General features: G+C 35.1%; 5 protein-coding genes across 5 annotated transcripts; 4 read left to right on the top strand and 1 right to left on the bottom strand.

The window, feature by feature from the left end:
- Positions 1-1061: 1061 nt before the first annotated feature.
- LOC113733011 (FACT complex subunit SPT16-like) lies at positions 1062-5910 on the bottom strand. Its single transcript, XM_027259114.2, has 3 exons — positions 5536-5910; positions 2459-4596; positions 1062-2370 (listed from the first exon to the last, which is right to left on the bottom strand). Exons 2-3 carry the CDS (start codon positions 4576-4578, stop codon positions 1302-1304), a joined length of 3189 nt encoding a protein of 1062 aa, XP_027114915.1. The 5' UTR covers positions 4579-4596; positions 5536-5910; the 3' UTR covers positions 1062-1301.
- A 3715-nt stretch (positions 5911-9625) lies between these two features.
- Positions 9626-16211, top strand: LOC113733013 (ATP-citrate synthase alpha chain protein 2). The gene is made up of 13 exons (XM_072081001.1): positions 9626-9763; positions 9859-9987; positions 11105-11281; positions 11360-11521; positions 11649-11729; positions 12714-12765; positions 13127-13241; positions 13344-13425; positions 14690-14785; positions 14925-15026; positions 15128-15244; positions 15349-15465; positions 15878-16211. Exons 2-13 carry the CDS (start codon positions 9889-9891, stop codon positions 15947-15949), a joined length of 1272 nt encoding a protein of 423 aa, XP_071937102.1. The 5' UTR covers positions 9626-9763; positions 9859-9888; the 3' UTR covers positions 15950-16211.
- A 3223-nt stretch (positions 16212-19434) lies between these two features.
- On the top strand, positions 19435-21502 carry LOC113729468 (peroxidase 5-like). Its single transcript, XM_027253761.2, has 2 exons — positions 19435-19750; positions 20365-21502. Exons 1-2 carry the CDS (start codon positions 19532-19534, stop codon positions 21160-21162), a joined length of 1017 nt encoding a protein of 338 aa, XP_027109562.1. The 5' UTR covers positions 19435-19531; the 3' UTR covers positions 21163-21502.
- A 5646-nt stretch (positions 21503-27148) lies between these two features.
- On the top strand, positions 27149-31496 carry LOC113729469 (linalool synthase TPS3, chloroplastic-like). Its single transcript, XM_072081497.1, has 7 exons — positions 27149-27426; positions 27522-27789; positions 27903-28281; positions 29053-29271; positions 29746-29884; positions 29976-30224; positions 31116-31496. Exons 1-7 carry the CDS (start codon positions 27181-27183, stop codon positions 31413-31415), a joined length of 1800 nt encoding a protein of 599 aa, XP_071937598.1. The 5' UTR covers positions 27149-27180; the 3' UTR covers positions 31416-31496.
- A 15650-nt stretch (positions 31497-47146) lies between these two features.
- LOC113733014 (S-adenosylmethionine synthase 3) lies at positions 47147-50101 on the top strand. Its single transcript, XM_027259116.2, has 2 exons — positions 47147-47301; positions 48689-50101. The coding sequence occupies exons 1-2, from the start codon at positions 47197-47199 to the stop codon at positions 49877-49879; spliced, it is 1296 nt and encodes a 431-aa protein (XP_027114917.2). The 5' UTR covers positions 47147-47196; the 3' UTR covers positions 49880-50101.
- The last annotated feature ends 21988 nt before the right edge of the window (positions 50102-72089 follow it).

Genomic DNA, 72089 nt, shown 5'->3' on the forward strand with positions numbered 1-72089 from the left:
GACAAACTGAATTTATGAGGGAATTTTTCTGTGCCAAAATCTTGACCGCGGTTGCAGGTGCAATCTAACATCAAAACGCATTTGAATAGCTTGTAGTTAATTTAACGGGAGTGGGATGTCCCGACCAGAGCTATTTGCTATTTGCTATTTGCTTTGTTTTCGTATCGTTTTCTTCAACTGGATTACCCACTAGAAAAATTTCATCTCTTTATATCATATCAAGAAAAGTGATGATCACTGAAAGCAAAAAAAGAAACTTTATTTCGCAAGTGTTTCTTTAACTATCGAAGAAGGATTTGAAACTTTTTAGCACTAGCTCCCCTTTCATATCTTTTGGCCTATTTTGATGAAAGATGCATGCAACGTATGTTAAGGAAGTTTCTGTTGCAAACTCTATATATTTATCCACGCCATGCTTAAGCCTTTCTGAAACACTTAAAAAAAGAACTTAGTAAGGTATATTTCAAGCTTCAAAGGTCATATTTCTCCTTCGTCTGCTCGAATAACATCCACAAACATGCGTTTCCCGAACAGCACATTGCATGTTGAATATGAATACCATGTATTAGGGAAAAACAAAACCTGTTAATAGTTGCATTTACTTTATAAGTTTTACTTCGTAATTTTCTTTTGGATCTCGTATGCAACTTTTAACGGGAAGTATGGATCCATGTCCAAGGCTAGTTGATGATGAATGTGAGCATGGTGGGCGAGCCCGCAACCCTAGCCTAAGATGTATATATGACATCTTTTACTTGTGGTCATAAAGGGCATGCAATCAATAGATTCAGTACGAATCACAGATGCATCAATAAATGGGCATATATGCCACAACATGAAAGAGAAAAAGCTGACCGTTAAGGTTAAATTCTCCTGTACTAGATTCCTTTTCTTTCCAAATAACGCATGTCTCCAGCAAATGTTCCATTCTATGGGGCATGCTTCCGCATAGAAATATAATATTGGATGCTCTTAACCTAGCCAAATAAAGGAAAAAGAGTTGAGAGGTGAGATCAACCATGCTACAAAAGCCAGCACAAATGAAAACAGAAAACCACAACTATCATGAAAGCAGACTAGGGACATAAGATTAAGTTTCCCATAAAGACAAGCTACCAATTTACAGCTGAAGTCTTATCATCTATCCTTCCAACTAGGAATCAAAACATAGACAACAACACCAAAACGCTAAAACCACTTTCTACGGAGAATTTACCACTGGGCTAATGTCTAGACTAGCTGCAACTACTGCACCCAAGTCAATGCCTGAAGAAGTTGACTAGATCAAACTCCCATCAGATCTACCTGAACCTGCCTCGCTTTGGGGCACTGCTACTTGGACCAGCTCTTGACTTGCCATAACCCTTCATCTTCCTTCTGCGTCTCTCATCATCACTGTCTGATTCATCCCCTTTCTCCCTATCTGCATTGCTTGCCTCCCTCTCCAACTCTTCCCAAGTCTTTCCCCTCTCTTCCTCTGACTCTTCCTCCTCTTCCTCTTCATCAGATTCAACGAGTGATTCACTGTCAGAATCTTCATCTTCTGACTCAGATTCAGGCTCAACATCTGATGGCTCATAACCAACATCTGACTCCTCAGATTGATCAGACTCTGAGTCAGAAACTTCCAGGTTCAGAAACTCCCAGCCACCATTGTCTATGAAGCCCTGAGGGTCATCAATGATGTTTTTCAGTATATTAGGCCAATTAAGATTCAGCTTGCTCTCATAGTACTTCAGGTCTGTGGTGTCCAGCCATTCCTTGATGCCATCAAGTGCTGTGCAAGGAATCGAGTCTATCTTTGCTACTGCACGCTTGAAGTCTTTGAAAACAATTGCCATATCAAAATTTTTCTGCCCAAGACCCACTCTTTCTAAGTTCACGATCTCAATCTCACTAAGGGTAACAACAAAGAAAGGAGTCTCTATCAGCTCAACCAAACAGCTTGAAGTTGGAATAATGAAAGTTGAGGATTTATTATGCACTCCATAGAATCCTAGTTCTCGCAGAGGTTGATCAAACTCGAGGTCAAGCCCTTTAAACTGAGGTTGCCCCCAGAGATCATTCACACGGTTGACAAAATTCTGAAAGTCCATGTTGATTTTGTTTTTGCGATCTCTCTCCCTCTGTTCTTCTTCAATCTCGTCTGGATCATAGGCAGATCTCTTTCCGCCCCCAAGTGTTTGGACCACGTCCATCACCTCAGTATAAAACTGAACATCCTTGGTTTTCTTATTTCCCACCATTATGTGATTGTGAAGATGAAAGTGAACAAGGGTAATCATCTCCTTCTCAGCAGGCTGGAAGAAAGCATGCTTGATATTACCATACATAACGTCAACCTTCTCATCTTGCCTCGAGGTTGAATACCTGAAATATTCAGTTCAGGTTCAGACAAACAGTTATAGCATGCTGTGCAGCCAAGAGGAAAAGTGGGCAGAGGAAAGGAGAAATATACCTGAAACCGTTAACATGAGCTTCAAGTGTACCAGTCAGCTTCCTTCCACGACCACCAAAAACAGGACGAATCCACAATTCAGACAACCTCAAAGGCTTAAATTTGTTTCCAGCAAGTACTAGCTTCTCCTGAGTAACCAGTGTTGCCCTCTCAGCTCTTTCAGACTCCCTTGCAACAACATTTCGCCTAAGTGTTTTGATCTGCTGCACCACTTCACTGATGTGCCTAGGATCCTTAGAACGGAATGAAACCTCCTTCAAGTATATAGCTCCCTGATTTTTCAGTGTGTTAGCATCATGAGGATTGAAAGGAGTACCAGGCACGTTAAAAATTATGCGGATATAGCAATTCCTATTAGTATCCTGCTGGCTGGAGACTGTTTTCACAGTAGCAACATGGAAAGGCACCATGATACCATATATAGGCACAAGAACAGCCTCGTGCTTTTGGTCGACTTGTATCATCATCTCTCTGGGTGGTGGCAAATCATTTACACTCTTGTATGCAATCAGCTCACTGGAGGTCTTGACAGATGTCCGGTTGTTTCCAGTGACTGAATCTCCACCAGCAAGGCGACGAGCAGTTTCTTCATTTTTCTGCCGCGCAAGTTCAGCCTGGTGCTGCTTCCGGAGTTCTTCCTTTGACATCTCCTGGTTGTCTGACCGTAGCGTTGCTTTCGAATATTCCTTGGCAGTAGAGTCAACCTTCACTTTTGGCTCTTCTTCTTCTTCTTCTTCGCCTTCATTAAAAGAGTAAGCAACATCCCTAACATCTTTAGAGCTCAACTGGGTCACCACATCACGACCATCATTTGTGACAATAACTGTATCAGCAACCAACAGCGAAAAATTTTGACCCTTTGGATTGGCCGATTCAGTTTGCAAATTCTGAAATCCAAGCGACACATTGAAAGCCATCCCTGCTTTGAGCAATCGATCATTTTTCACATTCAAAGTCAACCCTGACTCACGAAACTCTAGCCCAATACCTGTCCCAGCAGATTTAGTCAGGTTGGGCAACAATTGAGGAGCATTCTCTTTTACAACTGCAACGGCTGCCTGATAGACAGCACCGACTTGATTCCCAGGCTTCAGTGCTCCAACTGCTGCTTCATGGGCTTTTATAAGAACTTGATAAGCTTTCATTTGCATTGTGTTTGCATCAATAAGAAACGTCCTTGCAATATTGGAACAATAGCTGTTATAGCGTGACCCAATAGCACAGATGATCACACTGGTTGAATCATAAAAGAGATCATCATCATTGCTTGAAGCACTAGGTCTGAGATCAAAACTCCCACCACTCTGGAAAATAGGAGGGTAGCAAATATCCACATTCTCAGCTTTCAGCTTCACCTTGATTTTAGCAGGATCCAAAATAGCCCTTTCTGTGTCTTCCATCAATGCTGAGTGAGTAATTTTCTTTTCATCATCTATGACCTTCTCAAGTCTTGGCACAACAAAGCTCTTCATTACAGAAGCAGTCAAGTACGCAGCTTTCTTGACATAAGTTATCTCATTCTGGTCCTTGACAGCAAAAAGATCAGATAATCCATTACTTATGTCACACAGCCGGAAATCAGAGCTTTTTAACTTATCAGCCCATTTTTCCAAAAGCGCCCCTTCAGGAACCTCTCTCACAATGTGTCCCACAGTGGGGGTGTTGCGACTGTCAGACTTTGCTTGTGAACGCATGGCACGGAGAACAGAATCCATTTGGGTGGTCCCATCATCACCTTTCTGCTTAACATGAATGATGACATCCATGTCAAAAGAATCTTTAGCAGATCCTTTCACAGTTTCAAGTAAACTAGCCTTCTTCTGGCTGCATAAGAAGTGGATCTGTTTGCCTCCAAAAACCATGATTGTCTCTGGAAATTCATATCCAAGAAGCCAAATATTCAGGGTGGAAGACTTTAAGTAACGCAGATCTTCAGAAGGTGGTGGTGTGGCAATTGCAAACACATCAGCAGATCCCCACAGCTCATCTCTGTGTTCCTTCCAGTGCGAATAGAGGGCCTGCAACCTTTTGGAGAAGGTGTCCAGATCTATAGCATATGGAGCTCCACCACCTGCATTCCCATTAGCAGGTGGACCACTATCATTACGCTGCTCTGCCATGATGCATCCACCACTGCCCTGCAAACAAAAGGTTATGAATGGAAAGATGCAAAAGAATTTAAAGATGTTACAGAATCTCTTCTAGTCAATGGTAAATAACTCACATAATATGCATCTATGCAACAATGTGATGACAACAATTGTTCAAAAAGGCGATCACAAACAGATGCTAAAGGAAAATATCGACTAACAAACCACATACCAACCTTTATTTTTTATCTTTTTTTTTTTTAATAACTTGCATGCTAATCTGGAAGTGTTAACCTGTGCTTCTGTGGGCTGGGGTGTCTACTAAAAGCAAAGGAGCTATCTAAAAATCTATGCACAAGCCATCAATAGATGCATGATTTTCTGTGAATGAGTGTGAAAGAGAATATAGGTGGGTCTATGTAGATGCGGGGGTTGGATGAAGGTGACTGTGGGGCTTGCATGGGGGTCGAGGATTGAGAAAAAACTAGGCTTAGAGGAAATGATCAAGGATGCCCCCAAACAACAACAAACTCCGACACAAAATCTCCGAATATGGAAACTCAGACAAGTTTCAATAAAAGTTTCTCTTTTTTTTTTAACCCTAAGAAAAATTAGTTTTTTCGTAAGTAAAACCAACGAGGGAATCCACCAGAACAACTTCAATCTATCAAAATAAAACAGATTTTAATCGCCCATCTTTAAGCAAAAAGAACTGTTTTAATCTAAATTTCAAAAATTAAATGAATTTAGGCTTTCCAGATTTAATAAATAGTAATAGGAAACCCCAAAATAAAGTTAAATTCAAGCACATTAGCGTTCCCACAATCCCAAACACAAAAACCCCCCAAATCAAAAAAGAAAGTTTTGATCCCCAAATAAGCCCAATTAGGGTTTCAATTAAGTTAAAAAGCCATAAAAAGTAAAGAACCTATTCAACCAGCCCTAGAAATGAAACATAAACAGATTAATACAACTGAAATGACTCACCCTTTGATTGAAGAAAGAGCGAATCAAACAACCCGGATGAAGTTTTACGCTTCAGCCGCCGCCTGGATTTCGGTTTTGACCTAGCGGCGGAATGTAGCAACTAGGGTTAGGGTTGCAAAGCCACGGAGTTAATTTACACTAATTTTATCGCTAACACGTTATCAGTTTGAGTGGGGAAGCTAAGAAGATCAAACGCATCGAGTTTTTCCAAAAAATTTTGAAGATTGAAGAGAGAAACGAAGAACAAAGGATGAATTCTTCGTCGAGAGAGCTCAAAGAACGAATTCGGGGAGAGGATTTTTGGAGAGCATGCGAGAAAGAGAGCCAAGGTCGAGAGAGTGAATTTTGGGTTTGAGAGGAGTGAATGAATTATAGTAATTTGATTTTCAGGCTTTCCGAGATATTTATAGTTGGGTGAGTTGTGAATCACGGCAAGGAGTTTCTGATAATTACTCCAAATGCCACCGATTTTCGAACCAAATGACGAGTGTGTCCCGTGGACCATGAGGTAATTTGCGGTGGGGGAACGTACGGGTGTGGTTTCCGAGGGGTATTTTGATAATTTCAATTTTATTAAAAGTTAAGGGTATTTGGATAAATGCGTTCAAGGAGGGTAGTTTTGGGGTTTTCCGCTCACATGTGGGGACAGTGGACCATATGGGGAACACGACGTCGTTTTGTGCAGGGAGAGTGAAGCTGCCGTTTTCTTCTCTGCTTACCCTTTTATTATCTTTTCCGTGAAAATGGCGGGAAGCAAGGCTTTATTTTTCGGGGAGTTTAAGGCCCTGGCGGGAAATTATCGGGTGTGCTCATGGTGTCCATGTCTTAATAAACATCATCATTTACATCTTTGTCATTATTTTCAACCTATATATTGGATTATAAGGTTTTAAGTTGGGGAAAGTTTAGGTTTGGTTTGGTCCTAATAATTTATTTAGGAAAAAAGTGATTAACGACGCGAAAAGATATTAATTATAAACCTTTTTTTCTTTATTATTGTATTTCCTTTAATTTGTTTCATGTCACTTATGATTATACGTACATTACTCTTTTACTTTGTTCAATCTAAAATTCTAAGTTCATTTAGTTTATTTCTCTAAGTTCATTTATGAGTTCATTTGATTGCTTAAAAAAGTATTATTTTGTATAGTCTTTTGCGTGTTCTTGTTTTTCCTTTAATTTCATCTTATGTCTGTTATGGATTTACATACTTAACTTCTTTTTACTTGTTATATCTAAAACATTAGGTTCGTTTAGTTTCTTCAAAACTATTACTCATAAAAATTTATATGTAATCGTGCTGTCCGTTTTTAATCTATCTTATTCCTGTTATGGATTTACATATTTTAACTCTTTTCATTTGTTGATTCTGGAACACTAAATTCATTTCATGTTCACGGTCGATCATTAGGCTATTTTATCTACGAGCAATGTGTGGTGAATCTTACGTCCTAATATCACATTGAAATGTAGCAAGAAATGTATAACAATGAGAAATAAATGCAATTCCACTTTTCACATATATATTCTTTAACAAGATATGCCGTTCCCTTTTTTTTTTTTGGGCTTTTTCATGACATGAAGAAAGCATGTTGGTTGTGATTAATTTCCTTTATTAGATAATTAAGTTTTTGGCTTTTCGTCATGATTTATATAAGTCGAGTCTCAATATCTTGGACTTGTATGCCCCGGCGCTGTCTATTGAAGTCCTCCCATAGGCAAATTTTGTGTACCCTATAAGGTAAGTCTCATGATGTATTTGGTGTAATATCTATCCTTAATTACTGCAAGAAAGGGACTAGTAGATTTCTTTGTCTAATACAAGGTAAGTAAATGATGGGATCCAATTTTAGAATGGATGAATTAGTCGAATTGCATTTGGATAACTTTTACAAGCACCCTGGCACCACTGACTACTGTTTTAAAGCAATGGATGTAAAATTTTATTACTTATTAAAAAAGCTAAAAGTTGAACATTGAAATCTAAAATCGACACATTGATTTTGTTAAACCTTTAAGCTGCCAATTTATTGTAATATCAGTGTCTCAATGAGAGTTTGTCTTAGTAATTCGTTTTGATTTATATTGTTAAGTTTGTAGCCAAAATTATGTCCTACATAGCTCACTAGACATGACGTATACTATTATTAGAACATGTTTTACTCGCTCTATTTGTTTTGGGGAAGGGTGGGAGGGATGCTTTTGAGTTTGTATCTGGTCAAATAAGTATTAGTATCGAAGAAAATCAACATTTTTTTAGTTGAAAAAGTTGCAGATGTAGATCCAAATGATGCTCAATCCAATGATTTTTTTGACAAATTAGTCATCAAGTTGTTAAACACAGAATGAACTATTATCTTGTCACTCTTAAAGCTTAGTAGTATAATTGTGGACTTTCTCAACGGGTAACTGAGAATCTCTATAGGATTTTTCTTGTCTGTATCAATTGAACTACGCCCTACTAGAACATTGACATGGCGAGTACGTTCGAAGTTTTGGGGAAATTGAGCACCATTTTTGTAGAAATAAAGAAACCCTCTGCAGAAAGTAATTTATCTGGTTAACAATGACCTAATATGAATGAGTAGCACTTTCACTATTCTAGTATTCTTGGAACAAACATACCAAGTAGGCCTGGTTTTGGATGCTCCCAACTTCTGTGCATATATAAGATAAACACTTCTGCTCATAATTAGAAAGTGTATCTTGTCTGGTTAATGTTCTTAAAAGGAAGAGAGAAAACATAAAAAAGAATGATACTCTTACCCCGTTTGGATTGCCATTTTAGGAGTTTTTATTTAAAAAAAAAAATGTAATGTAGCGATTTAATATATGTAAGGTAAAAAAAAGTAATTAAAAAATATATTTATGAAAAACGTAAAAATTTTTCTACATAAAATCACAATCCAAATAGCCATTCTATGGCTCTATGTTGCCATGCAGATAAAGGCAGACCTCTTTTTCTTACATGATTTTTAATTTTCTACTACTTTAGCAACATATGGAAGTAAATAGGGATTAAATGGCATATTTAACCTAAAAAATTTGTAGGTGTGAATGACTATTACAAGACTAAACCACATGAAGTTCTTTTCTTCAGTTAGTAGACCATGTCAACTGATGAATGGTAAAGCTATAGTGTTTTGTAGTAAGGTGTTTGGAGAGTCATGAAGGGGATTTATGACCAAAATTTTATTTACTTGAAATAGTGATCAGTCAATTAAAATAGAGAAAGAAAAGAAAAACATTGATACCTAAAAAATTTAGGTTGAATTACTGGCCTTTGGACCGGTGGCCACCATTAAGCTATTAAGGATTGGCCACCATCATACCTTGCCTCCCACCAATTACTATAGTATGTGGCTCTCCAACAAATCCAGACGGGTGTGTAGTGCACCCGTCTAGTTCGATGGTGGTTCAGTCCCCGTCGGTCTCTTCATAGGTTTAGTTGGGTTCCCCCTAGAATAGGTTAGAGTAGAAGTAGGTATAGGTGTAGAGTAAACTATTATCGATTGTCGAAAAAAAAGCCTAGAAAATTAGGTTGGACTGTGCCACATCTTGTTAACTTTTGTCAAATGAACTATGCTTTTGCACAATTTAAGGGGAAGCACTATGCTTTTGCACAATTTAAGGGTAAGCAGAAGAATCAAATAATACCTTGGCCTTTCAAATTTCTAGTAAAATTCCTGATAGATTCAAAGCTATATCAATTAAATCATTCAAACATTCATCATCAAATAGTACCATTTAAAACCCTTTGTCATAAAGTTTTTTTTTCCAAAGAAAATCTCAAATATATCTTGAAATCATCTTTCTCATCATCAGCATGATAAAATGCAAAACCCCAAACAAATATAGAAAGATAATTACATATAAGTAAACCCCAAACAAAAAATAGAAAGATATATATATATATATATATATATATATAAGGAATCCTCAATATTAAACATGAATTAAAAAAAAAAGTTTTAGAAAGAAAGATAAGAGTCACGAGACAGCATACCCATAACCGTTATCCAACAAACATCCTCATTGCTGAAGTCGCCCAACTACCTTAGTACCGACTCAGTGCCAACCCTTCTCCTTTTCCTCCTCTTTTGCTCCTAATTTTTATTGTATCATCGATCCACCTGCCCATTCTTCTCTTTAAAGCCAATAATTCTATCTCTCCTATCCGATCAGATCTCTTTCGTTTATCCTCTCGTGGAAAGAGTCTTGATAGCTGGTAATATATCACTACTACTGTACTTCAATATTTCTTTGAGTATAGCTGAGTGGAAAATATAAGACTTGGGTTTTTCTGGGATTTTTTTTCTTGAGTGCATAATTGGATAAAAAGAAGGGAAAACAATGGCAAGAAAGAAGATCAGAGAGTATGATTCAAAGAGACTTCTAAAGGAGAATTTGAAAAGACTTGCTGGCATTGACCTGCAGATCTGCTCTGCTCAAGTAATCCCGTTTTCTATCTTCTGCATTATCCAATCCCCTTCTTTGTATTTAATATGATTACTGTTCACGTTATCTGATGAATTTGAATAGAGTTCTTGAGTTTTTGTGGCTTTGATTTTGTGCTATAGGCTTTAGATACGTTAATTGCATTTGGGACTGTGATTTTCTTGATTGGAGTTTAATATAGTAGTTTTCTATTGTTTGAATTGGAATCTTTACAGTTGGACATTGAATTTTGTGTTTTTCCTTCTATTTGCTAAATGTTGGAAGTTCTCTTTATTGTATTTCAGTTGCCAAAGGGTAAATGATTAAAAAGAGCCAATACTACCTGGGACTGCAATCATACTGTTAGATTGTATCTGAGTCACTGTTATAACTCCTCTTAAAGAGGCCAGCTTTGTCACCTTTGTAGGAGATTTGCTTCTGTTTGACGCAACGATTGAAAAGTATTAGTAAAAAAAAATGACAACCTGAACCTTATCATGTAAGTTTTTTGAAGAATCACTTCTGGAATACAAAGTTGAAAAGCATTAATCTACTTGGAGAAAGAGTTAAATGGTGTAAAGCAATGAAAAGGAAAGTTCTATGATCAGAAAAATGCTACTTTGCGGAATTATGATTAAAATGAATAAGTGAGGAAAATGGAGTTGACATCCTTTTGAAATGAGTAGAAAAGACCTAGAATTTGTCAAGTCTAGTCATTTCAAAACCTGGAAAATGTCAGTTCAATTCAAGTTACTGCTTCGCAATATCAATCTTGTCAAGGGTCATTATGTTCCATTACTTTCTCTGTCGCTTACCCATGTGAAGAAGCAACAGGTGAAAAGGGGATGCCAAATATAAAGGCTCTAAGGATGCTCCACCAAGTAGCCGTAATAAGTGGTTCAGTTGGCTTGGTAAACTTACATAAATAACACTAGATGAAATGACATATTTTTCATGTATTTCTAGTCTTCTCCTTGGGAACCTGCTGTATGGCACATCATTTTTGGCTTTCTCTTTATGAAAACATTCAGCTGTGATCTACAGTATACATGTTTATTGACGCTTTCTCTTGACGATGCTCTTTGTACTAAAGAGTCACTTATTTTATGGAAAATCTTAAAACTGCTTGTAGGTGAATGAATCTACGGATTTCACGGAGTTGACAAACAAAGAACCATGGCTTTCATCTACACAGTTGGTTGTTAAACCTGATATGTTGTTCGGGAAGCGTGGTAAGAGTGGGTTGGTAGCTTTGAATTTGGATCTAGCACAAGTTGCTGAGTTTGTAAAAGCTCGCCTTGGTGTGGAGGTAACCAAGGAATTGGATTTTCATTTACTTCTGACGTTGTCGTTTGTGCTACTAATGCATGCATTTGATGACTTCTAGGTTGAGATGGGTGGTTGCAAGGCACCTATTACAACCTTCATTGTTGAACCATTTGTTCCCCATGACCAAGAATATTACCTCTCCATAGTTTCTGAAAGGTTAGGCAGTACCATTAGCTTTTCAGAATGTGGAGGTATTGAAATTGAAGAGAATTGGGACAAGGTGAAAATTTACCAAATTCTTGTGCTATGAATTAGAAGATTCTGGAGAATTGCTGTTGCACGTATGTCATGATAATTGGATTATCTTAGGGAAACTGATGATAATAAATAAGTTTCCTATGTTACAGGTTAAGACAATCTTTCTTCCAACTGAAAAACCTATGACAACGGAGGCATGTGCTCCACTGATTGCTACACTTCCTTTGGAGGTATGAACCATAAGTTCTTCCCTTTGCCTCTGTTGGGAATGAACACTTGACCAGTTATCTTTCGCTGAAGATTAAAAGAAATATATTGTTATACCCTGAGTTTTTTCAAGCAAAAGTTGTTTAGGAAAATAACCAATGAAGAAGAAGAGGAGGGCATTCATGCCTTCTTTGGCCTTATTGAACTGATCAAATTTTCTGGCTTCCTTCACAATCTAGTTTCCCTTTATTGAATTTAGGTGAATGGATGACTTGTAGACTGTTATAAACATGACTGAAAGTTGACGTGCCTTGTCTTTATATTTTGGATGAGTCAGGCTTATGGTTTGAATTAGAATAGTGGTTGTTCTTTCTGTGCCCTAAGTTGGGGAAATATACAAGGCTCCAGGTGTTATTTTCCCTAATTATTGCACATTTCTGTCACAAACTTGCATCGGATGAGTGAGAAGTTTTGTTTGTTACAACTACCATAACTCATTGTTGGCTTTCTCGAAACTGTTGGATTTTCCAGAGTGTACAACCAGTCTACTGATTGGAGTTAGGAGTCTAATGTATGACATAAAAGTGTGTAGTGGCTAGTTGGAAGTAACTGGTAATAGTAGAGAATGCTAGGTTCTGGCTATGGATTGCCTTTTACTACCTTTGCACGTTGATGAATGTGGAATAGAAAGCCCATGCATTTTACCTAAACAAGGTCAAAGAACCTATTTTTACAAATGTGGTCCCGCATAAATCTTTACTTTCGTGTTCAAGAGACAAATGCCAATAGGTCTTCTAGTTATGTGGTCTATCGGGTTTAGTAAATCTAATGCATGATTTGCAACTCCTCCATGTATAATCCCAAAAGGTGGAAAGATGTATCATCCAGTCTGCTTATTGGTTGCACATGCTCATGTTCATTCTCGAACATTTTAATGTTTTTTTCTTTTATATTTCTTGTTTAATCTCCGGAGTATCTGGCTGAATTTTAGAAATTATCTGACTCAGGTACGAGGGAAGATTGGGGACTTTATAATGGGCGTATTTTCTGTATTTCAAGGTATGCAGTGTCCAGTAATGACAGTATACTTGGCATTTCCAAATCTGTTATTGATAATCGTTTAATGTAGATGATCTAGGTTCTTTCCATCTATAGCTGTACTGCTCCGAGTATTGTAATTTTGTGAAGATCCTAAATTTGTAAAGATAATATGATTGATCATCTCTGACTTCTTTAAGAAAAAGTTCCATCGTTTTTTTAATAGAGTAGTTAATGTACTTTTACAGTTTTGTTCTTTCTGCAAGATGAAAGAGTGTTAAGTTTATTATTTTTTTTCAGGTAGTGAGTGGCATGATTGTTTGCTAATTAAATTATTGAGATCATAAAGTTAGTGAACTTCTTTGTTTCTATATCTCCACAGATCTGGATTTCAGTTTCCTTGAGATGAATCCCTTTACATTGGTAAATGGGGAGCCATATCCATTGGACATGCGAGGAGAGTTGGACGACACTGCTGCTTTTAAGAACTTTAAGAAGTATGTCTTAAGAGTTTTATCATGTGGACATGAACTCTGAAGTTCCAACTGGAGATACTTTGCTGTTCGATATCTGATCCTGTTTTACTTTTGTGCTTTTAGGTGGGGTATGATAGAGTTCCCTCTTCCTTTTGGAAGGGTTTTGAGCTCAACTGAGAGCTTTGTTCACACATTGGATGAAAAAGTAAGTCGCATATCTTTCTGCTCATCCAAGCATATCACAGCGTCATTTTGTGTTTTATAAGGCTAATTTGTCTGATAAGGGCCATTATTGTGGTTGTGTAACTACATTTTTGTAGGGGTGAGCAAATTCGGTACGTACCGAATTCATACTCGAATTCAAATTCAATTTGTTAATTTGAAATCGGATATTTGGTAATTTGGTACAAAAGCGGTAATTACCGAATTCACCGAATTCTAATATGGTATGAAATAGGTAATGAGATTATGAATTTGGTAATAACCGATTTCGAATTCGTTTATAAAGAATTGGTTTAGTATTAGTATATACTACTAATATATTATTATATTATATAGGTAAATGCTATTAATAATAGTTAGTATATGGTATTATCATGTATTTATGATAATAATAATATATAATGATGTACAATATACTATTTCAGTATTTGTTAATTGTTTTTTACTATAATAATACAAATATACAACAATACATAACATAACTATAATACTTATTGTTTTATACATGACTCGAATTAGATAATAATTAATAAGTATAGGTATAATACATAACTATATTTAAGTATAACTATAATACTTATTATTTTAATTAGGCTGGAAACTGCAATTAAAGGATTCAGCAAAATTTTTTTTAAATGAATTCGGTTAAACCAAATTCATTACCGTTTCCGAATTCAAATTCGAAATTGAATGAATTCGGGTATCTCCAATTCAAATTTGAAAGCTGTTTAGATTTCTGTAAGTCCAATAACCGAATTTACTGAATTCATATAACCGAATTACCGAATATGCACCGTTTGCTCACCCCTACATTTTTGAAAGTTGTATTTTTCAAATGCTAATTGAATAACTGGTGGCTTGGAGACAAAAACAGCTTTTGCCCATCAAAACCACTAAACAGTCGAGGCATTCTGGAAGTTGAGGGCATACAGCTTAAAGTTGCAGTGTCATATCCATTGAAAGAAGAAATGGTGGGAAAAGAAAGGGAGCTTCTTGCCCTGAATTTTACTGCAGTTCACTGAAGTGAGACATTGAGTATCATTGCCAGATGAGACCAAGTTCACTATATAAACTTGCTTGTTTTTGAGCTAGATTCATTTGACCACACAATTTTTGTCTGTTTTGAGGAAACCGTCATTTTTTTGGGCTCATAATTTTCTTTGATGACTTGAGTTTGATTGTCATTGGAGCTACTTCATGGCAAAATGTGTTTGGTGGCTAATGTATTTTGTTGTTAACAATTGCAGACTAGCGCTTCTTTGAAGTTCACTGTTCTGAATCCTAAAGGACGCATCTGGACAATGGTGGCTGGTGGTGGTGCAAGTGTTATTTATGCTGATACAGTGAGTATTCAAACATATCCCAAATTGCTTACGACTCAACAAATGTTGCTGCTTAAAGGCAGTTCTTAGCTTTTGTGAATATCTCTCATTCATCTGTAGTAATTTTGTTTTCTGGTATGTCTAAAAATCTTTTATCTAGGTTGGAGACCTGGGATATGCATCAGAGCTTGGTAACTATGCAGAATACAGTGGAGCGCCAAATGAAGAGGAAGTTTTGCAATATGCTCGAGTAGTCATTGATGTAAGGAATTTAGTGTTTTGTCTTCAATGACATATCTATTATTTTTACCTTTTTTGTTTTCTCTCTTGCTTAACGAATAATCCATCTTAATACTGGTGCAGTGTGCAACAGCTAACCCTGACGGCCGTAAGAGAGGTCTACTTATTGGTGGTGGCATTGCAAATTTTACTGACGTTGCTGCTACTTTCAATGGGATTATTCGAGCTCTTAGGGAGAAGGTTTGGTTGACTTAGCTGCAGTCTAATCTTTTATTTTCTTCCATCATTCTTTGAATGATAAACTCTTCATTTCCTCATTCTCTTACTCTCTGTGAACTGGGTAGGAATCCAAGTTAAAGGCTGCCAGAATGCATATATATGTTCGAAGAGGTGGTCCTAACTATCAGACTGGCTTGGCGAAGATGCGTGCTTTGGGAGAGGAATTGGGAGTTCCCCTTGAGGTACGAGATTGTGAATTTCTTTTTTGATGTACCTGTTGCATGAAAGTATCGCATACAGAATGGAGCTTTCTTGTGGTAGGGGCCTAAAATGAGTTTAGCATTGCATCGTCAACAGTCAATATCTCATTTGAGTGCATTGTGAGATTGATCCTAATTTCCTTGTACCCAGGCAAATCTTCATGAATCTAAAGTTTGTCTTTTCTTGATCTATTGAATAGAACAGAACTTACTTATTCTTGTCAGGATGAAAACAAATCCTACTAGTGTTGCCTTGTCGTTTTAACTTTAGTTTTTCAATCATAGGCTTGAGTATATCCATTTTCACTCATTAAACGGCATAAAACTGGAAAAGAATGGTCTGGATGCTTTTTACTGTTTCGTATCTTAAATCATGTTCATTTTTTGACTGTAGGTTTATGGACCTGAGGCTACAATGACTGGGATTTGTAAGGAAGCGATTGAATGCATAATGTCTACAGCATAGTTTTGCAACTTCATGTGACAACATGCTTGTTCTTCTTTTACACACTTTTAGACAACCTGCGATAAGAAAGGACAAATGGATTTCTCATCCAGCTATGGCATTTGTTTTGCTTTCTTCCTTTGGCAACTGTGAATACTGGAATTGGACATCTTGAAATGTTTGGTGATCAATTGTATCTTTTTCGTTGGTATTCAAACTGGCAGCTTCGAGTAATAATTGCATGTAGGCAAGATTTAATGAAGGCTTGTTTTTGATTGCTCAATATGTGGATTATGAGTTTTCTAAGCTACAACTTTTCTTTTCCTGTTCTCGCATGTTTTTATTATTAGCTTTTTTTTTTAAGCTTATATCAAGCTGGGACAAAAAAAACCTAAAATGGTTAAAAGAGTGTGGCTTATTTGCCATCAGAAAATGGAAAAATCTTGATCGGTTAACGAAGCATAAAAATGCTTAACTAGAAATTTCCCCCCTCTTTCTTTCAATGCGGCATTGAAGTGGTTCCTTTCTACTTCGTTAGTGTTGATGATTTCGTTTTGCTTATGGATCTTCTGTTCTGTGAGTTGAGCTCGTTCGTGTTTGTATAATAAAAAAAACGACTATTCAGAATTGATTAGATTTAGTGTACTGTGGCCACAAAGAAACTCACCTTTTACTTGTCCTTTACCACCAGCTTGATGTTTGATTTAAGGCCAAAACTTGGGTTGATCCGATTTTCAAATAGTAAATAAGACTTTTTATTATTCCATCCCTCTCTAAATCCTTTCTAACTCCAACTATTAGATTCAGAATTCGAACTCGGAATCTAATAGTGAGGTAAATTCTAAAAACTCTTCCCTGATCACTGGGCCAACCCTAATGATTAACAGTGAATAACACTTGAGATCAACTTCGTGCGAAAAATTTCTGATATAAAAACTTAGCTTCAAATATCTAAATGATGTGAAAATGATTAGTATTGCAACATGAACAGATGTTTAAACGTGATATTGAAGTTCATTGGCAAAAGTTAACCATAAGAATGCAACTAGAACGTCTTCAATTTTCCTTGATGTAGATAGCTTTAAGTAGGGAGGACAAACATTATTCCAATACCTGTGGATTAAAACAGTCGCAATCTCCTCCCATAGCTTTGGTTCTTGACTGCAAACCTTTGATCCTTCCTCTCCTAGTTGCTACAATCATTACCAATAATACGTCGACAATCTTCGACAGTCAACTTTCAAATATTTGATCGGAAATATATCTTTCCGCATACTTCATGGGGAGTCAATCCATTATCGAATGGGTTTCACTTAACAAATCTTCAGCATCAATCCACTGTCGAATGGGTTTCTAACTTTGCAAAATTGATCAGGCTTTAAATTAATGGTTCATTGCTAAACATTGGTTGCAGCCTGCTTGTGAATTACAACTTCCATGTATATGTAATTTGATTACTATTAACTTTCAAAAATGATCTTGAATATATACCAATTATAGATCATTGAATAATAGTCATCTTCTGCAGCCTTCACACATCATTAATTGAAGAATCGCAGTTACAACAAACAGATCTAACTGATTAATTATCATTTGGCACAAGCCTCTGGAGTGGAGGATTCTGTTAAAATATAGATGCTCTAGAGTACTTCTGGCAATCCATATGTCTCAGTCTCAAACAAGAGAAGGTCCGCCTGCATTAATGTATATTGATGACATGCATGCATGCAAACAAAAGGATGTCATATGATATCGATCCATCTTATTCTCTTTCTAATATAATTCTTGTAAAGCTTCCTATGGGTATCTTTCTCTCAGAATCATTCAATCCGCTATGAAACTACTATCTATGTATAAAATTCTTCTAAGCATTAGTTGATCTCGGATGCATCTGCTTATATTTATAAGGGCAAATTACATTTTATCCCCCTGTGGTTTAGCGTTTTTTACATAATCCCCTTATAGTTTCAAAAACTATACATAACCCCCTCATGGTTTGGATAAAAGTGTCAAAGTGACGGAAATAGTCATTCGTAACGGAACTTCTAAAAATGTCGAAATTACCCTTATAAATACATGACACATTAATCCCTTATGATTTTTATATTTTACCATATAACCCCCTTATGGTTTAATACTTTACCATATAACCCTCTTATGGTTTTCAAAATATATATACACATAACCCCTCTTGGTTAATAAATAATTTTCAACTTTACATAAGGATATTTTTGACATTTTAGGTAACTCCATTAAGAATGATCATTCTTATGTCTTACAAAGCCTTAAAGTCATGACATTTATATAATATAAGCCCAATCTATGTAATAAAAAAAAAAAAAGTCTCTCATATTATTAGCATGGATGTTAGCCGAGTTGGTACTTTTTGAAAAATGTCCAGATGTCTCTCCCTATTTAATTACTTGAAATAATGAAACAGTCTAAGATATATATATATGTATATAATAACATCTTCTACTAACCACAAATTATCGAATAAATTAATTATTAAGCAACGTTTTTACAATAATGACAAGTAGTCCATTGTTTTGGACAACATGTAGTACTGCATCACTTGGGCAATGGTTGAAACTTGAAAGTAACGGTGACAGCTAATTAAGATATTTCACGTTAATTAATTACCATATAAAAATTCATAATAATAAAAAAGTTTGTCGGAAATAGCTGCACCCACCAATTAATCATTGCCGCAGACCGGCAGACAATAACTGGGTAGGAAAATGCCACAAGAAAGCGAGTCCATGTTGCCTAAACAAACATATAGTTGATTCATGTAGAAGATAAAAAGGTTTAATTAGTTCCATAAACAGGAATATACTTAGTGTCATTAGAACAGCCTGCAATAAATATGTTAATCCCTCAAAATTAATGATTAACATTTTACGCATCGGCAGTGCAGTGCTTTTTTACACTAACAGTTATGAATGCATGCGATATATGCATAATTTGAATTTTAAATTTGAATTCATATTATGTGATATGATCTAACTTGCTAGTATAAGAAAAGAATTGTATACCGACAGTGTATAAAAAAAACTTAATGAAAAATAAATCCTCATATGTTAAAAACAAAAAAGACATATACGTGGCAAACATGCATGTTTTGCATACGCTTTATTCATACTGTTTTTCTTTATGACTTTTTCTCTGATACAATAGTATCAAACATATTTTGCATACCTGATATAAACGCAAGGTAGTTCGGAAAATTTGGTACTTGACCTCTTCAATGCATGTAAGCTCAAACTTTTTTCGAAGCTCGAAATTGTAACGGGACAACAAAAATAATTAATTATCTGTGATGTATCTTAACACTGAGAGACTTGGAATCTTCCAACCTGAAGTTGTAAAAGCTTAATCATTCATACTTCATCCCATGGGGCCAAATGAGAAGTACAAAAGCTTGTGTACTAGCCATTAAGCCATAAGCGGCAATCTGGTGCAGCTAATTAAGTACATAAACTCAGATCAGTTGGTTCTCTCCACATTCAATCTGTAATCTCAATTACATTTGTCTAAGCAGATAATTAGAGTTCCTTCAAATCTCTTCTTTGTTGTTCATTTGTCATTGAGCAACAAAAAATGACTTCTTTGAAGTTGATGTTTTTCATGTTTTTCTTCTTCATCGTGTCTACATTGGCTACTGCTTCATCATCAGCGTATTTGGAAGTTGGTTTCTACACAAAGAGTTGTCCGTCGGCTGAAGCAATTGTGAGGAGAGCTGTGAAGAAAGCTGTATCATACAACCCCGGCATAGCGGCAGGCCTCATCAGAATGCACTTTCATGATTGTTTTGTTAGGGTATGATCACCCGATAATTCTCTTAATCCTCAAACTATATCTAGAATGCATGATAAATATGAACGAAAATCCTAGTAGGACTAACTACATTGGCGTAGGAAAATTTGTTAGGAGTAATTCGGACGTTTGATAAAGTTCATGGCTCGGATTTCAGCTAAAGGAAACCATAGATGGTTAGAAATAAGATTTGTGCTTATCTACCCCATGGACAAATCTATGGACATGACCATTACTATTTTTGACTACTCCTTCCTTCCAAAGTTTCCAACTTTTTAAGTACATTAAATAGTGTGTGATAGTCATGGTTGCTCGATTTCTTTCAACTTTGTCCTCTAAATTCAAATTTTGAGCAACATGCTACATGGTATCGTCAAATGGACAAGTAATAGGTACCAATTTTGGGAAAAAGCGAAATGCGAAATATGATACTTTAAATGGAACAGGTGAAATATTATTTACGTTAATGTGGTTGTACAAATTCCTATGCTGATAGTGTAACGAACAGAAATTGTTTCACACAAAAATAAGATGTATGATCAATGCTCTGATGTTGAAACTTCAAGTAATAATTTAACAAAAATTAACCTCGTCATCCGATAATCATCACTTTGCAGGGTTGTGATGCTTCAGTTCTCCTTGATTCAACACCAAAGAATCGTGCAGAGAAAGACCATCCAACTATTAACAAAAGCTTGCGCGGTTTTGAGGTGATTGATGAGGCAAAGGCTGAGATAGAAGCTGCATGTCCAAAAACAGTCTCATGCGCTGACATACTCACATTTGCAGCTCGTGATAGTGCCTTCCTAGTCGGAGGCATCAATTATGAAGTTCCAGCAGGTCGCCGTGATGGAAAAATATCCGAAATAGATGACCCCCTTGGCAATCTTCCAACAGGTTTTTTCAATGTCACACAACTTGAACATAACTTTGCAAGAAAAGGGCTTTCTACGGAAGACATGGTGACCCTTTCCGGGGCACATTCGATTGGATTGGCACGTTGTCCCTCGTTTTCGAACCGAATTTTCTCCTTCAACTCCACTCAATCACAAGATCCTTCACTGGCACCTCAATTTGCAGAACAGTTGAAAAAGAAGTGTCCCATCCAATCCAAGAAAGGAGCTAGTGGAGGTAACAGAATTACCAGTACTGCTGTGCCCCTGGATGTTCTTACACCAAACAGATTGGACAACAAGTACTACGTTAATTTGATCAATCATCGGGGTTTGCTGACATCTGACCAGACGCTAATGAGCAGTCCTGCAACAGCAAAGCTAGTCAAGAAATATGCCAAAAATGGTTCAGCATGGCCCCAGGAGTTTGCAGCTGCAATGGTGCGCATGGGTTCGATTGAAGTTCTCGCGGGTTACCATGGTGAGATCAGGACCAACTGTAGGGTTGTGAACTATAAGTAGCTGGCGAGATCAGGAGCAACTGCTTGTCAAGAACGATGAATCAATTAAGGCTCTTTATATCTTTGAAATGAAAAAAAAAAAAATACGTGGGATCCAATTTGGCTGCTAAATTAGATTTCTGGTTTGTGCCTTCGAAAGAAGGCCATAACATCATATGGTTGAGATTCTACAGTTGCGTTAGATATCCATCCCGTTGGTTTAAAATCACTAGCTAGTAAACATATTTGGTATTCATATATTGAACTAAGTAGAATGCTCCACTCGACGTTGTAGAATTTTGTGAAATTGTTATCACAAAGTTTCAAAATTTTATAGTAATTTGATTGTGAATTTTGTTCAAGTTTTAGTATTCTTTTTATACGTTGAGCCTATCTGGCGATACCACCGAATAAAAAAAGAAAATTAAGCTAACGTGCTCCCATCTTTTATACGTTGACAAGTTTTAAGAGGATTATTCTTGATCCAAGAGTTCAATATGTTAGAATAAGATCTTTATTTTAGTTTAACGGATGCTTCAAACCTCACAAAAAGAAAGAAAAAAGGAGAGGAAATAAAAGTAAAATCGAGAAGTTCACGGTGATTGTGGAGTTACCTTAGATTCTGGGTGTGTGTGTTTATTATCTATTGTTGAAAGAAGTTCACGGTGATGTGGTTAATGGCCCAAGATGTATGTAAGGCAAAATAGGAAACCTATCCCCCAAAATTTCCTTTTAAGAAGGTATTTATCTAAATAATCTATTTTTTGGAAATTTTAAAAATAATCCAAAATTTTGAATTCTTCTAAAAGTAGACGTTTTGTCATTTGAAAGAAGGACTTCAAGGTCACCATTTAAGGCTTTGTTTGAATTGAGAGATTTCCAAAAAAAAAAAAAAAATTCAATGCATTTTTCAATTATTTTTTTATTTCATATAAATCATATCGCTACACTATATTAATTTACAAAAGCTCAAAAAAACTTGCAATCGAAATAGAGCCTAAGATAGTGACTTCAAATTGTTTATTTTTAGTCCCAATCTCTTTTTAATTTGCTTGTGGTCAAATCACTTAAATTCGTCGTTTCAAATGATGACTTTAAAGTCATCATCCAGAAAGAAGACTTGAAGTCGCAATTTCAAATGACAGAATCTTTCTTTTGGAAAGAATTCAAAAGTTTGAACTAATTTTAGAATTTCCAATAAACATTGCAATTATTTCAGTAAAATGCCCTTGCATTTCTTTTTACACCTTGTCGGCCATTGCCGCCTTGACTCAAGCCCCCTACAATTCTGGTGGAAACTCTGCCGCCGTCCGGTGCAGCGAGGATTATTTAGTTTCCCGAATCTTTAAAATTGTTGCAATGCCTCCGGAGTCCAGTCCAAACAAATAACTAGATTGGGCTTATCTAACATGATGGACCATATAATTTTAGCATAAAGATCTTAAAACAGTAATTTGGGCCTTGGGGCTGGGCCTTGGCAGTTGGCAGGACAATAGAAACCAGTAGTGCTGTACCTTTTTTTTTTTTTTTTTTTTTTTTTTTCAATTTTATTTTGTCAGCTCGCGTTTATGTCTTCGGCACGACAAGTATCCAAATTCGTCCGAACAATGGATAAAAGAAACAAATACGTAAAACAGGGGATATACATATTATATATTCCCAAATTAAATTTTTATGCCGACAAAAGTCTTCGCTTAAATTTCCTGGCAGTTGTCGAAGATAAAGTAATTATTAATTTAATTTTGTCCTGACACTTTACTGTTGAGCATCATACTGAAATTCTTTTCGCTCTTTTTTCTTTTTTTTTAACGGAAAAAAGATTTATATTGTTCGCGCCGTCTTTTTTCATGCCGCAATATTTTTCCCCCAGACCAACTACTATCCTAACTTGTGGTGCTGCACTTAGGATTGGAAGATGAACTAAACTATTCATACTCGAATAGAGCTTTATTTATTAAGAATTTGTTGGAGTTCGATTTGTCAATTAATCAATCCAAACTTGAATAGTTTTATGTGTTCAATAACTTTCAAATTTGATAATAAAAAACTCATTTAAACTCGATTTAACAACTAAACAGATTGAACTTAAACAAAATTTCAAACTCGATAAAACAACTAAACAAGTTTGAATACCCTATTAGGTTCATTTACACCCTCAGCTGCAGCTACAAATGTATAAAAATTCAACAAAAGTAACCCGAAGGGGAAATGCACAGAAATAGAAGTTAAGATAGCAAATAATTAATTATCCAATCTTGGGTGAGAAAACGAAGGTGATGGAAGTTATATACGTGTCTTTATTCATGTATCGATTAGCTTCAAAAGTCGGCTCTTATAGCCATGGACACTAATTTTTCCACTTACTATAGGTCATAAAAAAATATATATATCAGGGGGCACATTTCAATTATCTTAGCCTGTTCTATAGCACTTTTTTTCTCAACATTAGGACTGCTCTGTTTTCCCAAAAAAAGGAAGAAAAACAAATTTCAAACTTTTAAAATACCTTTATAGGTTTACATCTCTAATTTACCCAATAATTATCATTAAAGCCTACATCAAAATACTTGCTTGATTCCTCATGCACCATTGATTTTGGAACTTGGTGCTTGGCCTGGTCTAACTCAATTTAATTCAGGTTCAAGAGCAACAATAGTACGAATAAAAAAAAAAATCCAAATTCATCATCTCTCTCCCAGCTATACATGGTTGTTGGAGTCACTTTTCCCTCCGTCAGCTATTCAATCAATCTTTGCCTTCTATTCCACAAGAAGCTGTACCTTTTTTCTTACGAAAATGAAAAGAAGTGGTGGGGAAAAATTGCTTTTATGGTTTATTTTTCTCATGCACTTTTATCGTTCATGAGTCTCCAATGACTGCTACTGTTGCTTCAGCATCACTGGAATTTGGTTTCTACCGAAACAGCTGCCCATTAGCTGAGACGATTGTAGGAAAAGCATTAAAGAAAGCTGTGTCTCTCAACCCCGGCTTGGGTGCTGGACTCGTTAGAATGCAATTTCATGATTGTTTTGTCAGGGTATTATTCTCTCATTCTCTGCAAACTTTTTCAAATGCACATAACTGTTTTATTCGTTGATGAACGGTTCGATGACAAGAATTTGTACTCCACCTCAATATAGGGTTTAGTTCGGAAAATTTCAGTTTTCATCCCTTAATTGTGTTAAACTTCATATTATACATCCAACATATTGGCTCTTCTATGTTCCGATTTGACAGCTTAGTTGGCCATCATATTTGAGAACTTGACATTTGAACTGGATGTATTACAAATATTTTTAGTGACTTTGATACTTAGTCTAGCTTTTAATACTATAGGAGAATTATATGAAAAATCGTTGAACTACAACAGAATTGAGTATAATTTACCCTAAAGAAAATGAGGGGACTAATACGTAACAAACACAAAGATGAGGGACAACACCATGTGATAAACCAGTAATAGTAAAAACTATAAAGATTTTTTTTTTTTGGCGTAACTATAGTAAAAACTTGAGGGAATACAATATGGTCTGCAAATTTTATTACAAGTAAAAACTTCACTTACAAAACATATTTTTAGTAGGGATGTAATCAAATTGAGTCAAACTTACAAGTAGTACACCACTCGAGTTCGATTCAAGTTTAAAAACTTGGATTTGAGTTTGAACTAGAACTTATATAGAGCACTTGAAAGTTGAGTTTGAACTTGATTTGATTTTGCATTACTCGAACTCAGCTTGAGCTTGATTTTATTTTGGATTGTGCTAATCTAGCCCAATGGAGCTTAATTCCAGTTCAATAGAGCCTAATCAAGTTTAAGAAATATAATTTTATATTTCATATAATTTTAAATAAGGGATAAAATAGACATTTCATACTTACAAATAAAAAATTAAAAAACACATATATATATATATATATATATATATATATGTGTGTGTGAAATTCAATGTGAAGTTCGACAAACCTTCGATCTTCACATATTAAATTCGAACTCGACTCGTCAAGTAGTTCGAACTGCTTGAACTCGGCCAATGCGAATCTGAGCTCTAGCTTCGACTGCACAAACTCGCGAGATATTTGATTAAAATCGATTCTGCCAGGCAAGTAATGTATTTGATCTCCTTCTGGCTCTCCCCTTGCTGCCTTTCCCCTCTCCCCTCTCCCCTGCCTTCTGTAACTGTTCTGCTTGGTAGAGTGGTCTTAATAATTATGCAAGCTGTCCGAATTGGGAAAATTTTGATCGAGTTAAGTCCTCTCTATATATTATTCGAAAGTATTACCCATGTCTGTAGTCCTGCAACTGCATTCAAATTTTGGGATTAAATAAAAATCCAGCACCATAGTTTAGAATAGCTAGCCAAAAATAGTAAAGAAAACGAGCACAATATTCAATTTCAAATCGGGAAGAAATATCTCTATCATCTTTTCGTGTAAATGTGGAGATTTCATTCAGTCGGTTTTGGGGACATATATATCTGCATATCTACATAATTTGGGGCCACTGGACCAAATGAACAGAATAACCATAGTTTATTAACACAAATAACCAACCTACCTGCTAGGACTTCATTGCCGGATATAATAATAAAATTAAAAGGTTTCATTCAATCACTTTAGGAGGGTTTCTCAATATCTTTTGGTGTAAACAAAAGATATTTAGGAGACATTATGATAGTCCTCAATCTGTGTCATGATTCACACTAGTTTTAGGAGACATTATTCAATGGCTGTACCCAATCTGAGTCGTGATTGTCATTGTATTCTAGAAACTTAGTGCAGAAAAATTATTGCTTGCAAGAACGAACTGATAAAATGCGATCAATATTAGTAGGTGTGGAGATAGCGGTCGATTAATTGTTAGAACAAATATTGTGCTAGGACGATGGTAAAACTGAGGCAGACATAACATTATAATGAAATTTCTACTTATATCTACTTCGAGCAGGCAAGAAAAAAAAAACCTCTATGTTTTTTACTAGGAGTGTGCAACTTCGGAAAAAATCGATTTATCATTCTGAATTTTCAAAGTCGGGTTTTCATTTTCGAAATATATGAATTTGGTTCGAATTCAGGATTATGTTTTGTCAAATCGGAAATTCCGATTTTGAATTCACAATGCAAAATCAGAAATCGAATACCTAATTCAATTTCAAATTCATGTGTGTTATATCTATTATATATATGTAATATAAATTTTATATTATATAATAATACATCTAACTATTAATTATATTATATAACAATACAATTATAAACTTATAGTATAAAAAAGTTAGCATTTAATTTAGCAAAACTTATATATGATTATAATACAAAAATTAGAATTCGGTGAAATCAGTTATTACCGAATTCCGAATTGAATTCAGAACAAATTCAAATGCAGAATTTGTGAAATCAAATATGAAATCGGTCGGATTTGCTAATGTTCAAATTTCTGAAAATTCCAAATTCAAAGTTCCGAATTATTGAATTCGATTTCCATGCACATTCTTATTCTTGACAAATCTCAAGAAAAAGAATGGAAAATGCCCGCACGGATACTGGTTGGGCATTGGCATCGTGCGAAGCGGTAAAACACGATGCTAGCTCCCACTGGCCATCTGCCTCCTGCAGAGATTGGAGATTCTCGGGCTTTTCAAATTTCATACTTATAATTACGTGATCACTTGAGAGTGATAATCCAGAACCTTGACAAGATGTTAAATGAAATGCACGTTTCCTATGAGATAAGTCTAGATTACTAAAGGGATAATTTAAATCTTCAATACGTGTCTTAAAATATAAGTCTAGATTATAGGAACCATGTCTGTAACTTCATCCAAATTAGACTACAGAGCTACACTAAAAGGGGTCTACCTCCTAAAACGTGATTCCCATTTTGGGACTAACCTTTAATAAACAATTCAAAGATTGCTTATTGTATTGACAAATATATAGGTTATGATGCTCCGTATAAATACCATCATGCAATCAACAATTTTACCATCACAAGAGTGTTAATAGAATTCACTTTGTAAGGAGAGTTCCTTTTCACTCGATGGCACAATTCACAACCTTGTTTTCCGAGAGACAACCAACTTTCCACTACAGTTTAGGGCATGGACTAACCTTCAAAACCAGCGCAATTTTAAGTACATCTTCATCCTGTAGTATTTCTCCTCCTGTGAAGACCCTTTCAGTCACTTCTAAGCTTGGGGAACAACAGCCATTGAGACGATCAGGAAATTACCAGCCTCCCACCTGGGATTTCTGCTACGTGGAATCACTATCAAATCAATATTCAGTAATCACCTTGTCTAAAACTTTTAATCTGTTAGTAAAACTAAAGACTTTTTACTTGTTAATTGGTCGTAAACGAAGATAATGTTCATAATGCAGGGAAAGAGGTACATAAATAGATGTCTTGTGCTGAAGGAGCAAGTGAAAATGATGCTGGACGAGGAGGTGGATCTGTTAATTCAGTTGGAGTTAATCGATGACCTACAAAGGCTCGGAATAGCTTACCACTTCCAGAACAAAATCCAGTCAATTTTGAGTGGAGTATACAAGGAAAATCACTTGGGAAATACTTCACGTGAAAAGGATTTATATGCAACAGCTCTGGAATTTAGACTCCTGAGACAACATGGTTTTGATGTCTCCCAAGGTTTGCATCACCTAAAATTTTTTTATTTGCACAGATCTAGATCTACTTGTTCAAACAAAATTGTTCACTAATTGCAAAATATATAAGAAAATCATGCCTCGTCTTGGTTGTAGAGGTCTTCAATTGTTTCAAGAATGAGAAAGGAAATTTTAAGGCCAACCTTTGCGAAGACATCAAGGGAATGCTTCATTTGTATGAAGCTTCGTTCCTTCTAGTAGAAAGCGAAAGCACCTTGGAGATGGCTAGGGAATTCTCATCTGAATGTCTCAAGAACGTCCTCAATCATGAAGGGATCAGTGAAGAACTTATTCTACTGATGCAACATTCTCTGGAGCTTCCACTACACTGGAGAGTACAGCGCTTGGAGGCTCGGTGGTTCATAGACATGTATGAGAAGAGAGCTAATAGAAATCCTACTCTACTTGATCTTGCAAAAATGGACTTCAATCTTGTTCAAGCAACACATCAGGATGATCTCCAATATGCATCAAGGTAAGAGTTCAATTCCCATGGTCGTACTAGGCTGTTTGGAGATATTTGACCAACGAGGAAATCCAAAATTACGGGGGTTAACATCCCAGCAAGCAGTAACTGTCCTTAGATGACTAAATATGCTTTTCTGCACAACTTCTAAATTTTATAATATGGTTTTTTTTACCTGTAATATGATAACTTCAACATTTTCATATGTTCAGTTACGGATGATCATTTTCGTCATTTTGACACTTTAATCCAAACTATGAAAGGATTATATGTAGCTTTTAACACTAGATGGGGGTTATGTGAAAATCAGCTATAATACAAGGGCGTTAAGTGTAATTTGCCCTTTTTTTTAAACCTGTAATATGAGAACTTTGCAGTTTTTTTTCTTCTTCTTATTTATTTTATAACATTATTTTAAGAAGTTGAATTTATTGAGCCTTATTTTGTGTGAATTTGGTTTCCATGTCCGCGTCTCTCTTGTTTTACTCCTTTTATCTTTTCATATAATTTTTTGTGATATAATGTTTTGTGAGATAAAAATATAATTAAAGAATCTCCTAAAATTGTCTTTTCAAATAATGTCCAATGACACGGACTCACTACTTGTTTCTCCGAATAATGTCTATCCAAATAGGCTCCATTATGGCTGTTGCATTAATTAGAAAATAATCGATTTTATTTTTCATGAGTGATTATTGCAAACGCATCCATGCAGGTAACACCATCAAGATTAATTTGAAGTGTAAGAAATAATTATAGCTTTGTTTTTCACTTGAACAGGTGGTGGCAGAGTACATGTCTAGCAGAAAATTTGGCCTTTGCAAGGGACAGATTGGTGGAAAATTTCTTTTGGACAGTAGGAGTTATCTTTGACCCGCAACAAGGGTATTGCCGTAGAATGTCAACAAGAGTCAATGCTTTGGTAACGACAATAGACGACGTATACGATGTTTATGGAACTTTGGATGAACTCGAACTTTTTACTGCTGCTGTTGAAAGGTTTTGCTGACAATTTTCAATATAAATTTGTGCTATAATTGATCATGTTGAATGAACAAGTTACACAACTTCTTGTCATTTTTTTTATGGGTAAAGTGTATCGAAGGTTACTAAAGTTTTCAAACTTTTTATCTCATACTATTTCTCGTGCTAAATGGTCTACTCATTCCCTAAAAATGCTTCAAGCAAATCATTTTGTTAAATTTGATAGTTAAGTTAGATGAGAATTAGCCCATGTTAGAGGCATGCCTATTCTGAAACAACATTATGCACATTTAATTTCTTGCAGAACTCACTAGCCCTAAATAGATTAGGACTAAAATTTCCTAGATTTGATAAGATAATCTAGATGAAGTACTTTTAGGAGTTGAGTGGGCATTTGACGTGAAAAATAGTTTAATGGCTAAATTAAAATTTCTAAAAAGTTTCAATGCACTTTACCTTTTTTTTACTTTTTTTTTTTTAACATTTCAGATGGGACCTTGGCGTCATAGATCAACTTCCGAGCTACCTGAAATTATGTTATTTTGCACTTTACAACTCAATCAATGAAATGGCTTATGACGTTATGAAAGAGCAAGGCGTTCAAGTCATTTCATACCTGAAAAATTCGGTGACTATCTTTGCTCGAACTAATTTGCTTTTCTCTTTATGACTTGATCAATCTTCTCCTGAAATTGGCTGTACAATTTAAAATGTTTCAGTGGACAGATCTATGCAAAGCTTACTTGCAAGAGGCCAAATGGTACCACAGTGGTTATGTACCAACATTACAAGAATACCTTGATAATGCATGGATTTCAATATCAGCTCCTGTGATACTTGTGCATGCTTATTTCTTCGTAAGCAACCCGATAACGAACGAAGGCCTGGAATGCTTAGACAGATATCACAACATAATTCGATGTTCAGCAATGATTTTGCGCCTTGCAGACGACTTGGGAACATCCACAGTAAGTTGCCGTATTCAGTTTCAAAAGCTACAATTTCAAGAACTTTTTAAGTTGTCTTAGTTAATTTAGAGTATTAAGAAGCGAAATTCAGAGTATTAAAAACCAGAGTGACCTTCATAAAACGTCAACAGACTTTAAGCATAATTAGCACCTATTTTTGTATGTATCTTGATGGTTTGTGATTCATAGTATAATATTTCTTATTTTGTAACGCTGCTAAACTTTTTGGGCTGTCTTAGTTAATTTAGTCCTTACAAATCCAATTCAAAATGCAAAATTTAGAGTATAATTAAAAGCCACAGTGACCTTTATAAAAAGTCAACAAAATTTAAGCACAATTGGGACATATATTTATATGTATTATTCGTGACTGAATTTTGGAGGAATCTTGTATAGGGACATCAATTGACCCCTTCGTTATAAATTTGGGTAAATTTTGATAACCCTCTCTATTTTTGCATAATATCACACATGACCCTCCTAAGGCTACAGAGAATATTTCCTGTCACATTTTTACTTTACAAAAAATCACGTGACGGTTTTCTGGATATTTTCAAACTTTAAAGGGATCATGTAGTATTATGTAAAAGTATGAGAGGGGCCATGAATAATTCGCTTTAAAATTCAGTACATTATGGACAGATAAAAGCAATTTTTTCTTTTTTTTCAGGAAATATTCGAGAGACACAATTAATGCACAATTTACCCAAAGATAGATGTTTGTACAAGGCTTGTAATTATAAAATCCCATAACTATATGTTTGGAAATTTACTCAATTAAGCCAAGAAAATGAAAACTGCTGTTAATTTTTTTTTCTTTTAAGACAATCAAATCAGAAGGGACACGACATGCTCAATTCATACTATTATACTTCATACTTAACTGAGCAGGATGAGTTGCAAAGAGGTGATGTACCAAAATCAATCCAATGTTACATGAATGAAAGCGGTGCAGCCGAAGAAGAGGCGCGTGAACACATAAGATTCTTGATCAGTGAAACATGGAAACAAATGAACAGAGAACGAGTTGCAGACTCACCATTCTCTCAAACTTTTATTGGAATGGCAATGAACCTTGGTAGGATGGCTCAGTGCATGTACCAGTACGGTGATGGTCATGGTAGTTCTAACTCCCACACTAAAGATCGTATTCGAGCATTACTACTGGATCCTGTTGGTCTTTCATTTTAGTATGGCTTTTGCTACTTTTGCTTTTGATCCTTGTTGATAATATATTACAGTATATCATCTTATGATAGTTATTTGTTTTTTTTTTTTTTTTGTTTTTAACAAACGATACCAATTTTATATATATTAACACTTGAAATTACAAGAGTTAATTACAAAACGGGGTAACTACCCCCATATCTTTCCTAGCTAGTGCTGATAACCAAGATGGGATTGATCCCTCCCATTCAATTATCCTAACTGACTTAACTGCAAATTGAGCCAAAGCATGGCTACAAGTAGTAGCAATCCTGGGAATAAACAAAAACACACAACAGATATTGTGATACTTATTGACTAGTTTATTGTGACTGTTTAGTGTAACTAAATCAAGTTGTTCACCTGATGTATACGAGACGATTAGCACAGATACAGTGGCTCCACTTAGGGATTTTAAGCTCTTTCACGTTGGATGGACTAAAATCCCTACAGTAACCTTCTCCTCTACATTCAGAAGATACATTTGATAGTATATTACCGTATATCATGATGGGAAAATTCTAGTAAGTGAATAAAAATTGACGGATTACAAAAAAATTTACATAGTGTATGCAATCAATGCTGCCACAACTTTCTCTTTTTTTTTTTCAGTCTACGAAAATAAAATGCCTTGAAACAATAACAAAAAAAAAGAAGAAACCTAAACACCCTTTTTAACTATTTTAATGGGAAATTATTGATGATTGTCATCTCCCAATCAAGATCAAGCCGCCCAAAAGAAGAAATTTAGCTTCTTATCCGCTACCGGGATGCTTAGAAATCTAGTTTACTATTGCACGGCCCCATTTTGTCCATGTCTGGCTTTTTGATGGTTTTTCTTCTTTTCTTTTTCATTATTTCCCCTATTAGATGATTGTTCAAGTTTATTCAATTCATTTTTATGAAATTTTGGGGTATTCTAAGTAGTCCACTAATTATATATCAACTAGCTAGTGGGTAAAACGCACTTTATGTGTGTGCATATTTTAGAGAGAAGATATATAATGAAAACAACTATATAGACATGAAGGTTTAAGCTTTAAGTTTATAAATAATGAGGACAACGTGGTTTTATGTTTTTAATTGTAACTATATTATGACAAGTTTGCCTTAATGATAAGGATAAAATTGGTAATTCAAAAAATGACATATTCTTTTAACACCATATATACCCCCTACTCACACTTTATACATAGATATAGATAGATAGATGTTCCAACAAAAATATTTTCATGCACCAAAAACGACTGCTTCATCAGGATAAATGCATTAATTAGCAAGGGGCAAATCTCAGCTGATCAATTGTTTTCTTTTTATTATTATTACTAGGTTCCAGATGGTCCATCAGGGTCTAGCCAACTATTATTATCGATCATTATGATATCTTTCATCAAAAAAAATTTTTTTTAAAAAAAATCATGATAAGAACCCACAATCTCAATCAATAGACGCCCTTGTGGCTACTCAACAGTCCATACCAATTATTTGTTAGACAAGCTTTGAAGCTTGTTAATTACTACTAAATTAGCTTGACTTCTGTCGCTTTTAGGTTTTTTTCTGCTTTTCAATTTTTCTCCTTTTGGTGAATACGGTATTACGGATTTAAGATTGCATGAGTTGAAGGCTAGAGTTTACATCAAGCTGATCATAGCAATTTAATAAAACGTTTTTATTGATGAAAATATAACGTTTTTAACTCCTAATCATTTGTTATGTCACAAGTCAAAAATGATAAAATGATACGTAAAAGTTTGTGATTTTGGGGTAGTTGGTTATATAGCTAGCAACCACTGTTAATATGGCTTTGTACTTGGGGCTGTTTTGCCGAGTGTGGCCTAGGGATGATTAATGCAGTATTCAACCCTAAAATATGTGGGATTCGGAGCCTCTCTAGTAGTTTTTTTTTGGTTGATGTGGACTCGTACAATTTAGTATTAATTAATATGCATAATTTTGATGTAACGTGAAATTTGTCAACTTATACAATTGTCGGTATAAAATTTATGATTAGACTAAAACTATATGAATTTACGGCAAGGTCATAAAAATTTATATCAGTTGGATTGTATTGCACAGAACTCAATTGAAGAGACCCTGTATTGCCCAGAACTTGCCGTGCTTATTCGATCTGCTGCTCTCAGTTTCAACTTATCTTCGATGAGAATGCTTTCAATATTGGATGTGTTTTCTGCTAAAAAAATAACACTACATTTTTGGGAATGTCACGCGTAGTTAAACATATTAAATTGATAATTTGCCAATTCTTAGCCTCTATGATGTACTTTATTTGCTGGTTTACGTTAAGCACGTGTATTTTACAAGAGGTTTTGAATTTATGATCATCATTCTATGATCATTGGTCGCTTAAAAATCAAAATGAGCCCGACATGGCTTTTTCTCTTAAACACAATCCGGAAAATAACGTCCGGAAATGGTTACTTACTTTTGTGGTAAATAAATATTTCCTGTTATATATATATATATATCACAAGGCCTACGAAGAGGTTTGGCTTGGAAGAACTAGGGGTCTGTGCGCGGGTGTTTTGACTTGTGAGTTGGTTTTTGTGTATTAACTTGTAGATGTTTGTGGCTATAAGTGTAGTTGTATCGGTTGTAGTGCATCATAAAGTATAATTGTGTGAAAGGAATTGCAGGAAATTATAATTTTTAGCCATGAAAGCAGAAAGTGAGCTTGGTGTAATGAGCTCATTACAATGAGCTTATCACAATGAGAAAAATTGCAATAAGTGTAGTTGCAGCAAAAGAACCAGCAAATTTCCCCATCATGGGTTGAAATGGAGGTCCAACAATTTCCCCAACTGCTTTATCTCTTATAATCTTGCAGTTATTTTTCACAAATTTCTTCTTTTTGCTCAATGGATAACGAACCATATCTCTGCCTTGATCTTTCATTAAGAAGTTGTTTTTTAGCAATAAATTTATCGTTACATCCAACCATCCTGTATATCAGTGCAAATAAGGTCAAATTTGCACCTGCTATCATAACGGTGGCAAACATAGGGATGCCTAACAGTTTACATCAGCTGTAACCATAAAAAATGGTGAAATTGCAGCATGAAGTGACTATACCTTTGTAAACAAAAGAGCAAACAGACCACAAATGTGTGAGCCAAGATTCTTTAATATGTATGGAATTTCCATTATTGGGCGGCAGCTCAAAAGTGTTGCAATAACACTTGTATTGACTACAAATGATGCTTCACTTGTTGCGGTTACACTATTCATCGATTGCACAAGTGATTTTCCAAATACCCTCCATGAAAGCTCTCTCCAACAAAGCTTTATTACTCTTATGTCAAATTTAAGCCATTAAGTTCATTATTTAAAAGCTATGTGCCCACTTTAGAGGGCATTATATGTAATCAACACTGGCAACAGTATTACCATGTTGTATGTTAGGCTTCACCATTTTCTCCCTACTTTCCTCTGACCAAAATACCCCCACAGAGAATAATGATCATTTCCCAACCGTCTGTCGCAAACTAAGCCAAAAGGGCGATATAGAGAACACACTATTATTACAACATCAACCAGCTTGTACTCTTTGCACAAAATCTGCCATGTCATTTTTTTACTCCCTAAAATACCTCTCCACAAGACAGATGAAAAATTCCCAGGAGTGAGATGCAAACTGCTTTTTATATTTGTATAGGAAATATTTAGCATTCATCATGTTTACCACTTGGCATCACCAAATTTCATGCATTTTAATGCAATGAGCTACATGAATGCTCGACTAACCCATTTTGCAATGCCACCTAAAGTTTTTGTCCCCCCAAATATCAATGGGCTTTCACAACCCATGGCTTCCTTGTCTTCAAGATCATGTACAATTTGCACTTAAGATTTCATAATGGGCCTGACATGGTGGACTTTTAACTGAGTTTTGTTCACTTCTCCTATGCATGCATCACTAGAACCAAAATGGTGAAAAGGTCTTCATTTATTGTCTAATTTCTTCATATCTAAGTACTAAAATATTACTTCAAACACCAATCGTAATATTTTCAAGTAAATTAAAATAGTTTAGTGCACCAGTTTACAAATTAGAGAAAGGTAAATGGAATGCTCAAAATCACCTTGAATTTGGACTGAGGAAACCTTGGTCTAGTGGTTGAAATTGAGACCTAATCATTTAGAGGATTTAGATTTAAATCTCCTTCCAACCTCTCTCTGTTAGAAAAGAATTAAAAGAAAAAGTGATCCAATTTTTCTTGAACAAGAACAAATCAATTTTTAATAAATTTGTCAAAGAGAAAAATGAGCTTTTATTAATTTTGTAAAAAAGAAAATTTGGGTTTTAAAGAAGGAGAAACCACTGAGGACGCGCAGCTCCTTGAGAGCAATTGCAAACACCAAGCATAATCTTGTCGGCTAACTCTGTGCCAGTAGTCGGGGTAAGACAGAGGATGCAAGCGTTATCCGGAATGATTGGGCGTAAAGCGTCTGTAGGTGGCTTTTTAAGTCCGCCGTCAACTCCAAGGGCTCAACCCTGGACAGGCAGTGGATCCAACTGGGCGTCTTACATATGAATTCGTTCTCCAAGTATGGGCTCTTGCCCTGTCTCCATAAAGGAAGAAGAAGCCAAGACTAAGTCATTTAGTAGAGCTAAAGATTTGCATTTCCGATCATATTAACCATGCTTGGAGCACCACAGAGATACAATTTGTCTCTAGGATCTTTTGCAATTCGTACAATGGATTTCATAATCGGCCCAAGACTGTTGAGTATCAACTTTCCGTGATTCGTTCTGGTATCCATGCATTAAAAGGCCCAAAAAAAAAGAATTCTTGTTAATGCATACATATTTGTTAATTGGTAATGATCATAGTAGTAAATACTCATATCATACCCGTATAATACACATTTATATGTATCATTCAAAAAAATTAAAAATACTCTAAAAAATATTCGTACTTTTCAATTAACCACATAAACATGTAATAAAATTTTAATGTATGATACTACATGAATTATACTTCAATTTTTCAAAAAAAATTTAAAATTTGAATAAGGATAATGACATACTTTTTGAGTTATATAGAAAATAAGTGCGATATATATCATAAAAATAGTATATATATATAGATATTTAAATTATACGGTGATAAAATTTTAATAAATTTAATTTCTCGTACGTAAAAATAAATTTAAAATTAGTATAAATGTAGTATAGTCTTTGCAATCTGTAGTACATTTACTCATAGTTTTAGTTTCGTAACTTTCAAATATATATTCATACTATTCATGTATGAATTTAATATGCTTAATTTTGCAGAACACATATTTTTATCCCGAATTTTTGTTATGGTACTTTTGAAAAAAATTCATATAACATGCATACGTATAATATCTCATATTATACCCATCCCATATTTTACTAACTATAGTAAAGATTGATAGTGAGGTTCTTAGTTTGACTATTAGCCTTTATTCATTTCTCCTTTGTTGGAGTTTTCCTTTGAATATAAATAAAAAGACTCAAAACCTGAAAAAATACGACGAAAGCCAGGAAGGGTCCAACAACTCCGTGACTTGTTTCCTAAGGATTAGATTTGGCAAATTCCTGGTGAAAATTTGAAAATCCTGTTCATAGCTTCTGTTTCCAGGATTTTCATCCCTCAATTAGCTATAATCTCCGAATTTTCTCGTACATAACCAAGCTAATTACTCTGTCAAAAAAAAAAAAAAACCCACACACACACCAGGCTAAGTAAGTCTCACATTCCCAAAATTATTACACAACGAAGAATAAAAAAAAAAATTTTACAGTATTAGGATAACTACACGCGCAAAAAACAGAAACAGAAAATCAGTTTACTTCCAAATGAAATTGATCAATATGACTAAATATACGTCCAGCATCCTGTTAACTGGGCACATATGTTGACTGAAAGTCCTACTCAACATTATTTTTTGTCAACGTGCAGCTTTACATCCACACTCAGCATCTCCGGACAATTGGGACGAGAACAATGGAGCCCCCAACCAGAATGTGATTCCCAGCTCTTCTGTTTCTGTTCAAGAATATTTTTGTCATCTTTCCGACCAAGTAACGTGGTGGGACTTGAATCTTCCCATGTGATCGTTGTTTGAGTGCTTGTCTTGTAAGAATTATTTTCTAATTTGGGTTTCTATTAATTAATTTTGTTTTGTTGAAAACGGGTTAAATTAAGCTCGGTAAATCCCACTACAGTATAATCCACTACAATTGGGGCCTAGGTTTGTCTCAGTTATCTATTTGGTGTGATCTGCAAGGTGTAGGGTTCGTTATTCATATTCGGGTTACATTAATAGGAGGTTCCATTACAGTTATGATAGGTTAGATTCCTCTCTTCTATCTAACACTAGTATCGTATTGTTAGGGTGGCTTGTCCATTGATAGCCACCACACACAGAATTTGGAGATGGAGAGGAAGCCACCTATGCCGGACACGCGTACCATAATGTACTGATCAAGGTTGTCATGCATCTCTCAATTTCTCGATGTATCATTGGAGAATGGAACATGTTTATTAGGGTTTTAGTGAAAAATATATAGGAATCAAAATGGCGAAATTCCTTTATCCTTTTTCTTTGACGATGTTGACTAAAGTTTAAGTTACTATTTAAACAGGCACCATGGTTGAATAGGAAATGGCAGTAGCGATGCAACCTTTTTTTTTTTTGAATAGGAAACTAATATAGGGTTCCTTTAGTTTTTTGTTTTTTGTTTTTTTTTTTTGTTTTTTGATGAATGGGAAATGGCAGCAGTGATGCAACATAAAATTTCTCTGACGATGAAAAAGATTGAAAAATTAATTTTCTCTATTTTGTCCAAATCTTTAACCCTTCTCGCCATAAATTTTCCAAACCATTTCAAACTTGAAAAAAAAAAATACCGGAATAAACAGATTCGTTTGCCTGACCAATCTGCAACTAGGAGATTATTATGAACTTCTGCAACCCAGAAAATCTTCAAAGATGAAATTATGTACTTTCCTCAACGCCCAATTGCACGAAACATAACAAAAATCCCAATAACATTTCCGTCCACTCATGCACTTTTTCTTGAAATGTAAAAGACAAAGCACATCCCGCATAGCTTGGAAGTGCTTGCTATTGTACTAAGCTGCTGGATCTGCTGACGCGACAATATCAGTTAGCTTTGGAATTTGATTCAAATTCTCTTCAATATATGGAGCAATTGATGGAGTCCAACTCATGTGTTATTTTCATATCTGATTAGGCAATTGTCTCCAAAAGAATACTACCACAATACTATCTTCAATAAGAAATTACTTCATTTTCTGTCCATCTTCAATAAGGATTTTCTTAAGTAGTGAACCAAAAGATGATGTGCAGTCGACGTGTAGGCGAATTACGTGCCATTCTGATTCTATGACGCGAACATAGACTTTTAATTGTTTTTAATATTTAGTTTCTTTGCACCATGCCACCTGTAAAGTTCATAACTTTATATGCTATTATGGTGCTTTTAGGTACTGCGAAAAGCTAAATTCTTTTTTTTTTAAAAATCAATTCTTGCTTCATTTCGTCATTCGTTAGTGCTCCACATCAAGATCAAAGTACACTTCAATTATATTAGAACGAGTTGCAATCCAGAGGAAATAGTGCAGTTTCCAGAACTAAATTGGCATGTCATTTAACTTTTCCAAAAAGCATATTTCTTTTGTTTGCTCTTTACTTGCAAAAGCGTATGCATTTATACCATCAAGGGAGATCTAAAGATGCTAACAGGAAAAGACAAGGATTAATTCTAATATTAAGGGAAAAAGCAAAATGAACTTAGGGAGCTGACATACGCAAACAAAATTAACTTGGCAGATAAATTCTCCAACAAGAAATTTTCCAAACGGTGCACTGGAGCGTTTGGATTGCTATTTTCGAAAGTTTTACTAGAAAAATGTACGAAGTAATATAATGATTTGATGTATATGAGGTATTCATAAAAAATGTCTAAATTTCTTGAAAAAAAAATGGCAATCCAAACAAGACAGTGGACAACAAATTATTCTATCTCTAAAATTTGGCAAGTACACTTGGCCCTTTAATATTTCTTCGCACGCAAATGAAGGACGAGGGATGAAAAGCATATTATTAGTAAAAGGATCTTTACCGGGCAAAGATTTTACTCACAAGTCACGTATACTTACATTTATGGTTTTTTTTTTTTTTTACTTTTTTTACTTTTATTGACTTAACTTTATTTAATTTATGAAAGATCGATCCATAGTGCCCCTACCAATTAAGAAGGTGAACTGGACAGTAGAATGTAGAAACCATGTCCATACCTTAGCCCGATTTCTTATTTTGGTTTCTCCTTAACAATAAATTGGGAGGTTGAGAAAACCAAAAACAAAAAAAAAATGTATTTAGGCATTGGATGGAATATCATAGTAACAGTTTTAACTTTTAAGGTCTTCTTGGTTTTTTTTTTCCTTTTAACTCAACAGTTTTAAGGTAAAGCTTGAAGGACCAAATTGGTACCATACTGTTGATTAATGCTGCTCTCAACGACGTGATTATTGTATTTTTAAACTGTTTTTTTTTTTTAAGGGGTGGGAGTTTGTTGTTCCAACTTCCAGTCTATCGGATTAGGGGTTGTTAAGTGGCGGCCAGATTGAGTGTTTGACTCCAGAATTCTGTCCATTATTCTATATGCAGTTATGCATTAATTTTTTAACACACCGAAAAAGTAAAGAACTTCTACGGTGCTACCATTGTAATTGAACGGGTTTAGAATCCAAATTAAATTTGAAAAGGAATTTGTTTAACTCAAACTTCTTTCCTTTTTTTTTTTTTTTTTTTCTGGGGTGACCAATAAAACATTATTTTTATGCAAGATTTACACATATAAATGTGTAAAAACTCACATATTTGCTTAAATACTAGCACTTCAGGTCCTTTCAATCCCTCTTGACGTTTGGCCCATTGGATACTAGTTAAACAAACTCATATTAGAGAACGACATAATCTGTTAGATAGATTCAAATGCAAAAGAAGAATTAACTGTTAATATATAGTTTTATTAGAGATCAATTACAAAAAGCGATTAAAAATTATGACTTTTGTAAATGATAAATATAAATACAGAAATCACTAAAATCAAATAAGTGGATCATTTTTTAGTCTATTCTTATCATTTAACTCGTATGTTACGTAATATAGAATTTTCCATTTGATTAAGGGTAGTACAAGATATTCTTTTTCCATTGACCTCATGACTGAAAAAAAAAAAGAGAAGGGTTGATGCCGAATGCGCTTCTTCTTTTGGTCAAATGAGAAGGGTCATATTATATAATTTTATAAATTAATTTGGTATTTGAATAAGATATTACGATACCTTATTTCATTTTACCGAATTTGAATTTGAATTTGAAATTGATTATTATCAAATTCATAATTTCATTTCCTTTCTTTCTTCTGTGAATTCAGTGATGAATCATTATGACTTCAGTGCTATGACGTCTTTAGGAGCTCAGTTGGCCAACGTTTGGTGTGGTAGGTTTGGGGTAGGTAAGAGAATACAACACCACAGCCACAGATACCCAATAACTACTTGTGAATTGTAATCCTCTTTCAGATAGGGTAGTGGCCACCAAATAGATTTTGATGCATTCTTCGGGTTGTTATCGAATATCAAAAAGACAAAGGGGTTCTCTTCTTACTGTTATTAAGTTTTAAGGAATCCATGATATAAAGAATCTATGCGGGATGGCAATTGGAATGGGTCCCACGAGGAGCTAATGGGGCAGGGGATAGGACGGGGTTTAGGGAATTTTTTTCTTGTTTAAAAATCCCGCTCCATCACCCATTAAAAAAATTAAATATATATATTTAATTTAATTAGTTATAAACTTATAATAATGATATTATTAGTTATAAGTATTATATAATATATATTAGTATATGTAACATAATTAATATTATCAATTATACTAATAATTATACATGTCTGCTAATGGAAAACTATTAATTGATTATACTAAATTTATTAATATATTTATACTAAATTTCTAATCACACTTAACACAATAAAACTTTTTTAAAAAATACAATAATGATTTAGTGATTGTATTTGTTTCAAAAGTGAAAATTTGACTACTTTAGTTGCATTTGTATCACATGTTGGATTGTATTTAAATAATTTTTGCTTGATTATTTTTATAAATTTCAATTAAATAATTACAACGGATAATGATTTGATGATGTATTGGTATATTTAAGCACTTGATTTTTTACTAAAATTTAACTATAATAAAATTATATGATAAATTTTTATTAACCCTGCGGGTGCTCTTGCAGGGGAAGCAGGGCGGGACGGGGGGAATTAGTGGGCAGCAGGCCCTCCCGCCCCACCGCTGCCCCATTGCCATTTCTAAATATGTTGTTTACTATTATAATTTGTTGTTATAATTACATGAAGTTTTTCAGTTTATAAGAGACTTTCTCTTTTAGTTAAGCTGCATGTAGGAGTGTCAATTGAAATTTTTTAATCGGATTTTAGTAAGTCTAGACTCATATCATAAATTATACGAATTTTTGAGTCTTGGACTTCTGGGATTCGGGTTCAAATTAAAAGATTCAAACTCATCTCACATTAATATATGAGTTTCAAACTCAAATCGAACTCAACATATGCTCATAATTAAATACATAATTATATACAATATATATTTTATAATTATGAATTACTATAAATTTTTATATATTTATTAACATTTATGTTATACTATGTGTATATATGTCTCTGTGTGTGTCTATATATATGTGCATGTGTGTGTATGTATGTATGTATATATGTATATGAATATATACATATATACACACATAATTATATACAATATATATTTATAATTATAAATTAATATAAATTTTTATATAACTTATTAACATTTTACGTGTATATATGTATATATATGTGTGTGTCTATATGTATGTGTGTGTGTGCACACTTGCCGAGCGTTAATCGGATATGAATCTAGCATGGTCCAAACTTGAGCCATATTTAGTTTAAGTTTAATATTTAGGTATGAACTCTACCTGACCCTATTAACTCTTAGGTTTAACAAATTTTTTTGGATGGAATTGGTCAAACTCAGGCTGACTCGACTCCACTGGCAGCCCTAGATATACGAGACATTATGGTTCTAGAGGGAGATTCAACGCTCTATAAATGGACGAGGGATTCAAATCCAGACCCCAACTTTCATTTCTCGCATTTTTGTAATCTTTCTTCATTGTTTTTTCTCATTTGAGATGGTGACACAAGTTTATGTAATTCATTCTTTTGTTTTTTTATTTCTTGGATTTTAGTTTCGAGATGTACCATCAGTATCCATATTTATTATATTATAATTAGTATCAGTCATCATGTTATGAACCGACAATCTCGAATAAACGCGCTTGTTGACTACTCCATGCTTCGCATTCCACAGCAAACGATTTGGAGCAAAGCTTTGAAGGCTGCACCATCTTTAGTTGACATTTTAGATCAGTACGCATGCTAAATTTTAGAGATAATGACCAATCAGTACGCTTTTCTATCAAAAGAATAACAAATTTTAAAATCTTTTCCAGACTAACAGTACACACATTAGCGGATAGACTCGTAAGAATGTATATTATATGTGTAAAATTTAGAACTTAATCTAAAATTTAAATAATATGATATGCATTCAAATCTGTTAGTGCAGGAATCGTCGGTGTAGAAAGAATTAATTCGACGGAAAAAAGATGTAACAACGAAATTACTGCATCTATTTCTTATGTGGGATGTTACATCACCGATCAATAGCGATGTATTTATGAATAAAACAAAAGTTTGAGTTGTGAGGAAATTAAGCATGATTTGGCACATGGGTAGCCACCGATAACTGCTAAGGAGGCTTTAGTCATTGGATGGTTTGGCCAAGTAAAGGCTAATTTGGATATATAATTCACCCCCCACAAATGCTTGCATCCACGACTTTCGGGTGTCGGCAGACAGACCGCGTAACCCCATAACATAACATGCTGTCTTCCCTATGTTTTCTATAGTTTTCCATCAACATGACGTGCTTGCTAGATCGGCTGCTTTCAGTTCCAGCTTGTTTATCGTAGGCATGAACCTTGCCGACTCTCCAGTGAGTATTTGTAGAATAATAGCTCTGCAATGAAAGAAGTTTTTGAATAGATTTGTGGTTTTTTCCTAAAAAGGTACAATTCCTCAGATTTGTTTATAACCTCAAGGTTTGTTGTCAAATGATTCTACATATGTGATTGTAGTTTTCTATTTTAAAAATAAAAATGGCAACTTAATTTCAAAAAAAAAAAGAGAAAAAAGGTTGAAGATCGGATGAACCAAACTGGTTGTTTTTGGATCTTGATTTTAGTTTTTAAAATCGAAGGTAATTTAGAACAAGCCCTTTGAATATACTGAATTTCCTTCTTCATAACTTTGTAGGATGGTTTTAGAATCACAGAAACTTAACCGTGAAGCCAAGCTAGCTTATACATATTTATATATGACCAGAATTAGATTTTTGTCTTCAAGTGGCTAATTAAAAGCTTTGGCTCTGTTTGGATCCGCTAGTTTTTCAAATATTATAAAAAATTTTAAAAAGTACTGTAAAAGGTACTCTAAAAAGTAGTGTAAACTTTTTTTAATATCCAAAAAATATTCCAAAAAATATTTTTAATTTTAGTTACAGTAATATTTTTAATTTTTAATATTTTTAAAAAGTGTTACAGTAATATTCTCGCAAAAAGAAAATCAGTATGTTATCTATTTAATATAAATTAAATATTTTTTAAAAAAAGAAATGCCCTATAAAGTATTAATTTTTTATGGTTTTCATCCATTACATGAGTAAATTATTAGCTCTTTATGAGTATTTTATTCTGAATCATTTAATTTATGCTAAATACATAAATATTTATAACTAAAATTGAAAAAGTGTTATATTAATATTTCTACGGAAGAAAAACTGGTAGGCTTTTTATTTAACAAAAATTAAATATTTGAGAGTAATACAAATCTGTATTTGAGAATAAATATTTGTAATAAAGTAAATGTTTGAAAGTAAAATATTCGTGAAGAGCTGGTACTTTAAATAAGTAATACGTATTTGCCAATAAACTACGTTTCTTAAAGTTTATTAATTATTAATTAATTTGTAATACTTTGTCATTCATTGGACATATAGCACAAAGGGCAAATCAGGTACAAAATTCTAATTTCACTCTCTAAAACAATATTTTAATCATTTGGACCGAATTTGTAAAGGATTAGTAACCTCAGGGGAGGTTAGTGTAATTGTTCAAACCACAGGGGAGGTGAGTGTAAATGTCAGAAACCTCAGGGGAGGTTTCTGAAATTATCCCTAAAAAAAAACTGCCTCCATTAAAAGATCATCTTTACTTGATTTATAAATATACCCATGTCTTTGACATGTTATCCATTGTAAGCAGTAGTAGTTCCAAGGCCTCGGTGTTTTAGCTATTTCTGACTCCACTCCAGCTGAAATAACTGTGCCAAGATTGAAGTGTCCACAGCTTCTGTGGCAATGGTTCTGTGTCCACAGCTGAAATACGTGTTTAGTCTAAACAGAGAAAGAAAGGACCCGCAGCTTCTGTGGTAATGGTTATACTGTTATAGTAGTAGGTGGATCCCCTTCCTTCCTTCCACTCAAAGAGGCTATACCCACGTTGATTGCGTGCTAGTTTCTTCACATGGTCAAAGAGTTGCTAGCAATTCGGACTGAACGGAGGCAGTTTTTTTTTTTTTTTTTTTTTTAAACCTTTTCAGTCGCTCCCTGCCTGACACTGCCCGACAGCACTGACACATCTTTAAAAAAACAAAATTATTCAATTGCTGCCAGGCTGTTCCTTTTTTAAAAAAAAAAAAAAAATTTTTGATTTTCAATCCGGCAGCAATAGTTTTGCACACATCCATTGTCAGACCAATACATGTCCAATTTTTTTTGAACAATATTCTGAGTAATTAGCCACCAACTGGAGTGTCATTAATATTCAAAATCTAATTTGATTTCAAATCTTGTCTTTTATCAATTGCAAATCTATACAGATTCTCAAATCTTGTCATCAGGCGCTTTATCTAGTTCAAAGGTGATTTAATCCCTTTCAATTTCGAATGACCTAGTTAAATATGTTCCCTTTCTCATAATGTGGGACTAGCAGTAGGAGTAAATTATTGACATTTTATCCAAAAAAAAAATGTCTCTTCTGAAGTTACTTCTTTTTAAAGTGTAATACAAGAATGAATCATGTACTTCAAGTCCCATGAATCGCATGGACTTTATGGTTTATTAACGTTAACAAAATTGTCGTTATGAAGTGTTTTTCACAGAGCATGCACGGAATTCTGCCAAATGCCCAACTATATTCTCAATCAATCAGCGTCAGTTACCAAAAACAAAAGAAAAAGAATGCATAAAAAAAAAGAAAAAGAATGCATAAGTACTAATACGCGGAATAACTACTACAATATCAAATATTTGATTGACCTTCCAAGAACTTGGACTTTTTCAGCTTGGATTTGTAAATCTACTGTTCGACATTTAACTTACGCTTCTACCCCCTGCAAAGAAATTAGGCAGCGTCAATCTTATAGTTTACGTGTTGCAACCCAAGTCAAATATACCTACTTTTCTAGACCTCCCACCGATGGCTGCTTTTTTTTTTTTCCCAATGATGGCTTTTTTCCTATTGGCAAAATATATGTTCTCACGTTACAAATGCATTGACCAAGACAACCTAAACATCCTTTCTACCAAAAAAATACATGGATCATGATATTTACACATTCCAAAACAATTTTGCAACCCTCTATTCTGCATTTTGTTGTGTACATGCTTGTCATTTCGTCTTAAAACTATTTAAAGGGTACAAAAAACTAAACACATGATACGTTAGTAGTATTATAAACATAATAAAATTTTTTTTCTAACAAGGGAGTAACGGAATTTAAGAAGCGAGAAAGAAGTAGGAGGATTAGAATCCAAAACATCTACGTTCTAGGGCCTCAATCAATTTTTTAAACATAATAATGTTCCCTATCAAGCAATTACATATTTACCAGAAAAATTCTAGCCAACATTTATGGGAAAAAAATCCCACGAGAACAATAAGCAAATAATCTATCCAAAAAAAAAAAAAATCTAGCCAACATTTATCAAAAAAAATCCAACACTATCGCGTGTGGCTTGGTTTGGTCGAAACTCGAATGTTATGCCAATTTATGAAATGCAATCATCATATAAAGTAGTACTGAATACACTGGTTTGACATGTTAAGCATTTCCTTTTGAAGCTTTGCATTGACCAAGCTGGCTCATAGGCGCTAAGCCAAGCCATAGAAGCCACACCATCAAAAATAGCAATCCAAACTGGTTATAGTCTAAGACCCTAAGTTAGGGGTTGGTGAATGATGTACACGGCCATTATCAAATGTATACCACTATTAATCTTGTGTAGCCAGTATGAGTTCTCACCAACTTCAAGCAATACCAGCCATCAGATCATGCAAAATCCCAATCTCCATCCCAAATCGCAACTGCCCCAATTATGGATCCCACCAGCCAATTTAGTTGCTATTAAAATTCGAGTAGTGTCAATCAAGCTTGAGAGGAAAATGAAAAATCCAGTTACCCACCACCCAACCACCCACTCATGCCACCTGTCTATGCGAGCAATTTTAGGATTCAAGACAGCGTTGTCTATAAATACGGGCCCGATGCCTTATGCTAAAACTCGCAAGCAATTGGGGTGTGCCTAAAACTAAAAGAGGTCCAACCAAGTCTCTCCTCTCTCTCTCACTCTTGCTGTTGGGTTCTTCTGTTTTCAAGGTACGGTCTTTTGTACTGTACGGTCTTCTGTTTTCAGTAGTAGACTCTATGCTGCTGCTGGTTAATTGTGTTCTCTCACATGGGTTCTTGCTAGTTTATGTTCTGGGGCTCCTGGATCTGAGTTTTTTCTGCTTTTGTTGATGAAAAAGATTGAGTTTTAGAAGTGACTGGTGTTTTACTGTAGATCTGTTGTGGGTTCTGTTGATTTTACTAGTTGGTCGGATTTATAGTAGTTGAACATAGTTTGTTTTATGCGTCACTGGGGTTCTTGGGCGGGGGAATGAGATTTTCTTGATTTTGATAATTCGTGAGTACAGCTAATGAGGATTTAGGAAATCTTTTTAGCTTGTCGATAAGAAGTGTAATTAAAATATAAAAATGTTACTAGATCTAATAGCAGTTGGTGTTTCTTGAATGGTTTATGGCAGCTTCTGCATCTACACCTTGTTTGCTTGTTGTACTTCTAGTATTTATGGAACAAGTAATTAGAGCCATAATTGTGGTCTGATTTGATTTCAAGATTTGGGTTTGGGTTTTAAGTTTGTGAGGGCATTGTTGTATGCAAGATCTGAACCTGGCGATGCTTTGAATTTTGCATATGGTATTCTGAAGATTACTTGTACAATGATGAATATCGTCATGGCCTAATCCCAAACTTTGGTCGTGTTTTCTTGAATGTGCTAAACTTGCATCTTCCCCGGGAATTTGCCATTGAGCAATTAGTTTGGGTTTAAATGTTCTTGATCTGTGCTAGAATGAGCTTTGACTTGGAATTTATTTCTTTATCGAGAAAAAGGGGAAGCTTTTGCATCTTTCTTATGTGCTGGCTGGAAAGTGAAAATTCTTGTAGTGTAAGTGAAGCATGGTTCCAAGGATCTAGATCTCCTTCTAGATTGGTGGCCAGCCTAGCTTGTCTTTGAAGTTGATAAAAATTCACATTTTGGACGTAAATGTCAATTAATCGGCAACTTGGTTAGGGTAGAGGTTGGTAATATTCTTTGAATGCGTGTTACAGAGGAGGATCATTTGTTTCAGAATCTATTTCTAATGCATACCAATTGTTTTCTCCATTGTAAGCTTGAAAGAATATGCTGGACCATCTTATCTGACATGATGTTCTGTCAGTGGGTATAAGACCAATTTGATTCTATTGTCGACCATAAGGAATCAGAACTTCTAAAAAATGGTCCAGTTTTGCATTATATACTTTTCTTGTAGCACGTTACTAACATGTTTTTAAAGCATAAAATGGATTACAATCTTCTTTGGCACAATTTTGTTGGTGATCTATGGAGTGCAGAGACTGGTTCTTCGTGTTGTGCTTGTATTTATTTTAATGATGGTTGAGAACCTAATGATATCTTCAAATTTGTTTAATCTCTTCCAGGTTTGGAGAATGGATACCTTCTTGTTCACCTCTGAATCTGTAAATGAGGGACATCCAGACAAGCTCTGTGATCAGATATCTGATGCAGTGCTTGATGCCTGCCTTGAACAAGATCCTGACAGCAAAGTTGCTTGTGAGACTTGCACCAAGACCAACATGGTAATGGTTTTTGGTGAGATCACCACCAAAGCAAATGTTGACTATGAGAAGATTGTGCGTGACACATGCCGCAACATTGGATTTATCTCTGATGATGTTGGTCTTGACGCTGATAACTGCAAGGTCCTAGTTAATATTGAGCAGCAGAGCCCAGACATTGCTCAGGGTGTCCATGGTCACCTTACCAAGCGCCCTGAAGAGATTGGTGCTGGTGACCAGGGTCACATGTTTGGCTATGCCACAGATGAGACACCCGAGTTGATGCCTCTCAGCCATGTTCTTGCAACTAAACTTGGTGCATGTTTAACTGAGGTCCGCAAGAATGGAACCTGCCCCTGGGTGAGACCTGATGGCAAGACCCAAGTCACCGTTGAATACTACAATGACAATGGAGCAATGGTTCCAGTCAGGGTCCATACTGTTCTCATTTCCACTCAGCACGATGAGACTGTCACCAACGATGAGATTGCCAAGGATCTCAAGGAGCATGTCATCAAGACTGTTATTCCTGAGAAGTATCTTGATGAGAAGACTATCTTCCACCTCAATCCTTCTGGCCGTTTTGTGATTGGTGGCCCTCATGGAGATGCTGGTCTCACTGGTCGTAAAATCATCATTGACACCTACGGCGGTTGGGGTGCCCATGGTGGTGGTGCCTTCTCTGGTAAGGACCCAACAAAGGTTGACAGGAGTGGTGCCTACATTGTTAGGCAGGCTGCCAAGAGCATTGTTGCTAGTGGTCTAGCTCGCAGGTGCATAGTCCAGGTCTCTTATGCCATCGGTGTTCCACAGCCATTGTCTGTGTTTGTTGACACTTACGGCACCGGAAAGATACCAGACAAGGAAATTTTGAAGATTGTGAAGGAGAACTTCGATTTCAGGCCAGGGATGATTGCAATTCACTTGGACTTGAAGAGGGGTGGCAATTCCCGATTCTTGAAAACAGCTGCCTATGGCCACTTCGGAAGAGATGATGGTGACTTCACTTGGGAGGTTGCCAAGCCCCTTAAATGGGAGAAGCCCCAGAATTAGCTTGTTGCCTAAGTGAGAAGTGTTGTAGCTAGTAGCTGCTGCTCTGACTGAATGGTCTGCAGTATGCGTATTGTTTGCTTCTGTCTACTGTTCTTTCCCTCTCTTGAATGGCCCCTTTCACCCGTGTCGCTACTCCCATTCTTATTGTTTGGTTTACAGTATCTTGTTCTTGCATGGAGATGTATGCATATTAGTGGTTAATAAAAAAAATTGATAGCTAAATTGAGAATGTCCCAATAAAAGCCTTTTATATTTTTTAACTATTTGCTCAGCGCTACCAATTTGTGGAGATTTGATACATTCTTCTCGTCAAGCGGTATTGGTTTTTAAAGTCGAATAACTGTCTAGTTGACACTTGCATATTTCGACCTTTCTCTCTGTTTCTTGACGAAATTGCATATTTCGACCTTTCTCTCTATTTCTTGACGAAATTATCCACATTGATTACGGCTCAATTTTTATATTTTAAGTTTTTGTATTTTATTTTTATCAAGCAGCAACACTTGCACTAATCTTACTTTAATTTATCCCAAGGGCCCTGACTAACGGTGGCAATGGCGGCGGGAAGGATCCCTCGCCTCTGCTCCGTCGTTATTTTCGATTGTCAAATATCTTCCCCGGTCCTCCGTTGTCAAAAAACTCCTTCTGCCCCACTCCGTTTGTCAAATAACTCCCCGTTCTAAGGCCGGGGGGAATTTTCTCCCCCCATCCCACTGTTGGGAATATTGCAATGAACCGGCAAATATTGTGTAACAAGAATTGGCTTTGCCAAGAATTGGTTTCAAATCGTGATAGAATATCATTTTTCGTTAGACTTTATTTGTCCGGTATAACATGCAATAATTTTGGATAAATATCCTTTAAGATAAGATGAAATTTATTTGTCTTAAATTCTTGCACAAAGTAAAACAAGCCCTTTTGAACTAAGGAGTGCTTTTGGGGAGAATACACAGCAGTAGGAAAGTGATTTTCTACAAATCACTCTCTACTTAACCTCTTTATATAGGAGAGATTGTTTAAGAAACAAAAAAACTCATTAAATACTTGTATGAATAGATTTAAAGTATTGTGTATAAATTCATGCACTTTAATTCATGCATCTCATGATTCTAAGATAAAAAACATGAATCTATCCTTTCATTCAAGAATTCCCACATACATGAATATATTCATGAATGAATGTACATTTTAGAAACATTCACAATACTATACATGTATAAAAAAACATGAATGAATATATATTAATTATATGTACGTACATCATACAAATTTTGAAAAATTTCCAACAATCCCCCGCCATTTTTAAAATTTAGAAAATGGATTTCCAAAAGGTCACCAAATAATCTGACATTCATATGCATAAATAATGGTGTCTTTCGATTGAACCACTATCTTAGTGAAGGTTCTTTGAAATCAATCCTACAAGATGGTAGACAAACTTTGAACCACTTGGACATTGGACCAACCTCATAAACACATCACACACTGAGCAATGCACATCCATAAATTCTTCAACGATACATTTTACGGTCTTGTATCACTATCCTTTCAACAATCCCCCGCCATTTTTAAAATTTCAAAAATGGATTTCCAAAAGGTCACCAAATAATCTGAAATTCATATGCATAAATAATGGTGTCTTTTGATTGAACCACTATCTTAGTGAAGGTTCTTTGAAATCAATCCTACAAGATGGTAGACAAACTTTGAACCACTTGGACATTGGACCAACCTCATAAACACATCACACACTGAGCAATGCACATCCATAAATTCTTCAACGATACATTTTACGGCCTTGTATCACTATCCTTTCATGAATGTTACAAAGTAAAGTCCTTAACTTTGTGGTTTGCCGAAAACCAACATCACACGCCATTTTCTACCTACTAGTACAATCTAAAGCGAGAGTGTCACTGTATGGTGTAAACACATAGTGTTATTTTTTGAAATTTCTAATATACCTTTAATTATAATGGCAAATTTGTCCCAATCTATTCAAAAAAAAAAAAATGTCAACAATTAGTAGATAGTTAATATTTTTTGTTAACTGCACACATGTTAGAGAGTGCCTTAAGCACTAGGATGAATAAACTGCACCTACACATCATGACACTCTTCTTCTCGATGATGAAAATTGGCATTAGCCTTTGAAAATGAAGGTATGCTTATCCTTTAGCGTATTTCACATTTACAATATAAGTTGCTATGTATTATCTAAAACATTTTTAGATTTAATTGCAGTAAAGTGTTTAAAATAAAAATTAAAGAGCCCAAAGTGAGAACTAGTGTATATTAAAAAAGTACAAGTCCAAACATAAGTCACTCGTAGTAATTAGTTTACCTCACTTTTTCATTTTCTGGTTGCTTTTTGCTGAAAAAAAAAAGATTAGCATTTAAAAATTAGAACCTCCTGATCACGAGTACTCTTAATTGCTCGTATAATTGAGAGAGGAGGGAAAACAAGGAATTTAAAGGTCTTGTTCTATGAAATCTGGATTTGTACTAATCATAACAGATAATTGCCACGCCGCACTTTTATTACCTATGTCTCAACAATGGTTGGTTTGTTAGCCCCCACGTGAATGGGCTGGTGGTTGGCGCCTCTTCCTCGGGACCGTTAGGTCCTGGGGTCGAACCTCTGCAGCAACATCAGTTCGCCGTGCATTTAACGTGCTAGGTCCGGTTGGGGCGCTGGACCGGGCCGAAGTGGGGATTAGTCGGGCCGCCTTTACGGACTTGACCCGGACACCCCACTCCGTCGACAAAAAAAAAAAAAACAATGGTTGGTTTGTTTGTTAAGTTGGTAAACGCTGATGGGGATTAATTGGCCATCCTTTCACTTTTATTGTCTACACTCTGCAGGCACAAGTTAGAACTTTTTTTTTTTTTAAACAGAAACGTTAGAAATATTATTGATATAAAAAACAAGCTATACAACTTGATCAAAGGCTCATTATATTGAGCTTTACAAGAGTGTCCTTAGACATTGAGGATTAAAGTGTTCCTCAACTTGCACTAATTTAATAGCACAAGCACTGATCCTTCTACTTATCATATTACATTGGTGGTCTATCAAGTTAAATGAGCATTTCATAAACAAAGATCTAACATTTGAATGTCTTCCAGCTGAGCAAAAAGTCTTATGTCTTGCACTTTGTTCGTCCTCAAACAACATATCAACTGAGGAGATGAAACTTGCACTTTCACTTCCTGCTAGAGCTTCTCCCTAGCCTTACACAGTGTTAGTTTGATTGCTGCAGCATATTCCAACATGCTTTCTCCTGTGCTTCTTTCCCTTATGGCCTAGACATATGTATTATTGCCTTGAGTTGCCACTATACCAAGTCCTAGTGGCTTTTCTTCCTCCTGCTGGCTGACTTCCACTACAATGTTCATTAGATTGTTTTCATCATTGCTATACAGTTCTTCCTCATTTCTTGATGTTGTTTCTTGAATGCTCACTCGTTTGTCTCTACTTTGAGCTTCAGTGTACTCCAACCACTCTAGGTGAGCTTTCTGTACAATTTCAAAAGGGTGACGGTATTTATTGTTGAAAATCTTCTCATTCTTAACTTTCCACAATTGCCAGAGAATGTTGATAGTAAGTGCTTGGTGGAAATTTCCTTCAGTCCTGCTTGTAGCTTCCATTAGGCCACACCACCATTTATTGAAATTTTCTCTATAATCTGCAAGTCCATCCCATTGCAATGGAGCCAATCTCTAGACTTCCTTTGCTTGATTGCAGAAAAAGAACAGGTGTTCCACTGTCTCCTCTCCTTCCCCACATATCTGGCATATTGGCTCTCCTATTCTGGTCCTGCAATATATCAATTCTTTCACTGGAAGAGCTTTGTCCAAGCATTTCCACATAAAGTTCTTCAATTTGCCTTTAATGTTCAGTCTCTATATCCATTTCCACTCCTTCTCTCTTTGTCTAGTGGTGCTTGATTTCCCTTGCCATCTAGATTCCTTTTGCTGAATATCCTTTCCTCTACTCAAAAACTTATAAATTGATTTGACAGAATAATTACCATTATTGCTTCCTGTCCAGAAATTGCATTCTTCCCTTCTTGCCAAACTAATTGGATTTTTTAGTATATTTGCAGCATCTTTCCCATTAAAAGTTCTGAAGATCAGGTGTTTATTCCATCTGAAATTTGTTATCAGTTCTTCCATTTTTTGCATTGGAATACTGAGCTGTCTGGATAATACTTGACCTTCATGATCTTGCTTATCAACAGATTAGGACATGTCACTAGTCTTCAGATTTGCTTTTCCAGTAGAGCCTTATTGAAATCCTACAAGTCCCTGAATCCCAATCCCCCTCTACTTTTGTCCTTGGTAAGCTTACTCCAGGAGCACCAATGCATCTTTCTCTTTCCATTTTCTTTCCCCCACCAGAATCTAGCCTTCATAGAACTAATATCCTTACATAGCTTTCCTGGTAATTAGAAGTAGGACATAGCATATGTAGGTAAAACCATCGTGATGGCTTTTAGTAGTATTTCCTTCCATGCAATACTCAGTAATTTATTCTTCCAGTTCTCCATCCTTCTCTGACAGCTATTTCTGATAAATCCAAACAGTTGTTCTTTCGATCTTGTGATGACCATAGGCAAACCAAGGTATTTACCTTGGCTAACCTTCTAAATGTTTCCCAACCAACTGACTTCTACTTGTTTCTCCTCAGGTACATTCTTGTTGAAGAATACAAATGATTTGTCAAAGTCTATCATCTGACCTGATCCTTGCTCATGTTTTGCCAAAATCTTCATCAATTCTTCAGCCTGACTTGGGATTGCTTTCCAGAAGATTAGTATATCATCAGCAAAAAATAGGTGGGATACAGACGGCCCTCTTCTATGAATGCTAATTCTTGATATCTATTTCATATCTTCAGCTCTTCTTAGCATATTAGATAGTCCCTCTGAGCAAATTAGGAACAAGTAGGGGGATAATGGATCCCCTTATTAGCATAAGTTATAGCTTACGGAGTATGTTAGAAGTTTTTGATATCTACAATCATTAATTTTTTTTACCTCTCACCCCTCCTCACACTCTTTCTGCTCTTGATCATTAGGTTTGAGATTCACACTTTGAACTTGGCAGTGGCGAGAATTCTAAAAATCCTCCTCTGACCTCTGATCACTAATTGAATAGTAATTGCTCTTGATTGTCAAGTTCAAGATTCAAACTTTGAATTGACGGTGGGGAGAATTCTAAAACTTCTTCCCTGTCCACTGATGCAACTATGATGATTAAATCACAAAAGGTTCGAGTCCTTCATGAGGTCACCATGAACTCTTTTCTTCAAATTTTTTTCCTAATAGGAAAGAGATGTGATTTAAAAAATCAAGAGAGGGCAGAGGAGTAGAATTTAGAATTTCTAATTCTTGGAATTTCGACCTTAACCATTAAACCAAAACCTTCTTGGCAGGTCACCAAGAACTTAAATACATGAACCAATTTAATTCTTTGGATTTTTCTTTTTTTTTTTTTGGTGCGGTCGATTTTTTTTAGACATGATACTACGACAAAAATCGAGACTTTATTGGCCTATTCGATAGCTGAATAATTTTGAGCATTTATCAAAACAGGACTTTGATTATTCTTGAATTTCAATTATCAACTAAACTAAACCTAATCTGAAATAATAGCAAATCATATATTATATACTCAAAAAAAGAAAAAAATGGAAAGATTTATTCACGACAATCAAATATGTCATCAGCAAGAGGATAGAGTGACAAAACTATTCAAAATTGAAGCAGGAACAAGTATAGCAAGTGAATGGGAAATTTTTTTTTTGGCTATTCCCAAATCATATATTAAATTGGAAGAGTATTCACCAATATGGAAGTCTGTACTACTCAATCCCAAAAATATCAGTAACCCATGCAGTTAACATGGAAATGGAGATGAGGATTCCATATTTTCCCTTTCCCCTTAATTCCCTCCTTAAACCGCAACCCCAAACCTTTTGGGCTAGGAGTCGATCACCTGACTTGACAAGCGGCAGCATGGCTCCCTGGCCAACAGCTCAACAAGTTGTAGGTTAAAATGAAGATCCATTTTCCATCAAAGAACATTTTATGATCATAATTCAATTAAATGTCGATTGGCGGTACACTTCAGCTATTCATCCTATTGTAGATCCAAATTCTTATCTGCAATTTATTTGACAAAAAAAAAAAACCAATACCAAAATATCATGCCATCTAGTAATTTCTTTAAACCACTTTCACCTACAATTATTTTATACCATTATATAATAACATGGGGCTGGGTTTTGCAAATTATTTAGTCAGGCTTTATATATATTAAGATCTGATCGAAGTGGTAAAATTATGAAAATACGGACACCAATCTCTCACACTTACCGAGAAAGGGTACAACCATGTTTGTAGTAAGTGGAGTGCTAGCATGAGATCAAGGAAACAGATTGGGTGAGATGACTTTTGCCAATTACATGTGGCAAATCTACTATTAACTTGGAAAGAATATGGTTAGAGAAGTAATTCACCAGAAGAAGATTCATTCATTTTTTTTAATAACAACATAGAGTACAGAATGTTGGTTCAACTTGATAGACTCCTTTAATTACATTAATAAAAGCACAAGAAGACTCTTTAATGTGAAATAGTCCAACTTAAGTGTCCAAAATGGTAGAAGTAGTATTAAGCTGATTCATCCTGATTCCCAATTTGATCACATTCTTGGGCTTCTTGGGAGATTTCTGCTACATTAGACTTTAGTTTGCCGGCTTTTTGGGAGATTCCTGCTACATTAGACTTGAGCACTCGTGTTCACCCCACAACAATTTGTTCCTTAAATTGTAACTGATCCCATAGGCTAATCTACCCATCTAAATGACTTCCTAACAACTGTCCGACCCTACTCCCACTGATCCCATTGGCGAATCCACCCATCTAAATGACCGCCTAACTGTTGACCAAAGTACCTCATCCTACATCGGAAGTTTAGGAAGGGCTGAAGGCCTTCCTAACTATAAAGAAGGGCCCTGGCTCTTCATCTTGGAATCATCCCAAAATTGTCTATTTATCTTCTAAGGTAATTTTCTTCTTTCTCCCTCTATTGTAATATTTCACTTTGTAGATATTTTTAGTGAAATATAATTTGGTAGTGTCCGAGAACGCAGGCATTATTGGCCGAACCTCGTTAAATTCTGGTGTTCTTTATTTGTTATTTATTTCTTCAATAGCTATTATAGGGTATAGTTGTAGTGTTATATTGTGCTAGTAAATTACACTTGTAGAGTAATTCTGTCTAAGGAGATTGGGTTTTAAGCGGGACCATTTGTGACCCCTTCAATCTTTCCTGGGAATTAACCCTCGTGTGATTTTTAGTACAATATTTCACTCTCTATTCGTCTATAAAAGAGTGTAGTTATTATCTGATCCACAACAAGTGATATCAGAGTTTGAGGTTATTCTGAGTATGCTCTGTGGTCGCAGTTAAATTTGATCTTCCACATCAGAAAAGATATCATTGGATTCTGGTCCATCTATGGGAGCTGCTTGTGGGACCAGTAGGGACTGTTTGTGGGGTCCGCCTGTAAGACCAATAGGGCCTGCCTGTGGGGTCCGTGAGGTCCACTTGTGGGGATAGTGGGGTCTGCCTGTAGGGCCAGTAGAACCTGTCTGTAGGGTTAGCCTATGGGGTCCGCTCATCTTGTGAGACCCACTCATTGTTGCTATTGAAGAATATTTGTAGTCGAAATGGAAGATAGTACAAAAGTATCGACTTCCACCTCGACAGTAGTTTCATCACCGCCTATTTGGGCAAGAACTGCTGTCACAAATACGAGATTGGCAGTGGAGATTTTCGATGGCACCGGTCACTTCGACATGTGGCAAAATGAGGTTCTAGACGCTCTTTTCCAACAAGGTCTAGAGATTGCTATTGAAGAACAGAAACCAGATGATGTTGAGGAGAAAGATTGGAAGACTATCAATCGATTAGCATGTGGTATAATTCGATCGTGCCTTTCAAGGGAGCAGGGGTATGCATTTTCAAATGAAACTTCTGCAAATAAATTGTAGATAGCACTAGAAGAAATTTTTTTGAAGAAAAGCAATCAAAACAAACTCCATATGAAAAGAAGACTGTTTCGCTTCACCTATATTCCAGGTACCACAATGAATGATCATATTACAAGTTTTAATCAGCTGGTTACTGATCTAATGAACATGGATGAAACATTCAAAGATGAAGATCTGGCTCTGATGTTATTGGGATCACTTCTTGAGGAGTTTGAATTTCTTGAAACCATTCTACTCTACAGGAAGGCTGCTGTATCTCTCAGTGAAGTTTGTGCAGCTCTTTACAGCTATGAGCTAAGGAAGAAAGGCATGCAAGGAGGCTCAACCAGAGATGCAGAAGTATTGATCATCAGAGGTCGCTTACAAAACAGAAACAAAGGAAAGAATGGGAGATCCATGTCAAGACCCAGCAAAGATGAATGTGCCTTTTGTCGGGAAAAGGGACACTGGAAGAAAGACTGTCCAAAATTAAAAAATAAAGGCAAGTCTGATAAAGGGAAGGCTATAGCAGAATCAAATATAACAGAAGGTGATGATGTAAATTCGGATTTCTCACTTGCTTCATCATCAACTGGCTCGTCTGATGTATGGATGTTGGATTCAACTTGTAGCCATCATATGTGTCCTCATTAAGATTGGTTCTTTGATTTTAAAGAACTCAAAGGCGGAGTCATTTACACAGCCAACAATGTTTCTCTTACCACATATGGGATTGGTTCAATTCGTTTGAAAAATCATGATGGATCAATCATAACTTTGACAGATGCTCGATATGTACCGGAGCTGATGAAGAATCTCATTTCTGTAGGAACCTTAGAATCAAAAGGTTTCGAAGTGAGAGCAAAGGATGGAGTAATGAAAATCATTTCTAGTGCACACGTGGTATTAAAAGGAATTCGAAAGAGAAATAATCTGTACCACTATTTGGGTGATACAGTTATGGGAATAGTAGCAGTAATTTCGACAGATGATCGAGATTCAGAAGCAACCAGGCTGTAGCACATGCGATTGGGACATGCAGGTGAAAAATCTTTGAGATTGCTCATAAATCAAGGATTATTTAAAGGTATAAAACCCTGTAAACTGGATTTCTGTGAGTACTGCACCAAAGGGAAGCAGACAAGGCTGAAATTTGGAACAGCAATCCATAATACTGAAGGTATCTTGGATTATGTTCACACTGATGTCTGGAGCCTTTATAAAACAAGCTCTTTAGGAGGGAAGCACTATTATGTATCCTTTGTAGATGATTATTCTCGGAGAGTATGGGTATACACAATGAAGACGAAGAATGAAGTGCTAGAAGTATTCATCAAGTGAAAAAAGATGATGGAAACTCAGACAGGAAGAAGGATCAAATGTCTCCGTACCGATAATGATGGAGAATATAAAAGTGATCCATTTAAAAGATTTGTGAAGATGAAGGCATTGTCAGACACTTCATAGTCAGATCGACTCCACAACAAAATGGGGTGGCAAAACGCATGAATCGAACGTTGCTGGAGAAAGTTCGATGTATGCTATCCAATACTGGATTGGGTAGAGAATTTTGGGCTGAACTTGTAACATATGCATGCCATCTCATCAATCGACTGTCGTCTACTGCTATTGGAGGCAAAACACCACTAGAGAAATGGTCTGGTAAGTCTGCCACTGATTATGATTCTTTCGATGTGTTTGGTTATGTTGCTTACTATCATGTTAAGGAATCAAAGTTGGATCTAAGGGCAAAAAAAGCAGTGTTCCTTAGTATCACTTCTGGCATAAAAGGCTATCGTCTTTGGTGTCCAGAGATAAAGAAAATAATCTTCAGCAGGGATGTTACATTTGATGAATCCACAATGTTGAAAAATGTGGATATTGAGCAATTAGATAGCATTCCCAAGCAGGTGGAGTTTGAAAGAGCTATAGTTCCAGAAAATGAAGAAAATGTTGATTCTCCCATGGTAGAGGAAGAATCTAATGAAGAGGAGGTTCAAACTAAAGAACTTTCACAACAACATGAATCAATTGGAACCAGTAGGCCAAAGAGGACAATCAGAAAACCTGCTCATGTTGCTGATATGGTGGCCTATGCATCCCCAACCATAAATGATGATATTCCTGTCACTTTCAATGAAGCAGCTCAAAGTTTGGATAAAGATAAGTAGAGAATTACAATGGATGAAGAAGTACATTCCCTTCATAAGAATCATACATGGAGGCTAACCAGTCTTCCGAAGGGAAAGAAGGCAATCGGATGCAAATGGGTGTATGCAAAGAAAGAAGGATCTCCTGGCCAAAATGATGTTCGTTACAAAATAAGATTGGTAGCTAAGGCTATGCTCAAAAGGAGGGAGTTGATTATAATGAGCTATTTTCTCTAGTTGTTAAACATTTCTCCATTCGTATTTTATTGGCTTTGGTAGCACAATTGAATTTAGAGCTGGTCCAATTAGATGTAAAAACTACATTTTTATATGGAGATTTGGAAGAGGAGATCTATATGACTCAGCCAGAAGGGTTCAAAGTTGCTGAAAAAGAAAATTTGGCGTGCAAACTTGAAAAATCGTTGTATGGATTGAAACAATATCCGAGGTAATGGTACAAGCGATTTGACAAGTTCATGACAAACCATAACTATATAAAAAGCAAATATGATCATTGTGTGTATTTGCGCAAGCTACAAGATGGATCCTTCACATATCTTCTGCTGTATGTCGATGATATGCTGATCGCTTCCAAGAGTCAGACAGAAATTGAGAAACTGAAGACTCAATTAAGGAAGGAATTTGAAATGAAGGATCTAGGAGAAGCAAAGAAGATTCTTGGCATGGAGAGAAGCAGAGACAGGAAAATGAGGAGATTATGTTTGACTCAGAAGCAATATCTGAGAAAGATGCTAAAGTGTTTTGGCATGAATGAAAAGTCAAAACCGGTTAGTACTCCTCTTGCTCCTCATTTCAAGTTATGTGCCTCTATATCACCAAAGAATGATGCAGAATGGAAAAACATGTCAAAAGTACTGTACGCAAATGCTGTTGGTAGCTTGATGTATGCTATGGTATGTACAAGGCCTGACATTTCACAAGCAGTTGGAGTTGTGAGCAGGTATATGCATGATCTAGGTAAGGAGCATTGGCAAGCTGTGAAATGGATTCTACGATACATCCAAAGTACTGTGGATGTTGGTTTGATATTTGAACAGGATGACAGTCAGCACGTAGTTGGTTTTTGTGATTCAGATTATGCTGGTAATTTGGATAAACGTAGATCAACTACTGGTTATATATTTTACACTCGCAAAAGTACCAGTCAGTTGGAAGTCTACCTTACAGTCAACGGTTGCTTTATCTACTACAGAAGTGGAGTATATGGCAATCACAGAAGCTATAAAGGAAGCAATTTGGCTTCAAGGATTGCTTGGTGAACTTGGAATTGATAAAAAATATGTCAAAGTACATTGTGATAGTCAGAGTGCTATTCACTTGGTGAAGAACCAAGTTTATCATCCAAGGACGAAGCATATTGATGTTAGATTTCATTTTGTGCGAGAAATTTTGGAAGAAGGTGGAGTCAAAATCCAGAAGATTCGGACTACTGAGAATCCTGCTGATATGTTGACAAAAGTTGTGGCTACGGTCAAGTTCAAACTTTGTTTGGACCTGATCAACATTGTCAAAATTTGAAAATAGAATCTGAAGACACTATCAAATGTTGTTCGTGAGGGATTTGGATTTGAAGATGTGAAGACTCGTCAAGGTGGAGATTTGTTGACCAAAATGCCTCATCCCACATCGGAAGTTTAGGAAGGGCTGAAGGCCTTTCCTAACTATAAATAAGGGCCCTGGCTCTTCATCTTGGAATCATCCCAAAATTATCTATTCATCTTCTAAGGCAATTTTCTTCTTTCTCCCTTTTATTGTAATATTTCACTTTGTAGATATTCTTAGTGAAATATAATTTGGTAGTGTCCAAGAACGTAGGCATTATTGGCCGAATCTCGTTAAATTCTGGTGTTCTTTATTTGTTATTTATTTCTTCAATAGCTATTATAGGGTATAGCTGTAGTGTTATATTGTGCTAGTAAATTACATTTGTAGGGTAATTCTATCTAAGGAGATTGGGTTTTAAGCGGGACCATTTGTGACCCTTTCAATCTTTCTTGGGAATTAACCCTCTTGTGATTTTTAGTATAATACTTCACTCTCTATTCGCCTATAAAAGAGTGTAGTTTTTATCTGATCCACAACACTAACAACTGTCCGACCCCAACAATTGCTGCTATATTAGAAGCTTTGTCCAAAACATTTTCCTTTCCAACTTTTTCACAATATAACAACTTTATCCAAAACATTTTCCTCTCCAACCTTTTCACAACTCAAAGTGTTTGACAATATTAGCATTTATCTCATCAGTTTTTCAATCTTTTCGCAGTCTTTTGATGTCAATAAAACCTTAGCAACTTCCTTTATTGGCAAAAATTTAGGTAGATTCGATCTACGGGTAGTGGCAAGAAATGTGCTACGTTGCTCATTTGCAATTTAATGCCAAAAAAACCTTAAAAAACTCTAAGAATCTTACCTCCCTCAAGTTTGAAAAGCAAGGTTAGCTCTTTGCTCGAGGAAGAAATTTGTAGAACTCATACTAAGTTTCTAATCCTTCACCACCACAAATCATCGCCACGTGCTTTGTACCTTATAACCCCACCCAATCATCTGTACAACCATTATCAACATTAAAATCACCAGTTAGCGGCCTTCTCCCTCTACAAATCATTACTGCATTAGCAATTTCTACTTTGTTCCCTCAATATCACCAATTCACTACCACCATTATTGACACTCATTGCTACAACCTTTTTCGTCCTCTTTCTCCTCATATTCTTTTCTTTCTCACAAAGTTTTAGATTACGGTTTAGATAAAAGTGAAGATTTTGGAGTAGAAGTTTGGCGATTTAGGGAAGAAAGTAAAGAAATTTTAATTTGGAAAATTATTGCAAGTGATTTGGTTCAGACTAGTACTACTTTTCCCCAATGAAGAAACAAAAATAAAGAAAAAAGAAGAAAAGAAATAAAAAAATAAAGAAAAACATGAAGAAGAAGAATTGAGAATTTAAGAGGTAGAAGCTAGGACAAAGATTTGGTGGTTAAGGTATGTGAAGGAGCTTCGAGCTTCTGATTGTTTTATGATGATACAGCAAAATGTTGGTGGCTCAATCTGTGAGTACTGTTGTAGGTAGAGCTTGCACAAGTTTTTGACCCTTCATCACCCTATCATCATCCTCATACTTGTCTTCTTGACCAAAAGTGTTAGAACACTTTGTTATATAACACTTAGCTCACAACCACCTTTGGTGTCAATAAGAAGTTTTAAAAAGCTTTTAACTCATCACCAAGACAACCACCTCTAGTGTCAATAAAAGTTGTTTGTTGAATCATTACTACAAGTCACTTGGTGTCAATAGAAAGTTTTTGTTAACTCATCATTATAAGTCATTTGGTGTCAATAAACCCCCTGTTGGGCATATAGAAATGCCTAGAATGAAAAGACTTTTCTACCCAAAATATATTTCCACTAAGAATAGTGAGGGAAAAAAATTTATTGTTCCAAAGTTTGGCAAACAAATCAGAATGGAATGTTTACTCAGTTTCCAATATTTGCTATAATTATTATTTAGATGTCGAAATAGAATATACTAAATATAAATTTGACTTAATTACCCTAGATTAGTTTATAGGATGTAATATGTCTTATTATCTTTAGTTTTATTTGTTCTATAATAGTATTTGTCTATCTACATGAAATTTTGATATTTTTAATTCAAAAATAAATGAGGATTGATATCAAAATTCTTCAATTGTAATATTTGATTCATTATAATGAATAAATTTTAAGTTAAAATTTTACATTTACTATCAATATAATTAGCAACATAAAATAGAAATTACATGAAGTCAAATAATTATAATTTCTTTTTAATCTATTTTTAATTTTGATAAGATTAAGAAAATTCTTGCATAATCGTTCAAAAGTCAAAGAATAAAGTATTTTAAAACATTTTTTTTGTAGTATAAAAGAAAAAATTATTTTAAATACATGTAAAATTAATTATTATGAAAAATTAGATTCAAATATTAATTCAACTTACAAATAGACTAAGATATCATGATGTAATATAAAGATTTATAAGGATAAATTTGACATCCTACTATTTAGGCATTATGGGATAAAGGTGGAAGGGCTTTCCCTAATTTTGTTAAGGAGTGGGATTCCACAGAAATGTTGGAATAAACATTTCAGGATAATAAACGAATTTTCACACTAAGGTTTTTGTTAACTTATCACCAAGAGAACCACCTTTTTTGGTATGAAGGCCTGCACTCAAAAATATCAAGTTGAATAACTTATTTCTCATTTCCTTGAATAACCTTGACATCGCCAACATCGAACTTGCTTGATGACTCGTAACCATCTTTAACTAACAAGAATACACAAAGAAAAAAAGAAAAGTAAAGATCCAGCTAAAATTTTGGTGATCTGGTAACAAATTGAGATGATTACATTGGGAAAGAAGGAGAAAAAAAGAATAAGAATGGACTTATTACAACATTGGAGAAGAAAATTAAGAATACATAAAAGCTTATTCATGCTTGCCATCGTTGGTGTACAGACTTGCAAAATTTTATTTCAATTTCTGAACCTAGGCGTGTACGCCGTAAAAGCATATGAATAATATGGGTCTCTACACCATGATACTCTTCAATAAAAACATATGAAAAATATGTGCCTATACACCAGGATGGTAAAAAAGCAATTGAAACTCGCGACTGAAACTTGCAATTTTCTTGATTTGATAGTTGGAAAATCTGTGGTAGGATTGCATCCTAAAGACTATGAGAAGATGAAGAGGAAACCCGAGGAACTAAATCTGTTTCTTGATAGTCTGTTGACCGGTTGGGAGAATTTCAGCCTTGATGAATTAGTGACAAAGCTTTTTGAGATGGCAGTAATGGCTAATGCCATGGACACATGGTTTAAGCTAAATTGGGTTTCTCAACTTTTGGAGGATGAATGATTTCCCGAAGACCATGGATACGAGGTTTGAGCTAATTGGGTTCTCATCTTTTGGAAGATGAATGATTTTCCGAAGACCATGGATCAAATGCTGCTGATAAGTTCAGGTTAAAAAAGTTGGAGGAACTTGAGGGGAACATGAGTTATTGATAAGGATTCATTGGGAAGGGAAAAGTTGGTGATCACAAGGATAGCGAGGGAAATGAAAAATTCGAGAACAATGCAAGAATGGTAGTGGAAGTGAACTCGATGATAAAGTCAAGAACAGCAATGGAAAGAATGGTGACAATGGAAATGACAATTTTTTTTAAATTCATAATCTTGAAGAAAACCCAAATGTGCACCCAAAATTACAACCCATATTTAACCAGAAATTGATAAAAAAATAAAAATAAAGATTTGGGAAGGGGAGTTTGGAGATGCTACGTAGAGATTGGGGAAGAAAGGAAAAAGGAATTTTAATTCAAAAAATTGTTGCAAGTGACTTGGTTCGTACTGGTACTTCTTTTCCCCAATGAAAAAAATAAAAAAATAAAGAAAAGAAGAAGAAGAATTGGCAATTTGGGAGACAGAAGGTAGGGCAAAGATTTGCTAGTTAAGCCATGCAAAAGGAACTTTGATAGCTTCTAATTATTAATTTTGATGATGTGGCAAAAAGTAGGCTACTTAATCTATGCATAGGGGGACACTTTGTTAAATCATCACTAAGAGAACCACCTTTGATGCCAATAAGATGTTTTTAACTTGTCACCAAGACAACCACCTTTGGTGGCAATAAAAGTTTTTGTTAAATCATTGCTATAAGACATTTGGTGTCAATAAAAGGTTTTTGTCAACTCATCACTACAAATCATTTGGTGTCAATAAAGGGTATGAAGGCCTCAACACCAAGGAAACCACCTTTTTTTTTTTTTTGGTATGAAGGCTTGGACTCAAAAATATCAAATTGAATAACTAATTTATCATTTCCCTGAATAATCTCGTCATTGCCAACATGGAAGCCGTTTGATGACTCGTAACCATCTTTAATTAACAAGAATACATTCAAACAAAAAAAAAGATTCAATTAAAATTTTGGTGATCTGGTAACAAATTGAAAAGATTATATTGGAAAAAAGGGACGAAAAGAAGGAATAAGAATGGACTTATTACAACATTGGAGAACACAACAACGCAGGGAAGAAAACTAAAAATACATAAAAGGTGGTTCAACCTTGTTATCGCTGGTGTACACACTTACAATAATTTGCATAATTTGTTTTAATTTCTAAACCCAGGTGCATACACCGTCATTTCTTGGATGAGTTCAAATCTCTAACCATTCATGCTTCAAAGTTTGATACACTTGGCGGTGGTAGTTGCTTTACATGTTATAAATGGCTTCCTAATTTTGTGGTCATGTGTGAATAGTCTTCCACTGCAGGAATAAATTAGGTTTGTCTAACTGTACTGCTAATGGTGATTAATTCGCTATGTCTGTACGGGTTGATGTTTCTTTGAAAATTGCCAAAAATAATTCATAGAGGTAATTGCACCATTTGAAACATGAATGGTGAGATTGACAATTTAATTATTGAGGCACTAGATCTTGGTCTATACATAGTGCTGCACATTTAGTTGGTGTAAGATCAATTTAGTCGATCTAAGATCAATTGGTCATTAGTTAGGGTAAGGGCCAAGCAATATACAAATATAAAAGTCAAAGGATTACATTGAGAAGACCAAAACTAAATGGAACCTAGGCAAAATTTTATTCGAATAAGGAGAAAAAGAGTGAGAAACATGGCTACTTGGTTATAATTGTTACGCCAATATGGGATCTATGGTCACCGCACCATACTAGAGATTGAGGGGCATAAGATGCATCAAAATTAACACTATAAAGTTTATCCAGTTTGTGGAAAACGAGAGCACAAAAGTTGGTCATTCTTGCAGTTGGTGTTTTATTCATGACAATACTGGATGGGTTGCACTTAAACAATTGTCAAAACGTTTGCCAAGGCATTGAGATCATTCTCTTGACGAACAATATGTAAATTTGGATTGTCAGCACTATATAGTCTGAGACCAAATTGGGGGAAACTTCAATTATTGTTGGATTACAATTTGAAAATCTTTACTACAATGGAAACGATTGATATCGTTATTGTCGTTTATGTAAAGTTCCTCCTTTTTAAGAATAGATATATTTATGTACTGATGAGACATTGCACTGTATATATTATATGTACATAGACAACATTCATATAAAGAAACCATAGCTAGATATTTTTTTTTGTTATACATTTGTAGTGCTAAATATTTTCTTTTCTTTTTTCCAACAGTTTCATAATTTTGTGTTCCATGTTGACGGAGTCAAATCCGCAGTAGACATGCGACTGCTGGTTTGTAATTGACAAAATAATCTTGGAAGAAGTAAAGAGACAAAGTTTCTTGATAATTTATCACATAACCCATTGTGGAAAAATTCTTGTACAACTTTTTTAAGAAGAAACACTCTACCTTGAGTTATAACTTGGCTTTGACTTGGTAAAATTTGCGAGGATGAAGAAGTTTAAATTGATTTTATGCATCATAATAAATGTGCGAGAAAGGAAGAAATTTAAATTGATGTTATCGATCATAAATAATTTTCACTTTTCATATTCAAGAATGGATTTTTCGAAGTAAAATTTAGTTACTTACCCAAACAAAGAAGTGTTCAATTGAGTGTACAAGTTGTGAAAAAAAAAGAGTACAATTTACTTATGGAACTTATTCTTTAATACCTTTAACTTTCTCCATAAGGCATAAGGGTCACAGTCTCCCTTTGAACCCAAAAAGAAAATAAAAAATCCCTCTGTTACATCCCCAATTTGTCCTTCTCCATATCGGGGTGTTGTCAGACAATTATCCACTTTGGACAAAAACAAAGAGATAAATTCCCAGAAAAATTTATCATAAAAAGTTTCCTCATATTTTCTTGGCTAAGCTTTCGTATAAATTTTAACTACAACTTTGATATCATAAAAGTATTTCTTATGATTTGATTTTTAATAATCGACAAAAAGATTCAACGAGGGTAATACAGAGTAATAAAACTTGTTGCTTTTTTCCAAAAGTCACCCTAATGCTTATCAATATATCCGTACCCACAAAAATATAATGGGAACAAAGTCCAACAATTCCTGAATACTTGTGATTTATATATATATATATTCTTGACGAACAATTACATGTACAATGCCTTTTATCTCACCTACATTATATCATAAAAAGTACTTCGGTAATTATTTCAAATAATGTTTCAAATAATACTCTATCCAAACAATTGAAAATTATATATATATATACACACACACATATTCTTTTAATTTATCTTCAATATTTATGGCTTTGTTTGAATTAGGAGTTTTACACACAAACTGCTTTTATTTGTGGAATTTATAGTAATAAACTCTAAAATTAATTCAAAAAATATACAATCTCAAATACAACTTACAAAAATATAAATTTTTTAAAAATAACAAATTCTACCATCTTTTCTTCTTCTATCTACCACAATCACCCACCATACATTCCCACCTACCACTGCCATCACCTCTCCATTCCTGGATTTACACTGCCACCACCACTACTATCCCTACCCTCTCCTCCCTCTTCCTTCCCCTCCTTCTCCCTCTTCCCCTCTCTTCCCTTTCTTCTGATCTAGCTGCTAGAGGGGAGAAGGAGAAAAGGGAGAAAGAAGAGGGAGATGGAGGAGGAATTAGGAAAAAGGAATGAGAAAAGAGAGATAAGGAGGGAGGGGGAGGGAGGAGAAAAAGGTGGTGCCGGGTAGCAGTAGTAGTAGGTGATTGTGGTAAGAAAAAACAAAATTTTAAAAAATAGCTCAATAAGATTTTAAATTTTAAAAAATGCCCCAAAATACATTTCCAAAAATATCTAATCCAAATGGACCATCTAATAGTAATTTTTTTTAAAAAAAAACACCCCAAAAAATACTACTTCATCCATATAGAGCCTATATTTTATCACATAATATGATTGTAATAAGTTATTACTAATTTTTTTTTGCATTGCAATATAGATAATTATATGTCTAATTTGCATAACTATAGATAAAACTAGGTGGTGAGACCCCGCGTTTGACGCGGGGTGCCCCTATTGTATAGTAAGAGGAGTGATTTTAGTAGAGGTAGGTAATATTTGTAAACATGTTAAGGTAATTTATATAAAGTAGCATATTAACATGTAATTTACATCAAGTAGTATATTCTGGTGATTAGAAACAGGAATATAGAGCTGGAAATGTCAATAGTGCTAACTTATCACCAGAATAACAAAAGCAATCCGTTGTCTGAAGCAAAAGTAATACATGCTTAGTTGCCTTTTTTGGATTGATGATTGTTGGAGTTTTGTCAGTTTTTCTTTTAACTACAGAGTTTAGTTGACCTTTGCATGCTTTGTTGTTTTTTCCAGTTCTTCGTCAAGGCTTCTCTTCACTGAAGATGAGGGCCCTTTGTCGGTGGTTTGATCGACTGGCACAACGATAAAGTTGATGTTGGTGTGGAAGTCAACGAAGCTTGTTCGATTGAAGATGAGATGTCTATGGTGGTGGTTTTGAGGAAAGATGGTGGAGTTGTAGGAAATTCTTATGGTTGTGTTTCAGCAATATGACTAGTTAGTGGCTGCTCTGCTGCTTCTTCTGGGATGAAAGCTGTGAGAAAGAATAGTGGGAGAGGATGTCTTTGAGAGGGAAGATACGATCTCATTTCACAGAAGAAGTTCTGATTTTGTAGTTTTTGATTGATTGTGCTAAAAGGCAGTGATTCTCCCTGCAATGTTAATGGGATCGTTTACGTTAGTGGTTTTGATAGCTAACGCTGATTGATGTTATATTTTTTTGTATAATTATATAAATGTTAGTGTACCTGGAGATGTTTTTCGTAGATTTCAATAGCAGTGGAATCAAGTAGAGTTTCAGCATGCATGTCATCGATTGTTGCCTCAATGAAACTAGTGTCATCGTAAATTTGCACCTGAAACTTAGCTCTATACCATAAATGGTTATCAGTATATAAGATAAAGTATATAAAAGTTGTAATGAGAAATTTTAAGAAATTGAAAATCAACTTACTTTGGTTTTGGTTTTGTATCCTTAAGTCCACAAAAATTGCAGTCAAATTCCATATCCATTGGAGCACCAGTGACTTTGTTGCAGGAAGTACATGTTGCAGAGAAATATCGTTGATTGTAATTGATGATTCTAATCTTCCCTTTGATCCAAAAGTTTTTTATCTACTCCAAACAAAATTGTATAGGTGTTAGCATAATTGAGTTATTGGTATTATAACAGTAATAAGCTGTGAAATTGATAATGTAAAGGATTAGTGGATATATGTGTATGTGTTACCAGATTTGATGATGCAAGGATTTGTGCAATCAGCTGGATTTCAGTGCTAGCCGGCACTGTTGTTTTTTGTTTATTTTTTTCATACAGCCTCTCATTGATGACTCTGTGAATGTAAGAAATGTTTTCTTGGGTCCTGTGATAGGAAAAGTAAATATCAGTGGTAATGTGGATAGTTTCGAAAAGAATTTCCAATAAAAACTAATAGTATCTATATGTGAAATCATACCATGTTTTGAGCGCAGCAGTCTGATGTAATGGCGGATCCAGAACAATTGTGCTATTTGGTCTAGTGCTAATGTCAATTCCTAATTTATTGTGCGCAGAAAGCAAATTCAATTGTATTCATTTAAAGTAAATGTCAATAGCATCAGTTTGATGTTATTTGTATTTTTACCATGGTACGTGGTGATTCTTGGTCGTATAATCAGAATTGCTGGGTGCATGTGGATTGTGTTTATGAGCTCAACACCTTCATAGTAAACATAAGGTTCCCACATTGTGAATATCATCGGTCTGCATCTGCAATATTGAATGTGTGGACAACAGAGTTGAATGCAAATGATGACTGACATGTTCATATATAAAATGCTATGTAAGGGAATTTATGTTTCTATTCTCAGAGTTAAAATGATGAGAGGCTTACTCAGGATTGACAACTATGAATTTTCGGATTGTTCGTGGTCCTCTTGCAGTACTGACTACTTTTTCTGGGAATGCATGGATTGCTATACATATGATATCTGCATGAGTATGAGAAATTTGTCGTTAGAAGATGTATAGTAGGCTAGTGTATAGTATTTATCATTGATGACTTGTTTATACTGAATCTCTCTGCATCACTGTTTTTGTATTTGTCAAGATTCCAGAAAGAAGTGATAGGATAGTGGTCGATTAGCTGAAGCAAATCCGTTTTGCTGACTTTTTTGACGAAGGTAGCTTTCCTCAACGTTAACTGGAGTGGAATGGAGCTAGCTTGGTTTCTTGCATCAGTAATTGGCGCAATAGCAGCATTAGCAATGTAGTAGGTCTCATAAAACTGCAATTTGTCTTGGATATAATTGACATCTCTATTAAAAGCAATTGCTTGAATTGATTCATGTTGTCAAAAGGAAAGAGAAAGAGGAAAGTCAATGAATATAAATACAAATACTTAACTGGGAAAAGAGGTAATTTAATAAGTAAAGAAACATATTTATAGAACAGTGATACATTAAGATGGAAGTGTAAGCAGTTTCATGGTAAAATGATATTTTTTTGAGAAATAAGTTTTTTAGGATGACAATTAATGATATAGGAAATACTATGTTTCTAACCTGTTCATCTGAAAACATGAGTCTGATGAACCAAGAGGATTGATATTTTCCTGGGTAAATTGGTGATTTTTCAGTGACAATCACCTTGATCATCCAATTCTTTGTTTCATGAGTCAAAGTGCTAACAGGAATATATCTGCTGGTCATAACTACATAATATCGAACATATAAATTGGTGAAAGTGGTTAATAATACTGATGGTTGAAAATTATATGACGTGAATAAGCTAAATAGAATGGACAAAGAAGAATGTACCGGAAATAATTAAAATGCAAGCACACATATATTAATTCTAAAATACACAATAAGCAAAGTCATAAGCATAATTACTCAAGTGACTGTTGCAGCTGTAAGGATTTCTTGATAGACAATGTTTCAAGTGG

This window comes from Coffea arabica, chromosome 2e, assembly GCF_036785885.1.
Source record: "Coffea arabica cultivar ET-39 chromosome 2e, Coffea Arabica ET-39 HiFi, whole genome shotgun sequence".
Taxonomy (NCBI): Eukaryota; Viridiplantae; Streptophyta; class Magnoliopsida; order Gentianales; family Rubiaceae; genus Coffea; species Coffea arabica.

Excerpts from the sequence above, each read along its gene's own strand:
- LOC113733011 (XM_027259114.2), bottom strand. The coding sequence starts at position 4,578 with ATGGCAGAGCAGCGTAATGATAGTGGTCCACCTGCTAATGGGAATGCA. Across the intron at positions 2,371-2,458 it reads GCTCATGTTAACGGTTTCAG|GTATTCAACCTCGAGGCAAG; the intron begins GTATATTTCTCC and ends TGAATATTTCAG.
- LOC113729468 (XM_027253761.2), top strand. The coding sequence starts at position 19,532 with ATGACTTCTTTGAAGTTGATGTTTTTCATGTTTTTCTTCTTCATCGTG. Across the intron at positions 19,751-20,364 it reads TTCATGATTGTTTTGTTAGG|GGTTGTGATGCTTCAGTTCT; the intron begins GTATGATCACCC and ends ATCACTTTGCAG.
- LOC113729469 (XM_072081497.1), top strand. The coding sequence starts at position 27,181 with ATGGCACAATTCACAACCTTGTTTTCCGAGAGACAACCAACTTTCCAC. Across the intron at positions 27,790-27,902 it reads TGGTTTTGATGTCTCCCAAG|AGGTCTTCAATTGTTTCAAG; the intron begins GTTTGCATCACC and ends TCTTGGTTGTAG. Across the intron at positions 29,272-29,745 it reads TTTACTGCTGCTGTTGAAAG|ATGGGACCTTGGCGTCATAG; the intron begins GTTTTGCTGACA and ends TTAACATTTCAG.
- LOC113733013 (XM_072081001.1), top strand. The coding sequence starts at position 9,889 with ATGGCAAGAAAGAAGATCAGAGAGTATGATTCAAAGAGACTTCTAAAG. Across the intron at positions 11,522-11,648 it reads TTGAAGAGAATTGGGACAAG|GTTAAGACAATCTTTCTTCC; the intron begins GTGAAAATTTAC and ends CCTATGTTACAG. Across the intron at positions 15,466-15,877 it reads AATTGGGAGTTCCCCTTGAG|GTTTATGGACCTGAGGCTAC; the intron begins GTACGAGATTGT and ends TTTTGACTGTAG.
- LOC113733014 (XM_027259116.2), top strand. The coding sequence starts at position 47,197 with ATGCTAAAACTCGCAAGCAATTGGGGTGTGCCTAAAACTAAAAGAGGT. Across the intron at positions 47,302-48,688 it reads TGGGTTCTTCTGTTTTCAAG|GTTTGGAGAATGGATACCTT; the intron begins GTACGGTCTTTT and ends AATCTCTTCCAG.